At 37.9% G+C, this 72,089-nt stretch overlaps 2 protein-coding genes across 3 annotated transcripts; both read right to left on the bottom strand.

The window, feature by feature from the left end:
* Nucleotides 1-27,383: 27,383 nt before the first annotated feature.
* Nucleotides 27,384-39,094, bottom strand: LOC121389635 (ryncolin-1-like). Its single transcript, XM_041521279.1, has 4 exons — nt 38,988-39,094; nt 35,692-35,788; nt 32,089-32,253; nt 27,384-28,302 (listed from the first exon to the last, which is right to left on the bottom strand). Exons 1-4 carry the CDS (start codon nt 39,090-39,092, stop codon nt 28,049-28,051), a joined length of 621 nt encoding a protein of 206 aa, XP_041377213.1. The 5' UTR covers nt 39,093-39,094; the 3' UTR covers nt 27,384-28,048.
* Nucleotides 39,095-43,686: 4,592 nt separating this feature from the next.
* On the bottom strand, nt 43,687-68,501 carry LOC121390688. Of its 2 annotated transcripts, none has more exons than XM_041522568.1 (11): nt 68,376-68,501; nt 65,624-65,660; nt 63,906-63,987; nt 61,391-61,516; nt 55,824-58,081; nt 54,631-54,781; nt 53,857-53,991; nt 51,047-51,214; nt 49,595-49,714; nt 48,750-48,909; nt 43,687-44,125 (listed from the first exon to the last, which is right to left on the bottom strand). In XM_041522568.1, exons 1-11 carry the CDS (start codon nt 68,428-68,430, stop codon nt 43,830-43,832), a joined length of 3,588 nt encoding a protein of 1,195 aa, XP_041378502.1. In that variant the 5' UTR covers nt 68,431-68,501; the 3' UTR covers nt 43,687-43,829. The 2 variants fall into 2 exon arrangements, with proteins under 2 accessions (XP_041378502.1, XP_041378501.1); XM_041522567.1 differs by having other exon boundaries at nt 53,845-53,991; nt 68,376-68,500.
* Nucleotides 68,502-72,089: the final 3,588 nt, after the last annotated feature.

Genomic DNA, 72,089 nt, shown 5'->3' with positions numbered 1-72,089 from the left:
AATGTGGTTTATTTCAAGATGGTACAGATTTGCAAAATGACTTCATTTCATTCAAAAACATTACGAATTTCACTGTTGTTGCACAGACTTAACTGTCAGTACCATGCACACATCTGGTTCATGAAATTGAAGAATAATGTCCGTCAAGTCCAAATATTGACTTTCCATCAGTATCTCGTGTAACCTCCCTGCACACGAACAACTGCTTCAAGACACCTCCTCATTCCTTGGATCAATCTCTGGATTTGATTTGGAGGCATCCTGTTCCAATTATCATGCAGAGCAGCAGTCAATTCATTGAGAGTCTGGACAGGTGGGTCTCTCTGTCAAACACGACGGCCTAAAATGCCCCACAGATGCTCAATGGGATTGAGATCTGGACTCATGGCTGGCGATGGAATGGTTTCAACAGCATTCTGTTGCAAGAAATGGGTGACAGCATGTGCTCTGTGAGGCCTGGCATTGTCATGCACGAAGATGGGTCTTGTGGCTAGAGGATGATTATCAAAATGGGGGACAAGGATCTCCTGTTGACAATGAGGCCCATTAAGGTTACCACGAATGGTGATGAGGTCCATCTTGCAACCCAAGAAAATGCAACCCAAAGGGAACCGTCTCCTGGATATTGTGGGGAACCATGGCTGTGTTCCTTTGTCTCCCGACCCGTGTACGACCATCCACTATATGTAATAAGAAACGACTCTCAATGGAAAAGTAAACCCTCCGCCATGATGCAATGTTCCAGCGAACATGTTGATTACACCAGGCAAGTCGTGCTGCTTTCTGAGCTGGAGACAATTTTATACGCTTGATGGGTCTTCTGGCCCTGTATCAGCTGATTCCTGACGGTCCTGTAGGAAATGGCTCTATCTGGTAACCACTGGTTTTTTTTAAAGATGTGCTTGAAGTCCATGAATGATGCCTAACAAGTCTCAACAATGCTCTATTCTCTCTTATTGTCTTACGGGGTCTGCCAGGTCTTGGACAATCTTTAACATCATTGGTAGCCCTGTGTTTGTTCAACAGTCTTGAAATGATGGAAATATTGTGCCCAAGTCAAGGTCCAATTTGTCTGAGGGACATTCCTGCATTTCTCATGCCAATAATTTGCCACCTTGTAGCCTCTGACAATTTACGACGTGCCATGACAATTATGGTACTGAATATTCAATGCAAGTTGACAGGAGAGTGTGTGACATGTAATCATTACAAACTTGATTTCAACACTGTTAAGGGCATGACATTTCACGTGCATTGTTCGTCGTTGCACATGTATTGAATATCTCCACAAAAGTCATGCTATTCAGCATGATGCCACATGTCAAATTATCATTCAGGAAAATGCTCTGTTTTCTTAATTCACAGAATTATAGGTCTATAAATTGGGTGTTGCTTAATTAATTTCCATATGTATATGTGTGTGTCTGTCGTTCGTTGTCGTCGTGGAGACCAGTTATAGGTTTTAATGCGTCGATATAATCATGGCTGTTTATACCATGACACGACAAATATCGGGTGATGTAAAAAAAAAAGAGAAAACTTTCGTGGCGATTTGCCCATCTTTGACGGAGGTATCACCCTTGATATTAAGGGATACGAAAATTAGTTTTCCGGATGGGTGGGTTTTTTCACAATGCCTCGAGATATTGACCTGAAATATTGTGTTTATTTCGTGCTTATATCCAATTAAGGTTCAAGCAGGCTGTCCTGGACAGTGGGTTGGTAGTTAGTTGCTACTGGTTAGTGAGAAAGAAGACGGTATAGTGGTCTTACACCTATCCAATGAGTCGTTAAAACCCGCTCTGGGTGGGAGCCGGTACCGGGCTTTGAGCCTACCACCCTTATGTCCGATAGCTTAACCACGACACAGTGGTAATGCACTTGGTTTGGGATCGGTCCCCGTCGGATGGCTCATTGAGCTATTTCTCGATCCAGTTTGTGCACCTTGGCTGGAAAATCAAAGTTCGTGGTTATGAGCTATCCTGTCTGTGATATGGTGCATATAAAAGATCCTTGCTACTAATGGAAACGTGTGGCGAATTTACTCTCTAAACTACATGTCAAAATTATCAAATGTTTGACATCCAATAGCCGATGATTAATAAATCAATGTGCTCTAGTGGTGTCGTTAAACAAAACAAACTGTGTGTCTACAGTTTAAATAATATATTGTAAACATATCCACAACTGTACATGTATGTGTGCGTGTGTGTGTCAGTAATAACTTGTAATAATCTCTATATCATTACCAGAAAATGTTTCGGCGTGGTCAATATAAGTCATATATTACGAACAAAAAAAACCCCTATATATCACGACTCTTTTGTTTACTTTGTTGGTTTGCGTCAGTCACTCGACGGCAATGTTTAATGTATGTGTGTGTCTGTCGTCAGACAATAATGATAGTTGTATACTCCTAAATACCGTTTCGTTCATTCGTTGTCGTCGTGGAGACGTCACAAAAGACCCCAGAGCAGTGTCAATGGGACCCGTTTCACAACACATCTTCCGGGTTAGTCTGTCGTATTAAAATAGAAATTTGCTGATGAGTTCCCACAGAAAATAAACCATTGACGAATACATACTTGTAATGTATACAAAGGGCCGGTGGTTTCGGAGGAGGAGGGAGGGGTAGGTGGGGTGGTGGTGGTGGTGACTGGAAAAAAAAGCACAAGTCCGTCAATAGAGATATTAAAATCCTGCTTCAGATAAGATATTGTTATCGTGTGAAACTAGCAGGACCGGTTGTTTCCGCTATTCATCCTAACGCTGATAGACGGAAAGTTATCCACACCCTCCTATTTTCATTTCGGACCGCCGTGTATAACATATCACCGGGCCTGATTTTTAACGGTTTTTATTTGCAGAGAGGTGAGTGTCAATGAAACAGTAGCCCATTTGTGTTACGGCACGCTGTCATGGACACACAATTACAGGTATGGCGGAGCAGGGGGGAGGGACGGGCTCTAGCCCCCTTCCCCAATAATTCTGAATAAAAAATATCAGTAGAACTGCAGAGACAGAGGTGAGTTTTACTTGTAGAATGCAGGGAATTGCATTTTAGGGCATGTAAGTTTTAAATTTTGCATTGCCCCCTCGATCTGTAAGTCCCCCCTCCAATGTCTACTTGCTTGTCTCTAGAGAACAGTCGTTAAAGAAACATTCACAACTGTTACAGCACGCTGTAATGACCACACAATTAAGATGACGTCATTGCTTGTCTCTAGAGAACAGTAGTTAAAGAACATTCTCAACTGTGTAACAGCACGCTGTAAAGAACACACGATTAAGATGACGTCATTGCTTGTCTCTAGAGAACAGTCATTAAAAGAACATTCTCAACTGTTACAGCACGCTGCAATGACAACACGATTAAGATGACGTCATTCCTTGTCTCTAGAGAACAGTAGTTAAAGAACATTCTCAACTGTGTAGCAGCACGCTGTAAAGGACTGTGACGGAACATGCTCTTAATTTTGTTTTCGTCTGTGGCGATATTAATTGTGTTAGAGGGCCGTGTGCAGTTCCAATATGCACTTAGCCCAGGTGGGCACTTTGTTACGTAATACCTTCGCGCGACCGTGCATCCCAATATGCACTTAGTCCAGATGTGGAGGCCATGTGGCCAGTAGTTACGTAATACCTCTGCGAGTGCGGTTTAGACGACCGTGATTTTGGCGACTAAGCGTCAGCCAGTCTGGTCTTCTAAGAGAAAAATGCGTCTCTGGGAGTTGGGGAAATATCTCATGATGCGTGAGGTACCGCGATGTACCCCCAGGCGATATTCGGATATATGATAAATAGCTAGGGTTTTAGAGATATCGGGGAGAAACATAGGAAGGCTTCCAGGGGGAACGTTAGTCCGTCCGGACTGGTAATTATATATTTTCTGCTCTGTGTATAACCTTGATATGATTGATGTGACTTTAAATATTTTAATACTGTATTATACCAATATTATTTAGACGGTGCTGCCGGTCATCTGACGCAGTAAGCTGTAGGCTCACTGTCTAAATAATTATTAAAGCTTAGCCAGTCATCCTAGAGGACCTAGGTAAACTGTAGGTTATTGTCTTTATTGTGATAGGTACCAGTATTAATTCTGTGTTACAAGGTTACTGAATGAGTAGTTAAGGGTTAATTAAAAATTAACCAGTTAGGAATAGAGTTGTAATTCCTTTACTAATTAAGTTACCCTGGAAGCGTTTCCCAATTATCACACGTGTGGGGGTTGTGTCACGGTGAAGTGATTAGCATATTGTGTAAACTAGACACCTAGAGATTAACTAATTAAGTGATCAGTTCTGGGTTGTTATTATTTGTTGTTGTTAATTAACTACTGCGGCAGTACATTTGTCAGCGTAGGTTAATACAGATTCCAAAGTGTATTGTGTTTTCGTTGTGTTTTCTAGTGAACTAAACGTGCTATATTACATATACTTTATATAAGATCTTATCTCTGATCATACCTAGACGAGCCAGCGGGTATAACTGCCTGTTACAGAGAGATCTAATAGATATACAGTTAGGAGAGATATTTGGACAATCGTGTTTCATTCAGTTACGGGTATTATAGGATCCCCGTGACAAGGACACACGATTAAGATGACCCATGGCCCCTAGATAACAACCTATCAAAACCGATCTAATTAGTGAAAACGAGCATAACAGAGCATAAAATTCCTGACCATCCACTACCTCAGATACATTGTCATCTGTGTTATTGTCACTGGCAGCAGCACGAGGTGTTATAAACGACTTTGCTAAAACAACTTATGGCAATCATTGTCCTCTGTCTGTCAGTCCATTGTATAAATATAAAAACGATGTGTAGATTTATTTATTTATTTATTGGGAAACACAGAAATCCATCATATAACCAGCCAGGGTCACTATGACTTGGAAGACTTGGAAGGAAACACCAGATTCGCGCTGTATAAGAGTTTCTCACTGGCATCAAAGCATTTGCAAATTCAATAGCACCAAAAAAAGAACTCTTGTCCACTACCGACCCTGGCTGGGCTGCTTGACTCCCTTGCACATGCCAGCATGGGCGACCCCCTCTCCCAGCAAACCCAAACCGTTTCCTGTCCTGGACGGAGGAGCCGGCAAAAGTCGACACCTGTGCTGATGACAGGCGTGTGCTACAACAGCTTGTTCTGAATGTGCGCGTTAAAACCTATGACCTGACCTGACCTGACCTGACCTGCACCAGAGCAAGATTTCTCTCAGACTGAGTCCGGTGAGTATAGCGGTGACGCAGATACTTCTAAAATGCAGTACACAGGTCCTGCGTTTCTTATCGTAGGTCTCACTCAACACTTTAGATTTCTTCTTTGTCTCGGTTTGTATTAAAGTGCTGGGGAGGGTCGTAGCACAGTGGTAGTGCGCTCGCTTGATGCGCGGTCGATCTGGGATCGATCCCCGTCGGTGGGCCCATTAGGCTATTTTTTCCTTCCAGCCAGTGAACCTCAACTGGTATATCAAAGGCCGTGGTATGTGCTATCATGTCTTTGGGATAGTATACTGAGTCAAATTAAAATCCGTTTCATCTTGGCTACTTAGCAAATATGACAGAAGAACGTGTTAAATATGACATTTTTTAATTGTATGATGTCCAGAGAGAATAGGAATAAATGTTGAAACAAAAATCTGTGCGATGCGCCCACAGCATTCGTCAAAACCACAAACATTCACAACAGTCAAGCAGGGTCGTCTGATGAAATCAGACATTCAGTAGCGCGTATACCCTCCATGTGTACCCACAACTGCAAGGCAACGCCTCCTCATTGACTGTCTGATGCGTGTAAAGACTGCATTAGGGATACGGCGCCATTGTTCCACTAATGAGGCACCAAGTTTATGCAAAGTCTGTGGAGGGTTCCCGAGAGTGCATAGGCGTCTTCCCAGCATATCCCAGATGTGCTCGATGTGATTCAGGTCGGGCGACGTTGAAGGCTAATCCATGACACTGATGCCCGCGTTCCTTAGGTAATCCCTTGTCAAGATGGCCGTGTGGGGTCTGGCATTGTCATGCCGAAATATCAGGCCAGGAAGGGCACACGTTCCTGGTCGCGGTATGCAGTTGCATTGAGGTTGCATTGAGGTTGCCACGGATGACAAGAAGTCGAAAACGTCCATTTCCACAGAAAGCACCCCAAACCAACCATTACACTGACACAACACTGAGCATAACGTTCACCACGTCGTCTCCAAACCTTCTGCCTGCGATCGGCAAATTGCAGTATGAATCTTGATTTATCGCTAAAAACGACTCTATTCCATTCCCTCTCAATCCATCGCAAATTTTGTTGTGCCCACAGTTGACGTTAACGAAATTGGGTCAAAATGGGTCCAACATATGGGCGCCGTGCGTGGAGGTGAGCGGTTAACAGCCGATTTTGTATCGTTTGCGCGGACACCCGACGTCTGAAAAGTTCATTACTGGCCTGCTGTAGCTGTCAGGAAACAGTTGCGGAGGTGACGTAACAATATGACGGTCAACTGCCTATGACATCACACGTGGTGTACCCAGTCGGGGGCGATCAGCTGTGGTGTCCGTTTGTTGTACTGGTGTCTGCAGATCATAAATTGCCCGTCAACTGCACCCCAACGCCCTAGCAACGTCAGCTACTGACGTTCCCGCGTACAACATGCCGACGGCATATTCACGCTGTACATTTGTGAGGCTTGGGATCGAAACATGTGGTAACAAATATCGTTTTAATGGGTTTTTTTCGTTGTATCAAACTACTGTGAGCAAGTAACGATGAAAACACGCTATTGTAGTCACGTGGCACGTGCCATGGATCGGGTCACGTGGGCTGTGATGGGCTTCTAATGGAGTGTACACATTGTCATTACAATATTTATTCCTAAAAATACCTGCTTTCAACACTCATTGACTTTATTCAAATTTTAGCTTTTGAAGGTTTTAATTTGACTCAGTATAATACATATATCAAATGCCGTGGTATGTGCTATCATGTCTGTAGGATAGTGCATATAAAATATCACTTGCTGCTACTATTACTACTACTACTACCACTACCACTACTACTACCACGACTACTACCACTACTACTGCTACTGCCGCTGCCGCTGCTACTGCTACTACTACCACCACCACTACCACTACTACCACGACTACTACCACCACTACTACTACTACCACTACTACTACCACTGCTACCACCACCACTACTACCACCACTACGACTACCACTACTACGACTACCACTACTACTACCACTACTACAACCACTACTACTACTACTATTACCACTACTACAACCACTACTACTACTACTACTACTACTACCACTACTACTACAACCACTACTACTACTACTACTACCACTACTACCACTACCACAACCACCACCACCACCACCACCACTACCACTACCACTACCACTTCTACTATTACTACTACTACTACCACTACCACTACCAACACTACCACTACCACTACCACTACTACTATTACTACTACTACTACTACTACTGTAATAAACAATAAGTATGTTCTTCATATGTCATTGTGTAATGGCCAGAGCGTAATGGAGCTCTGTTCTGTTATTTTATTTTTTCAGATTTATTTTTCTTTCGATATTTATGTTATTACAAACCTACTACTGTTGCATTTACAGTATCCGAATTAAACGCACACGTGTGCGTGCACAAACACACACACACACACACACACACACACACACACACACTGAGGCGCGTGCACGCGCATTATTACCTTTTACTGAGGCAGAAAATATAAAGTTTTAGGTTATTGTCCGTTTGCGTCAAAAGGGAAGCGATCAATTGGCATTTAACTGCATAATGAATAAAGATAAAATTCACATAAAAACATTACTTTGTTAAGTTTTAAACCAATGCCATCTCAAGTAACATTTGTTTTGGGAAAAAACAATTCAGAGTATATTAACTAGAAAAAAAACAAATCGGTATGTACCTCTTTAATAATTGATATTTTGTTCTATGCCATCTTGTATTGCAAAGCGGTTTCATATTAAGTATATAGTTCACCATTTTGTTTAACATTTTGTGTTCTTAGGTGCTTTGTCCTAAGGTGTACGGAAATAAACTGAATTGAATTGAAATTAAAATAACTGTTTGTTGTTTTAGTGTAACCCGATTGGTACTACCGAGTGCATTCAATTGATGTTATGGTCCATCTTTTAAATATATTAGCTCCGCACCTGTTTTCGTACGCAGAAGACAATGGCATTGTGTTTTGATGCAAGTGAACACAGAACACAATACACGGAAGTAATAAATAAACCAGACGGGTCTTTAAGACGGCAGAATCAAGCAGTATTCAGTTTTACACGGGGAATCTGTTTTTCAGTCGGTTATTAGTAATATTCGTTTTTATGATGGCTCGCGTTCAACTATTGAAAGTAGGGAAATATCTTATGTTTAAAGATTTTAAGAGAAAATATACTTGTATTTTATCTGCATTGTTGAGTGTAATCATCGGAGTTTCTCTTGGAAATAAGTGTTACGTAATATTTCGGCAGTATCGGCTGTCGCTACTCTACACCAATTTAAAACCTGCAGAAGTTCCGGCAAAGGAGTTGAACGTCGGCAACGCATTCCAAAACAGCAAGCGATGAAGCTAGACGTGTGTGCCTGCTCTCTTGAGTTACCCCCGCACCTGGGGGGACTCATTGCTGGTTATGGGAAGATCATTGAATACCGCGTCACGCACACCGGGTCACGGGCAACCGTGACCTTGGTGTACGGTGACCCGGTTACTAAGCCAACCAGGAAGAGAAGAAGGAGGAAGACGGACGCGCCAGGGGCGGACCGGGGGAGGACAAAACCAGCAGCTCAACTGCCGGCGGCGACCTTTCCTGTAGCTCACCCCCAGCACCGGTCTACACCAGCGAGACCAGACGATCCAGCTCAGCCGGATCTACCTGATGACTCGCCAGAAGCGGACCCCGACCTGAACCAGGCCGTGATGGAATCGCCCCCCACAACTCCTCAGACTTCAGCTCCCGGGACTCCAGCGTTGCCACCTACACCTAGGAAGAAAGCCGCCGTAGAGTCCCAGGCCCGTCTTATGGTCGTTGGGAAACGGAAGGCGATGGTGTCTCCAGGCGACCAACCAGCCAAGCCAAGTCCGCTGACACAACCGCCCCCACCTACTCCATCTCCAGCAGAAGACCAGCCCTCTGGACAACCTTGGTCACTGCAGGCCGGCAAGTTACCAACACGCTACGCGAGGCTGGTGAAGACCAACATTGGGGATGTCCGCCGGCTCCTCTGTGAACCGAGCCCGGAGTCATACGAACCTCTGCCACGAAACGAAGGAGAGTTCTCGGTGCGCAGGATCACGATGAACGATGGGCGAGGGATCTGCCTCACCGTCCGCCGGAAGGGACTCTTTCACCAAGTGATGCTTCTCGATGAAATGGACAACCCGACCATCCACCGCGTCATTAAGACCGTTGCCGGGGAAGACTACCGTCCAATCACCGAGAACATCGCCAAGTCCACAAACCGGCACGCCCTCCACCATCTGGATTCGTCCCTGTTCATCGCCTCTCCGTGACGACATCCCCGCTAACAACCTTTTCTAGGACAGGTATCAACCTCTTTTTTTGGGCTAGTTAGACTTTAAACGTTTTGGAAGCAGTTCAAAATTCTTATGTTTATTTTTTTATAAGTAGTCTAACGCATTTTACTTTGGCGCCCGTTCAATTGCTCAAAATCACCTTAAAAACCTTTTGGCCGAGCAGTCTTAACTATTTTGGGTTAAATTTTAGAGTCCGGACATGTATTTGGATGCAGTTACTCTTTGTAGACTTAGGTAAAATACAGGCTTCACCGAGGAATCGAAATTCAGCCAATCAGAGCACGGCTCCCACTCGGTGTACTTCAAGTTTACGAAGTGTCTGCTATTTGGTCCGCGCTCGCGTTGACCTTACTAAATGGCTTTCTTCCAAATTCCGCCCACCTCAAACTCACCCCCCCCCCCCCCCCCCCCCCTCCTGCTCCGGAGTTAGTCACTGGCGAAGTCAGAGGCTAAATCCGTGGTGGGCGTGCCTGAACCTTTTTGGATAGGGGCACGTTAATACAGTTCCCAGTTCCCGTCGGCAACGTACTGGAGTGCGGCACTGTCTGTTTCGATGACGTCACGTGTACAGGGTTTCTCTACAGCGGCGACAACGGCTTGTGTTCTGTGTACAGGAAGACATTTAATACAATGTCATTTGTGAACAAAACGAGAACTATAGCTTACGGTTAGAACTTTACAGCACCAGGTTCTTAAAAACAGACACACGGTAAAATTACATTAATACATTGTAGTTTTCGTAAATACAGACCCACAGTAAAACAAGATACATACTTACATACATACACACACACATACATACATACATACATACACACACACATACATATATACATACATACATACATACATAACTATTATTATTTCTTCTTTCTTGGTGTGTGTGTGTGTGTGCGTGTGAGTGTGTGTTTATATGTCTGTATGTGTTAATGTGTGTCTGTGTGTGTGTATGTGTGTATGTATGTGTGTGTGCTCTGTCCTTTTTGTTGTCTTTTTCGTTTTATAATAAATTTGATTTTGAAATTAAAGAACGTCTCAGCATCATTCCAACAGACTGCTATGCCGCCATGAAACACGGAAATGCTACCAGTGGTTCACGGTTCAACCACGTGACCGCGGGCCGGTGTTCGACGTGTATTGTGACGTCACCAACAGTGATGGCTGGCTCGTAAGTCATAGCAGAAAAACGTTTAGAATAAAATCCAAAGTCATCATTCCTGTGATATAACTTTCGATTTGACTCGATATACATATAAAACGTATTTGGCAGAAACAAAAATTAAATTAAATTAAATTTCAAACAAACGAAAACAATAAAAAACACAAACGAAAATTAAAAGCCAGACACCCCCCCGCCCCCCCCCCCTCCAAAAAAAACAAACACCCACAAAACAAAAACAAAACAAAACAACACACAAAAAAAACCAAAAACCCCAAAACAACTAACAACATACACAAGCAAAAGAAAAAAGAGAAGATGAAGCAATTACCAAAAACAAAAACCGAAGCAGTAAACAAACAATGACAGAGACTGTCTAATAAAGTAATAAAGACAATTAATTAAATTTCAGACAAAAACAACTAAATACAAAGCAGTGATGAAACAAAACCTCAAACACAAACGTCCAGACAAAAACAACTAAATACAAAGCAGTCATGAAACAAAACCTCAAACACAAACGTCCAGACAAAAACAACTAAATACAAAGCAGTGATCAACAAAACCTCAAACACAAACGTCCAGACAAAAACAACTAAATACAAAGCAGTGATGAAACAAAACCTCAAACACAAACGTCCAGACAAAAACAACTAAATACAAAGCAGCGATGAAACAAAACCTCAAACATAAACGTCCAGACAAAAACAACTAAATACAAAGCAGTGATGAAACAAAACCTCAAACATAAACGTCCAGACAAAAACAACTAAATACAAAGCAGTGATGAAACAAAACCTCAAACATAAACGTCCAGACAAAAAAAACAGAGACAAGAAAACAGAAGAAAATAGAAAAAGAAGAAGAATAAAGCCACATAAAAGCAAAAACGTAGGACACTAAAATTCAAAGATTTTTTTAATTGTAGTAGTGAAAATTCATTAATGGTAGTATGTTAGGTTTGTTTTTACTAGGTTATTCAGCGACGGACCGACGGGTCGGAAGATTTCTACAGAAAGTGGAATGAATACAGAGACGGATTTGGAGATCTGGATAATGAGTTCTGGTTGGGTAAGTGTAGATTATTATGTTACATATATCCAGGAACGGATCCATCGAGTCACAGGGATCCCGTGATTCTACCTTTATTAGGGACACGTTAGGGACACGTTAGGGACACGTTAGGCTTCACAAGCATGCTGTCACTCGTAAATATTCCATATAGATGTAGGCACAATAGCTGCACACACACACACACACACACACACACACACACACACACACACACACACACACACACACACATTTGATTTGTGTACCTAAAGATAGCTTTTGACGTCATTGCTTTTCATTCATGATGTGATCAGTTTCCTCAGATTTTCACGTCCTGTATATTATATAGTTTGTGTCATGTAAGAAGTTTAAAGTTTAAGTTTCTAAACTATTTACACTATGGGTAATAAATACAATAACCCACTCGATACTCGGAATTAGGATTATCTGTCCCTCGTGATATTAATGTTGTCAGTCACTCCCTAAAGCTCGTAAGTTATTCTCTCTCTCTCTCTCTCTCTCTCTCTCTCTCTCTCTCTCTCTCTCTCTCTCTCTCTCTCTCTCTCTCTCTCTGTGTGTGTGTGTGTGTGTGTGTGTGTGTGTGTGTGATTACCAGAGTGTTTTTCGGTATCGTCAATATCAAACACTAGGAAAAAATAATCATTCATTATTTTTATTCCTAATATATGATATTTACGATACTGAAACACACGAGGGTAATACTTTGTTTATCATATAATCTCAAGCTTAATACAACGCGTTTTTGTAAACTGCACACGCAACTTTTTTTCCAGTCCGCCATTACTAGATATTCAAATGACGTAAGAATATGTGGGGCTATGTCTTTTTGAATGGAAATGATGTCAAACTCGAATGACATCATTTTGGGTGTCCTTACATCAAAATAAACTAGTGCATAACGTTGTTGTTGTTTTTTGTTTGTTTTCCGAACGCTGGACAGCCGTCAGTGTACAATTGCTATTGAAATGTTTTATTTTGCTGACTAGAATGCATACGTCAGTTGTGGAGTGACACCCTAGAACGTTTGTTTAAATGTCAACAAACCTAGTGCCGTGACCTCGATTACTTTACATCTAATTTGCATTGTTATCGTCGATATCATATATTAGGAATAAAAATTGTATTATGTCACTATTAATTGTATGCAAAATTGCAAGGTCTATAAGTAATGTGTTGCTGTGGATGGGTAATTTGTTTAGAAGCCAACAAGACCTGTATACCCGAAGGTAACGTTTTCAAAAAATTTAGTTAAAATGCGTGACATCAAAGTACCGATGGCGGTTACTTTAGTACTGTGATTTACTAAAAAATGTTATTAAAATATTATGTTAGAAGTGTTATAGGATAAATAGAATTCGCTACTCGTGTCTTTTAATATGTAAAATATCAACCTCGTCTAGTTAATCGGTATTTGTCTCCCAGAGCCTCTAAAAATACCTATTAACGTAGACTCGATTGATATTTTCCATATTAAAAAACACACTTGACAAATCCTCCATATATTTACTTTATAGCCAATACACAGATTCATCACATAACCAGCCAGGGTGTTTATGATCTGAGAATCGACTTGGAAGACTTCGAAGGAAACACCAGATTCGCGCTGTATAAGAACTTCTCACTGACTTCAGAGCAAGATTCCTTCAGACTGAGTCTGGGCGAGTATAGTGGGAACGCAGGTACTTTTGAAATGTGGTACACATAGGCTTTCGTTCTTAACTTTTTGCTATAGTCCATCCTATCATTATATAATCATGTTTTGTTCTGAAAATAATTTATTTGGTTTCACGTAAGAAGAAAAGTAAAAGTGTTTTGGAAATAATAAAAAACATATTTTTTTGTGTGCAATATACAAATCAATCGACTCAGAAATAAATAACTTGTAGTAAATTCCATAGTTCTGAAAAAGGCATTTCCTGTGTGACGGACTATAGCTGAGCATTTCCTGTGGGACGCACTATAGCTGAGCATTTCCTGTGGGACGGACTATAGCTGAGCATTTCAGAGGTTCTCTTCTGTTCCTGTGTCGGGGCGGGACGTAGCCCAGTGGTAAAGCACTTGCTTGATGCGCTTTCGATTTGGGATCGATTCCCGTAGGTGAGATCATTCAAATATTTCTCGTTCCAGCCAGTGCACCAAGAATGGTATATCAAAGGCCGTTGAATGTGCTATCATGTCTGTGGGATGGTGCATATAAAAGATCCCTTGCTACCAATGGAAAAATTTAGAGGGTTTCCGGTCGAAGACTATTTGTCAAAATTATCAAATCTTTGACATCCAATAGCCGATGAACAGTGTCCTCTAGTGGTGTCGTTATTTTATTTGTTTCCTTTGTCTGCGGGTATTGGTGATAAATTTCTCAAAACAGGTGTAGCACAGATGGAGACTTTGAATACCAGGTTTGTTCCTTACTGGAAAGAAAGAGAAATAATATAACAAACAATTGCAATAAAGATTAAAATAAAGATCCCTTGCTACTGATAGGATTTTTAGCGGTTTTCCTCTCTAAGAATGTCAGAGTTACCACATTTTTGACATCCAGTAGCCGATGATTAATATGCTCTAGTGGTGTCGTTAAACAAAACAAACTTTTGTTTTGGTTGAAGGCGCCATCTAGCTCAGTCTGTAGAGCGCTTGCTTTAAGTGATTGAGTCATACGGTCGAACCCACGAGGTGACTTTTCTCAGATTTGTTTTCCAATCCCAATCACTCATCCACGACTGGCATATCAAAAACTGTGATATGCTCTGATTGGAAACATGAATATAACGGGTGCGTTGCTGGTAATGGAAAAATGTAGCAGATATTCTCTGAAGCTAAATGTCCAAATTATAAAATGGTGTGACATCTGTTAGATTAAATTTCATTTTTAATACAGTTGTGAAGACAAATCGTTAAAACAGCCAATGTAGGAATTTCATCTGATTTGGTACAACGTTTGTCTTAAATAGAAACCGATGAAATGACATATTGCCTTACAGTGAACAATGCTGAAACTCATATGAAGATATGTGTTATGTTAAAGCCGTACTAACTCTCGAAAAAATAATCTGTAAACAAAAATATTTCTTATCAAATTACAATTGAATTAAATTGTATAGACTGAATTTCATTTTAATACAGATATGGAAGACAAAATGCTCGAACAGCCAAAGTAGACAGTTTCACCTGCATTCTTACAGGTATTCATTAATACAGATGCTGAGGCTAAAGGGAGAACTATGCGTGCAACTGTATTACCTTGGCTGTTCCATCAATTGCCTTCATCATTGTATATAATAAAATAATATTTGACCTATACAATTTAGATGACATTTTAAAAGAAAACTTTATTTACAATGATATTTTTTCTCTCAAAAATATAGTTTGTTTTGTTTAACGACATCTTTAGAGCACATTGATTCATTAATCATCGGTAATAGGATGTCAAACGTTTGGTAATTCTGAGCCGTAGTCATCAGAGGAAATCCGCTATATCTTTCCATTAGAAGCAAGGCATCTTTTATATACACTCTCTCAAACACATACCACGACCTTTGACTAGCTGTGGTGCACTGGTTGGAACGAGTTCATAAATATGTTATGTGAGTTGGTATAAGTTAGAAACCTAATAGTGTGTTTGTCATATTTGTTATGGTGTTACGTGTCAATTCATCAGTCTCCTTTTGCCACAAACGAGCACCGACTAAAATGATGTCTGATGCAATACCATATTTTGACCTTCTAGATGCCTTCTTATCGTTGTTAAAATCATGTACATTTCAACTTTGACTTGATGGTAAGAGGCTGTGCTCATCACAGGCTCCTCCTATGGGGCAGGATATGCTCAACTTTCGCGAACACCTGACATTATCACTGTGTTTACAGTGATTCACGAGTGCATGCCATCACAGCTGTATAAATTCCATTGAGCTCTATCCTGTGCATTCCTGTCTATTGGAAAGTGTATATAAAAGATCATTTGCTGCATTCGGAAAAATGTTACTGGTTTCGTTTGTAAGACTATATGTCAAAATTACCTAATGTTTGACATCCAATAGCCGATGATTAATTAAATCAATGTGGTCTATTGGTGTTGTCAGACAAAACAACCGGTTTTTTCCTATCCTGTGCATGTTTGGGTTTTCTAAGCTAGTCTTGGGAGTTGCAGTCCTACGGGCGGTACAGGAAGGGTGAACCACCACGTTCTGTATCCTGTATGGGAGTGGCAGTCCTGCTATGGCTGAGCAACTGATAGTGGTGGAATCATGGAAGCAATCACAACTTAAGCTGATGATCAGTTTATCGCATCCGTTTATCGTCCGTGAACCGAATATGATAACGGATGATTTTCGAACCGATGGTTTTTACTGAAGACCGACACGTATGTCCATAACGTTTATTTGTCGGATCCGATTATCGCACGTTTCAGACAATGTTGGAAAATACTACGTTTATGTACTCGTTAACGAAGCAAGTATTCCTATATTATGACGTCATATTGGGAAATACCCTGTACCTAGTCTCTAGTAAATACAATACAATACAGTGCAATATATATATATATATATATATATATATATATATATATATATATAATTATACATATAAACAGTCTGGTGACCCAACAGTAATAAAGCTAATGATAAGAATAATGAACGACTAAATACATGTATATACATTAAACAAAACAAAACAAGTTATAGTTATAAATGCTACAGTGACTTGCCACGTACCATTAGATAAGGGTTTTAGCTAACAAACTATTTCTTGCTGTATCCATGTCCCAACAGAACTGTACTAATGTTACAATATGGCCAGCAGGGCAGTTGATAATATAGTAGCCTCTTTCACAGCTGTTCATTGAAGGAAATGCGGGAAACTCATCTATGAATTCTAAAAATGTTTTTGTCTTGTTATTTCAAGTTCAGCACAATTAATAAGAAAATGTGTTTCATCCTTAACCATGATACTCGATAGTTTGCATAACCTGTTGTTTCTCCGTATATTGTGGTATTGACCTGTTTCAGTTTCAAGGCGATGTGCATATATTCGTATTTTGGTGACATGTCGTCGTAGATTACAGTTGGGTTTTTTCAGGTATGGTGCAAGGCTATATGGTTGTGTAATATTATTGTAATATGTAAATTGTTTTGCTGTTTGTTTGTTTTTTTAAAACAATGTTGTCAGTAGTTATGATACATTTTTTTCAGTTATTATTTTCTCTATTGTTTTTGTTTGTTTAAAATAACGCTGATTTCTGTTATATCAATATTGTTGTTCTTGAGCATGTTAGTTTAGCGGCCCTCACATATCGGTCGCGGCGCCCGCGCGACTCCTAAAACAGGCCAAAAAGGGCATTTTCGCGAAGCGTCCGGTCGGATGTTGCCCGATTTCTACGGGCTCTGCTGGGATTCTTAGGGGTCGCCCGAACCCCGCGGGCGTGAAAACCTGACTCCCAAATCTGCGATTTTCCAAGCGCGATTTTAGGTCGTGGCAATTCCGTAGAGACGTCGCTAGGACACCGCCAGGTGGCCTGCCGGAAACCGACCGGTGATCCAAGAAGTCCTCAGAAATAATGTACAACTTTATACAACGCATCTATATATATACTCGAGGCGCGGACGCTCTAAATCCCACGGCGACTCCTGCGATTAGAAAAATTGCGCGGACGCCGGCTGATATGTGGGCCGCTTTATGTAGCTGTAGAAAGCAGTTTGTTGTATTGGACTGCATCATATTTATAATCAAATACGTTTGTGTGGTATATTTTCTAGATATGCTCAGTAACTTAAGATGTTTGTATTTATTTCAGTTATAAATCGACATCGGCCTAGTTCACTTTTACATGCGATATTTGTTGTATTATTTTCCTACTTACAAATTATATTTGTAGAATTTTGTATGCACTTTTTTAAAAGGTTCCGTTTCCAATATATCTAAGAGCTTGTCTAGGTTGTGTGCCCTTGTTTTGTTGTTTAGTTCTGTAACCCAGTCTTCGCAGTTATAGAGCAAGATCGGTTTGATTAGTGAATCGAATAGTTTCTTATATATTTGGGGTGCTGGCGGTAACCCAGAGAAGGATTTCTGAAGTTTAAAAGGATTTTGAGTCCTTTTGTTGGAAGGTCTGTTTTGGCTGTATCCAACTTTCCATTACTATTAACTGTGCAGCCCAGGTAGATATATCCATTTGTGTTCTCATCTCTTCCATTCCATATGGGAATGGAATTTGATTTCGTTTTCCCTTTTGCATAATCATACAGTGTGTGCTTGCTAGGTTAACAGTTAAATATCATTCTTGGCAGTAGGTGTGTAACTCATCCAGTGCATTATTTAGGACTAGTTGGGTTTCAGATATGAGTACCAAGTCGTCTACACATAGTCAATGCGATATTCTTTCATTCTGTAGAAGGTGAAGGTCGCAGTTATTGCTAAATGTCATATCCTTAGCTAGGAAGATATTAAACATAGTGGGACTTATGTTATCACCCTGTTGTACTCCTAATGTTGTTGAAAACGTATCAGTGTGTTTGTTTTTAATTTTTACCTATAATTTAGTTATGCTATACATAGTTTCCAAAATTGGGTAAAGTGTCCCTCCTGTGCCCATTCTGAGTAGTTTAAGAAGTAAACCAGGTCACCAAACAGTGCAAACAATGGCTGAGGAATTATTACCCTTTAGCTCTGAAGACACAGTTAGCACCTTATACCATGTTGCAAGTTATTGTTTGCTCATGTCTGAATGACACTACTCATTTATGCAGTCGACTGCATTAAGAAAATGGCATTAAGTGATATTCCGATCAGTCAGTGTACACCTTCAGGATAATTATTCTCTGATTTGTGTCCTTTAAACTTCTCTGTTTTATCGATGTCCTTGCAAATAGCTTTTGTGATTCATGCTGTATTAACATAACCTTTCTATTCGTGTTTGCAGTAGTCATCTCGGGAAACATATTTCATAGAGAATACATACGATCAAATGACTTGGTTATCAATATTACCGACGTCCTTTACGCAGGGGATGGTATGTATATATATATAATCTATGTATTTAGATATACCTATTTACCTCTATTAATATCTATCTATATATCTGTCTATCTGTCTAGCTCTCTCTCTATGCATCCATATATCCATATATATATATATATATATATATATATATATATATATATATATATATATATATATATATATATATATATATATATCTGTATACATGAAATTTTCAATACAATTTTGGGGTCCTTACACGAAAATCTGAAAATTGTCAGTAATGTGTCTGGGCACATTGGGCATATTGCATGTTGGCAGCGGTACAGCGACGGCTCATGGTTCAGTTGAGACGGTGGATCTCTGGAATATTGATAGAGATCCATTCATGACTTAAAGCATGTTTGAGGTTGTGGACGTTGTGAAAATGTGTATGACTTTTACGCTCACAACGACCCAACAAATCCCATATCAGCACAAGTCAGGCGATCTCGCAAGCCAGTTTAGTGTCTCAGTATTGTTCCTCTGAAGACGTTCAATCATTACTCTGGCTGAATGCTGGCATGCATTGTCCTGTTGAAACTAAATGCCTGGATGTTTCTACATCAACGGAATGACAGTTAGTGTGATGATTTCGTCACTGTAATACTGAACATTCAGATTCCCATGAATGATGAAAATGAGGTTGTTTTGTCCGATGTCATGAATTCCTGCCTAAACCTTGACTCTATCACCACCACATTGATCACAATCAGTGCATGACGGACGTTGTACGACTGTTAATGCCCAATGTGCTCAGATACGTTACTGACAATTTTCAGATTTTCGTGTAGTAGTAGTAGTAGGAGTAGCACCAGTAGTGGTAGTACTAGTAGCAGTAGTACTAGTAGCAGTTGCAATTACAGTAGTAGGTGGAGTAGTAGTAGTGGTAGTTGTGGTAGCAGTAGCAGTGATAGTAATAGTAGTAGTAGTAGTAATAGCAGTAGTAATAATAATAATAGTAGTAGTAGATATAGTAGTACCAGTAGTAATGGTAGCAGCAGCAGCAGCAGCAGCAGTAGTACTACTAGTAGTAGTCGTCAAAAAGTCACGTTTCAAGTTATGTGACACAAAAATTATAAAGTGTTAACAGTTCCTGGTCAAGCCTGTTTATACGGTATATAATACATCGAGATGTATTTGAAAACCTACCAGTGTATCTAATGCTGAAAATTTGAGAGAAAGTCTCTACTGCATTCTTTTGACTACTAATCAAACTGGCATGCTTTAACTTTGTTTATTTTATCTTAGACTGTGTCAGGAAAGAAAAGTCTGAAAAGAAAGCATGAAGACAATATTCCTGGAAGTAAACAAAAAATGTTTGTTTTGTTTAACGACACCACTAAAGCACATTGATTTATTGATCATCTGTTATTGGATGTGAAATATTTGATAATTTAGGCATATAGTTGTAGAGAGGAAACCCGTTACAATTTCCCATTAGTTGCAAGGGATCTTTTATATGCACCATCCCACAGACAGGATAGCATATACCACGGCCTTTGTTATACTACTGGTTACTACTACTGCTTCTGCTGCTGCTGCTGCTGCTGCTACTACTACTATTACTACTACTAGTATTACTATCACTACTACTACTACTATTACTACTAGTATTACTATCACTACTACTACTACTACTACTATTACTACTACTACTAGTATTACTATCACAACTATTATTACTACTACTAGTACTTACTACTACTACTGCTGCTACTACTACTGTTTCTACTACTACTACTACTACTACTACTAGTATTACTACTGCCACTACTATTACTACTAGTAGTAACTACTACCACTATTACTGCTACTACTACTACTACTACTGCTGCTGTTGCTGTTACTACTGTTTCTACTACTGGTAATACTACTACTACTATTACTACTACTATTATTACTACCACTACTATTACTGTTACTACTACTACTCCACCTACTACTACTACTGTTACTACTACTGCTCTTACTATTACTACTACTACTATTACTATTGTCGCTACTACTACTGTTGCTACTACTGCTACTACTACTGCTACTACTACTACTACTACTATTACTACTACTACTAGTACTTACTACTGCTACTGCTGCTACTACTATTACTACTACTGCTGCTGCTACTACTACTACTACTAGTCCACCTAATACTACTGCTATTGCTACTACTACTGCTGCTACCATTACTTCTACTGCTGTTACTATTGCTGCTGCTACTACAACTAGTACTGTTACTACTGCTGCTACTACTACTATTACTACTGCTACTGCTGCTACTGCTACTACTACTACTACTACTAGTACTAGTAACTACTACTGCTACTACCACTATTATTATTACTACTATAATGCTATTACTACTACTATTACTACTACTACTACTGCTACTACTCCACCTACTACTACTATTGTTACTGCTACTACTACTATTTTTACTACTACTACTACTACTACTACTACGACTACGTCTACCACTAATAATAATAATAATTTCTCTCTGAATCAGTTCCTGCCTACATCCCAGTTCGTTTACTGCAATACATGAACAGTAAAAAAAATAACAAAGACGTTTTAAGTGCACATATTTATTCCATTGATATATACCCATTTATTAAAGTAAAGCATACAACTACAACAAGTAACAAGACAATGGTGATTGGGGGTCCATACACGAAAATCTGAAAATTGTCAGTAACGTGTCTGATTGGGCACTGACAGGGGTACAACGTCCGTCATGCACTGACTGTGATCAATGTGGTGGTGATAGAGTCTTGGTGTGGGCAGGAATTCATGACATCGAATAAAACAACCTCATTTTCATCATTCATGGGAATCTGAATGTTCAGCATTACAGTGACGAAATCATCACACTAACTGTCATTCCGTTGATGCAGAAACATCCAGGCATTTAGTTTCAACAGGACAATGCATGCCAGCATTCAGCCAGAGTAATGATTGAACGTCTTCAGAGGAACAATACTGAGACACTAAACTGGCTTGCGCGATCGCCTGACTTGTGCTGATATGGGATTTGTTGGGTCGTAGTGAGCGTAAAAGCCATACACATATTCACAACGTCCACAATGCTCAATGTGCTCAGACACGTTACTGACAATGTTCAGATTTCTGTATAAGGACCCCAAGCATAATTTAACGACATTTGATTTTGATATGAAAATTTTCTGTATATATATATATATATATATATATATATATATATATATATATATATATAGAGAGAGAGAGAGAGAGAGAGAGAGAGAGAGAGAGTCAAAATCATGTCGGTAAAATCAAGGACATCTCACAAAATTCCCACACAATTTAACACCAATAGTACCCAGTGAAATCTTATTGTATTATGTTCTAAACCACAGGAATACATAACACATGCAATTATACAAAGTAATCTGGTCTGATATGGTCTCATATTTGACCCCACACGGTGCAAATTGTGTCTTCACAATTAAAGGGTAACAATTCCCCAACCATTGTTACCACTGTTTAGCGACCTGGTTTACGTCTTAAATTACTCAGAATTCTGGAAACTATGTATAGCAAAACTAAATTATCAGTAAAAATTAAAAACAAACACACTGATACGTTTTCAACAACAGTAGGAGTACAACAGGGTGATAACATAAGTCCCACTATGTTTAATATCTTCCTAGCTAAGGATATGGCATTTTCCAATAACTGCGACCTTCACCTTCTACAGAATGAAAGAATACCACATTGACTATGTGTAGACGACTTGGTACTCATATCTGAAACCCCACTAGGCCTACAACATGCACTAGATGTTTTACACACCTACTGACAAGAATGATATTTAACTGTTAACCTAACAAAGACAAACTGTATGATTATCTAAAAGGGAAAACGAAAGCAAATTCCATTCCAATATGGAATGGAAGAGATCGAGAACACAAATGTATAGATCTACCTGGGCTGCACAATTAATAGTAATGGAAACTTGGATTCAATCGAAACAGACCTAGCAACCAAAGGAGTTAAAATCATATTTAAACTTCAAAAATCCGTCTCTGGTTTACAGTCACCACCCCAAATATATAAAAACTATTCGATTCACTAATCAAACCGATCTTGCTCTTTGACTGCGAAATCTGGGTTACAGAACTAAACGATAAAACAAACGCGCACAACCTAGACAAGCTCTTAGATATATTGGAAACGGAACCTATTGAAAGAGTGTATAAAAGATTCTACAAATATAATTTGTAAGTAGGAATATAATACAACAAATATCGCATGTAAAAGTGAACTAGGCCGATGTCGATTTATAACTGAAATAAATGCAAAACATCTTGAGTTACTGAGCACATCTAGAAAATATACCACAGAAACGTATTTGATTATAAATATGATGCAGTCCAATCACAGTTATCACAGCTACATAACTAACATCCTCAAGAACAACAACATTGATATAACAGAAATCAGCGTTATTTTAAACAAACAAAAACAATAAAGAAAATAATAACTGAAAAATTGCATCATAACTACCGACAACATTATTTAAAAAAAACTAAAAACTGCAAAAAATCCGAAAAAAATGCACAACTGTAATGTAATACGACATGTCACCAAAATAAGAATATATGCACATCGCCTTGAAACTGAAACAGGTCAATACCATAATATACAGAGAAACAACAGGTTACGCAAACTATCGAGTATCATGGTTGAGGATGAAACACATGTTCTTATTAATTGTATTGAACTTGAAATAACAAGACAGAAACATTTTTACAAATGCATAGATAAGTTACCCACATTGATTGAAATGAACAGTTATGAAAGAGGCTACTATATTATCAACTGCCATGCTCCCCATCTTGTGTCAGTAGTACAGCTCTGTTGGGACATGGATACAGCAAGAAATAGTTTGATAGCTAAAACCCTTATCAATTAATATGTGGCAAGTCACTGTAACATTTATAACTATAAATTGTTTTATTTTGTTTAATGTATATATTATTTAGTCGTCCATTGTTCGTATCATTAGGTTTATTATTGCTGGGTTAACAGACTGTGTCTATATGTATAATTATACCTACCTACCTACCTACCTACCTACATATACACATCATATGTAAGCACTGTAATACAACATTTTGTATTGTATTGTATTGTATTGTGTATTGTATTGTATTGTATTGTATTGTTAATGCCAACCCCGAGAATACAATACTACACTTTCCTAATATAATACAGGGTCTTTCCCAATATGATAATATCATAATATAGGAATCCAACGTTGTCGGAAACGTGCGATAATCGGATCCGACAAATAAACGTTACGGACATATGTGTTGGTCTTCAATAAAAAAACATTGGTTTTAAATCATGTTATCGGAATTGTTTTACGGATGATAAACGGATCGTTAACGGATATATATGCAGTTAGCTTAAGTTGTGATTACTTCCATGATTTCACTATCAGTTCCTCGCCTTAGGAGGACTGCCACTCCCCTACGGTATATGGAACGTGGTGTTTCACCCTTCCGGTACCGCCCGTAGCACTGCATCTCCCAAGACTAGCTTAGAAAAACCAAACATGCACAGGATAGGAAAGAAAAAGTTTTTTTTAACGACACCACTAGAGCACATTGATTTAATTAATCATCGGTTATTGAATGTCAAACATTTGGTAATTCTGACATATAGTCTTACAAAGTGAACCAGCAACGTTTTTCCTAATGCAACAAAGGATCTTTTATATGCAATTTTCCGCATAGAGGAATGCACAGGATAGAGCTCAATGGAATTTATACAGCTGTGATGGTATACAGTCGAACCTGTATATAACGCCCACTCAAGGGACCAGACAAAAGTGGCCGTTATGGACAAGTGGCTGTTATATACAAGTAAAGATGTTATTCAAAGAAAATTAGTTTAATACGTTTTATTGAAAGTGACTATATTAAACATTTTTTATCGTTGATTGCTTCCACTGCATTCGGTTACCTATTAAATTAGTGCAAAACATGCAAAAGTTTGCAGGTAAGAAATCATTTTATACATTAACAAAAGGGTCAGTTTGTCAATGTGTAGTGGCTGAACAAACATCCTGGCATACTATCGCAATTGCCTGTCTGACTAGCAGCAATCACACACCTTGGAATACATTACCTGTCAGTGTTGATAGGTCGAATATATGTGCAAGTTTAATGCAAGCCAATAACAGGTCGCCTTGCAAATTAAATGACTGACCATATCATACCGATATAAGATGCAAATACTATTAATGATGCTTTGTTTCAACTTGAGTAACGCAATAACTTTATATTGTGACTGAGACAGGTCAATACATGTATATATCTTGTGACCGTTATGGCAAGTTCAAGTGTCAATTTTGGACAAAAAATAGTTGTCATTATACATTTGTGGCCGTTATAGCAGGTTCATCCATTAATTTTGGTCACAAAATAGTGGCAGCTGGCCGCATTGAACAGTTGGCTGTTATATACAGGTAAAATAAAGAAGGAAATGCATTGGACGGGATTTATGGTGGTCGTTATGAGCAGGTGACCGTTATATAAAGGTGGCCGTTAGACCAGTTTCGACTGTACACTCGTGAATCACTGCAAAAACAGTGATAATGCCAGGTGTTTACCAAAGTTGAGCATATCCTGTCCCACAAGAGGCGCCCGTCATGAACACAGCCTACAACCATCAAGTCAAGGTTGAAATGTATAGGATTTTCACCACAACGATGAGTAGGCATCTACACGGTCAAAGTAGGGTATTGCATCAGACATCATTTTAGTCGGTGCTCGTTTGTAGCGAAAGGGGACAAATGAATTGACACGTAACTCCATAGTAAATATGACAACCATACTATTAGGTTTCTAAACTTATACCAACTCACATAACATATTTTTTAACTCGTTCCAACCAGTGCACCACAGCCAGTCAAAGGTCGTGTATGTGTTTTCCTGTTTGTGAAAGTGCATATAAAAGATTCCTTACTTTCAAACGAAAAATGTAGCGGGTTCCCTTGACTACGAGTCAGAATTACCAAATGTTTGACATCCAATAGCCGATGATTAATAAATCAATGAGCTCTATATGGTACTGTTAAACAAAAGTAACTATATTTTTTAGAAAAACATATTACTGTAAATAAAGTTTTCTTTTAAAATGTCATCCAAATTGCATAGGTCAAATGTTATTTTGTTATATACAATGATGAAGGTAATACAGTTGCACGCATAGGTCTCCCTTTAGCCTCAGAATCTGTATTATCGACTATCTGTAACAATGCAGGTGAATCTGCCTACATTGGCTGTTCAAGGATTTTGTCTTCCATCTCTGTATTAAAAATGAAATTTAATTTAATTGTAAAGAAACTTTTTTTCTACAGATTATTATTGTTTAATTGTAAAGAAACTTGTTTTCTACAGATTATTATTTTTTCGAGAGTTAGTACGTCTTTAACATAACACATATCTTCATACGAGTTTCAGCATTATTTACTGTACACCAATATGTCATTCCATCGATTCCTTTTTAACACAAACGTTGCACCAATTCAGACATTGGCCGTGTTTACATTTTGTCTTCGCCCCTGCATCAAAAATGAAATTTGATCTGTAAACATTGACCGTATTTATCTCTTTTGTATTATAGTCACATAGAAACTTCTCGTCTTGGATATAAGGCAAATGTTATGGAATTAGTATAGTTTTCAAACTTCATGTGTTTAAAATAGTATTAACATTAAAATTCAATTTGCTGTTGGGTTGCGGTTCTTTTGTTGTTGTTTTCTCTCTTTTTTTCTCTTTCGTTTCTTTTGACAAATTGTTGTCTTGCTCTTGCCGGTTTTAATACTAAAAATCACTTATTAAATTCTATGCCAGTTGACGATTTTGTGTTTTACAAATGTACATGTATTAAACACAAAGACGTGTCAGGATTTCAACATGTCGAAATTCCGATAATTAGACCAGTGTTGGGATCAAACAGTACTGTGCAGTTGGCAGTTTCGGAAACCAACTGTTAATACTCGCGGATTATAGGTGTTACGGACATACTTGTGTTTTTTGCACAGAACATTTTAATTACAAGTATTTAAACTTTAGTGACCTAACAATATTTCAGAATTCCATAATTTTGTTATTCATTACGGTTATTTCATAATTGTTTCTACGTATTTATGACTGGTGTCTTACAATTTCTTAGCTCTAATATTTATGTTTATTTCAGAATTGCATATCTCCAATTTTATTATTTTTTTATTTTTATCAGAACTTCTAGTCTATAGTCTTCTGTCAGAGAATGTCGCCTTTTCTTTCTGACTTCAGATGCACGAAGGGGCGAGGCATAGCCCAGTGGTACAGCGCTGGCTCGATCCCCGTCGGTGGGCCCGTTAGGCTATTTCTGGTTCGAACCAGTGCATCACGACTGGTATATCAAAGGCCGTGGTATGTACTACCCTGTCTGTGGGATGGTGCATATAAAAGATCCCTTGCTGCTAATCGAAAAGAGTAGCCCATGAAGTGTCGACAGCGGGTTTCCTCTCTCAATATTTGTGTGGTCCTTAACCATATGTCTGACGCCATATAACCGTAAGTATATAGAATGTGTTGAGTGCGCCGTTAAACAAAACATTTCCTTCTTTTTTCGTTCAGATGCACGATGTTCGTAGTTTCTGTGAATGTACGTTGTCTGCTCAATGGATGATGTTCGTGGTTTCTGTGAATATTAGTGGTTTCTGTGAATCTTCTTGGTTTCTGTAAAGGTAGGTTATCTGCTCACTGGATGACGTTCGTAGTTTCTGTGAAGGTTCGTGGTTTTTGTAAAGGTAGGTTATCTGCTCAATGGATTATGTTCGTGGTTTCTGTGAATATTAGTGGTTTCTGTGAATGTTCGTGGTTTCTGTGAAGGGAGGTTGTCTGCTCAATGGATGAAGTTCGTGGTTTCTGTGTATGTTCGTGTTTTTTGTAAATGTAGGTTATCTGCTCAATGAATGATGTTGGTGTTGTCTATGAAGATAGGTTGTCGGCTCACTGGATGATGTTCTTGTTTTTTGTGAATGTTTGTTGTTTCTGTGAACATAAAGTTGTTTGCTCACTGGATGATGTTCGTGGTTTATGTAAAAGTAGGTTGTCTGCTCACTGGATGATATTCGTTGTTTATGTGAAGGTAGGTTGTCTGTTCGCTTGATGACCACGTCAGAACTTCATGGGTCGGATCTTCATTACAGTTCTCTTTAGAGAGTAACGCTTTCCTAGCCAACCGTTCCAATTGACTCCATCTCCAAACGAAGAATGGTTCCCTGCCAAGTACTGTCCGTTGAGATTGGATACCATACAGTTTTTGTACCACCAGGCACCTTTAAATTTCTGCGCACAATTGCCCAGTGAGATATCAAGATCCCTGTCTTTTGCAGTGAATTTCTGTCCATTGTGCACAGCAAGACTGTTACCTGAAATCAAAGATGTGGTTTCTGTAAAGAGTGCATAAAAATGGAAGCTAAACGTTCGTTTCGTCCAACGACAACATTAAAGTTCATTGATAAACTAAACATTGAGGGGCGGGATATAGCCCAGTTGTAAAGTGCTCGTTTTATGCGTGGTCGGTCTGGGATTGATCCCACGACTGGTATATCAAAGGCCGTGATATGTGCTATCCTGCCTGGGGGATAGTGCATATAAAAGATCCTTTGCTACTGATGGAAAAATGTAGCGGGTTTCCGTTGTAAGATTACACGTCAAAATTACCAAAATGTTTGACACCTAATAGCTGATGATTAATAAATCAATGTTCTCTAGTGGTGTTGTTAAACAAACCAAACTTTTTTTTACTAACCATCGACTATTGGATGTCAGACCATTTTATAATTTGGACATTTCGTTTTAGAGAATATCTGCTACATTTTTCCATTAGCATCTCAGGACCTGTTGTATTCATGTTTCCACAGTCAGAGCATATCGCGGTCTTTGATATGCCAGTCGTGGATGAATGATTGGAATTGGAAACAAAACTCCAGGTGTTTAATTTATTTTTTTAAATAACTAAATCAATCATCAATCTTTAATTTTACATAACAAATTATTTATTTTATAAAATAAAACATGTTTTAATGCATTGGCGAGATCTGTCTGGTGAGATACAAGTTTGTTTTTCTTTTTGGTTTAACAACATCACTAGAGCACATTGGTAAATTAATCATCAGCTATTGGATGTCAAACGTGGTAATTCTGACACGTAGTCATCAGAGGAAACACGCTACTTTTTTTTTTCTAATGCAGCAAAGGATCTTTTATATATGCATTTTCCCACAGACAGGAAAGCACACACCATGGCCTTTAACACACACACACACACACACACACACATATATATATATATATATATATATTTTTGTTTTTTGTTCTACGGACTACCAATAACTAAGAGGTATATTTAGGACACAAGCTTATATTGTTCTTACTTTAAAGATCTCGAACTCTCGACATATTATCTCAAGGGAGCGGGACCTAGATGTCGGTAGAGTGCTCACCTGAGGTTCACTGATTACAGAAACGAATCTCCTCAGTGGATCATTTTGTGAATGTTTTTTTCCCGTCCCAACCAGTGTCCCATGACTGGTATATCAAAAGCCTATCACAGTGCATATAAAAGATCCCTTTCTGTTACTGGAAACATTATCTCGAGCTACTGATTTATTATGTGGAGCGCTCATCATTTTAACTCTCATCATCACGTATGTCTTTATCTTTGGCAATTCTCTTTGTGACTGGGCGTGGACGGGGTTTAGCGCAGTAGGTTGAGAGCTCCCCTGGGGTGCTTGCGTCGCAGGATCGAATCACCTTGGTAGATCCATTCAACTGACTGGGTTTTTCTCGTTACAACCAGTGCACGACAACTGGTCAAAGGCCGTGGCATTTGTTTTTCTGTCAGTCGGAAAGTGCATATAAAAGATCCCATGCCACTAATGGGAAAATGTAGCTTATTATCTTGAGCTCTCAACTAATTATCTCAAACTATCAATGTGTTATGTCAAGCGCTCAACATATTAACTCTCCTCAACATGTATGTCGTTTTCTTTTCCAATTATCTTTTTAACTGTACAGTACTGATGCAGAAGTTGAAAACTCAAGATAATAAGTCGAACGCTTGAGATAATAAATCGAACTCTCGAGATAATAAGTCGTGCACTAAGGATACGTTGAGCACTCGAGATAATAAATCAAACAATTAAGATAACAAATCGATAACTCGAGATAATAAGTCAAGAGTTTAACATAATAAGTTGAGCACTCAGGATAATCAGTCAAACTCTTGAGATAATATAAGTCGAGCACTCAAGACAAGTAGAACGCTTGAGATAATACATCAAGTGCTCAAGTTAATAAGTTGAGCAGTTGAGATAATAAGTCAAGAGTTTAACATAATAAGTTGAGCACTCAGGATAATCAGTCAAACTCTTGAGATAATATAAGTCGAGCACTCAAGACAAGTAGAACGCTTGAAATAATACATCAAGTGCTCAAGTTAATAAGTTGAGCAGTTGAGATAATAAGTCAAGAGTTTAACATAATAAGTTGAGCACTCATAACTCTTGAGATAATATAAGTCGAGCAGACAAGAGAACGCTTGAAATAATACATCAAGTGCTCAAGTTAATAAGTTGAGCAGTTGAGATAATAAGTCAAGAGTTTAACATAATAAGTTGAGCACTCAGGATAATCAGTCAAACTCTTGAGATAATATAAGTCGAGCACTCAAGACAAGTAGAACGCTTGATATAATACATCAAGTGCTCAAGTTAATAAGTTGAGCAGTTGAGATAATAAGTCAAGAGTTTAACATAATAAGTTGAGCACTCAGGATAATCAGTCAAACTCTTGAGATAATATAAGTCGAGCACTCAAGACAAGTAGAACGCTTGAGATAATACATCAAGTGCTCAAGTTAATAAGTTGAGCAGTTGAGATAATAAGTCAAGTGCTCAAGTTAATAAGTTGAGCAGATGAGATAATAAGTCGAGCGCTTAAGATAATCTGTAATGATAGTTATTTTAACACTGTATGGCCGCCGAACGTTGATTCATTTCTATGACAACGGGATTAAATAATAATCGTAACCATTTTGCATTAAGTTTATATATGCAGTCCTCGGCTGTTACAGCCGTGGTTCATATAGCCGAGCTCCAATTCAATTAGATTGTCGCTCAAGCAATAGGCGAACTTGGCCTATTTCAACATTAAAAAACGGGGGAAAAAGTGCAGTAATAAAGTCTGGATTGTATACTAGAATAAATAGATTTTATGGCTATACTATCACTTTTTTTTGTCTTGAAACGAAAGTTCATCATTAAAATTTTATATTAAAACTAGTTTCCGGAATACTTCGTAATTCACCCGAATAATTTCGTATACCTTCGGCATAATTCCGAATGTTTTCAAAGTCCTTTCAGATCACTGGCATGATTTTTGCAAGTAAGGTATTGATTAGTCGAATGAAAGGTCAACTGGACGTGAGCTCCCATGGGGTGCTGTTAGATCCACAGGTAATAGTAATTAACCAGTGAAGCTAATTTTAATTAGATTGGCACTCTACAGACTGAGCTAGATGGAGCCTCCAATAAAAACTGTTTTTTGAGTGTGTTTTTTTGTTTAACGACACCACTAGATCACATTAATCATCGGCAGTTCATCGGCTATAGGATGTCAAACATTTGATAATTTTGACAAATAGTCTTTGACAGGAAACTATCTACATTTTTTCCATTGGTAGCAAGGGATTTTTTTTATATGCATAATCCCACAAACAGGATAACACATACCACGGCCTTTGATATACCAGTCTTGGTGCACTGGCTGGAACGAGAAATATTTGAATGATCACCTACGAGGATCGATCCCAGACCGAAAGCTCACCAAGCGAGTGCTTTACCACTGGGCTACGTCCCACCCCCACACAGAAGAAGAAGAAGAGAACCTCTGAAATGCTCAGCTATAGTCCGTCCCACAGGAAATGCCTTTTTTCATACTATGGAATTACTACAAGTTACTTATTTCTGAGTAGATTGATTTGTATATTGCGCACAACAATAGTGTGTTATTTCCAAAACACTTTTACTTTTCGTCTTACGTCAAACCAAACGGAAATTATTTTCAGGAAAAAACATGTTTATATAATGATAGGATGGACTATAGACACAAGTTAAGAACGAAAGCCTATGTGTTCCACACTTCAAACGTACCTGCGTTCCCACTATACTCGCCCAGACTCGGTCTGAAGGAATCTTGCTCTGAAGCCAGTGAGAAGTTCTTATACAGCGCGAATCTGGTGTTTCCTTCCATGTCTTCCAAGTCGATTCTCAGATCATAAACACCCTGGCTGGTTATGCGATAAATCTGTGTATTGCCTTTGAAGTAAATATATGGAGGATTCGTCACGTGTATTTTTTAATATGGCAAAATATCAATCGAGTCTACGTTAATCGGTATTTGTCGAGGCTCTGCCGAGACAAATGCCTATTAACTAAACGAGGTTGATATTTAACATATTAAAAAAACACAAGTAGCGAATTCTATTTATCCTATAACACTTCTAAAATAGCATTTTAATTAAAATGTTTTAGTAAATGACAGTACTAAAGTCGCCGCCATCGGTAATATGACGTCATCACGATTAGCACAAATTTAACTAAATTTTTGAAAACGTTATGCTCAGATATATAGGTCTTGTTGGCTTCTAACCAAATGACCCATCCACATCAACACATAACCTAGAGACCTTGCAAATATGCATACCATTATTAACCGGGTTAATTCACTATATTATCACATGGGTTTATGACATGAATATAATGGGTAAGTTATAGGATAGGGAATGATATAAGAGTTCAAGAAGTCTAGCGAAAACAAATGTGGTATTTTATTAGCTACCCGCCTTCAAATCATGCAAAATCTAACAATTATTTCCAACTCAAATCAAAGAGATATGCGAATGCACATCGATAGGAACAGGAAAGACAACATCACCTGACGTCATTTAGCAAGTAATAGATTACTGCTGATGTGTACGAAACTTGTACAACACACCTAGACGATTAAAAGGTGGGCAATAAATAAATATTATTTAGCGTAAATGTTTTCAAAAATAGCTTTGTAGTAATATTTTATATGGAAATCTAAAATCTAGAAAAATTGCATTACGTTTTGTTGATTTCAGTTTATTTTGGGGTTTATATTTTATTCAAGCATATAATAATGTTTGGAAACATGTTTCAACGTTTTGGGCTCCGTGTCGTGGATCATAGTCAGATCAGGGGTACACGTAGCACTGTTGCCAAATACCATTTAGGGTCGGGACGTAACCCAGTGGTAAAGCGTTTGCTTGATGCGCGGTCGGTCTGGGATCGATCCCCGTCGATGGGCCCATTGAGTTATTTCTCGCTCCAGTCAGTGCACCACGACTGGTATATCAAAGGCCGTGGTATGTGTTATCACGTCTGTGGGATGGTGCATATAAACGATCCCTTGCTGCTAATCGAAAAGAGTAGTCATGAAGTGGCGACAGCGAGTTTCCCCTCTCAATATATGTGTGGTCCTTAACCATATCTCCAACGCCATACAACCGTAAATGAAATGAGTTGAGTGCGTCTTTAACTAAAACATTTCCTTCCTTCCTTCCAAAGAAGATTTTGACTTGTTGTCAGAGTTGTTTTCTGTACTTTAACTGAAGATGTGTCCTATGAAAACTGACCAAAATAAATAAAGAAAAAAGAAGGGAAAAAGCTCTTGCAATGCCCTGTGAGGACTTGAAATTCAGATTTGTTTTCTGATAAGCATATCTCCAAATCATCCTATCAGGTTTGAGGCCTTCAGATCTCAAATGAATGTATTCTACCCCGAGACATCGTACTGATAGTGTCCCCCCCCCCCCCCCTCCATCCCACCCATCCCATCTCCAATTTCAAAACCCACTCCGCTGACCCTGTGTCAATAGCTATGAAAGATGCAAAAATTAAATGATTCAGAATAATTAATTTAAATGGAATCTTAGTATCTCCTACAGACGAGAAACTAGACTCATGGAATCGTCCACTATTTAGCCAGGAATCGTCCACTATTTAGCCAGGAATCGTCCACTATTTAGCCAAATACCTATTACACTCTGTATTGTGCAGAGATACGGCCTTGATCATGAATGTTTTTTTTTAATGACGTCCAAAGAAATAATAAGAATAAATGTTGAGTCAAAAATCTGTTCGATGCGCCCATAGCATTCGTCAAAACTACAAACAGTCAACATGGTAATTCACAAGCAGGGTCGTTTGATGAAATCACAGGTTCCTCCATGTGTACCCACAACTACAAGGCAACACCTCCTCATCTACTGCCTGATGCGTGTAAAGACGGCATTAGGGATACGGCGCCATTGTTCCACTAACGAGACACCAAGTTCCTGCAAAGTGGAGGGTTCCTGAGAATGCGCAGGCGTCTCCCTAGTACATCGATGGAATTCAGGTCGGGCGACCTTGAAGGCCAATCCATGACACTGATGCCCGCGTTCCTCAGGTAACCCCTTGTCAAGATGGCCGTGTGGGGTCTGGCATTATCATGCTGAAAGATCAAGCCTGGACAATGAGCTGCCAAGATGGGCACAAGTTCCTGGGCCAGCACCTGATCGCGGTATGCAGCAGCGTTGAGGTTGCCATGGATGACAAGAAGTCGAGAACGTCCATTTCCACAAAAAGCACCCCAAACCATTACACTTCCGCCTCCGAATTTGTCAACTTCACTGACACAACACTGAACATGACGTTGACTACGTTATCTCCAAACCTCTGCCTGCACGGTGAATCTTGATTCATCGCTAAATACGACTCCATTCCATTCCCTATGAGTCCATCGCAAGTGGCGTTGTGCCCACAGTTGACCCAATTTCATCGACGTTGACGTCGATGAAATTGGGTCAAAATTGGTCAAATATCGGCGCCGTGCGTGGAGGTTAGTGCTTCGCAGTCGATTTCGGATCGTTTGCGCGGACACCCGACGTCTGAAAAGTTCATTAATGGATGCTGTAGGTGTCATGAAACGATTGCGGAGGTGACGTAACACAATATGACGGTCTTCTGTATGTGACGTCACACGTGGTCTACCCGGTCGGGGGCGGTCGGGGGCGATCAGCTGTGGTGCCCGTTTGTTGTTCTGGTATCCGCAGATCATAAATTGCCTGTCGACTGCAATCCAACGTCCTTGCAACTTCAGCTACTGACGTTCCCGCGTGAAACATGCCGACGGCACGTTCACGCTGCACATTTGTGAGGCGTAGCATCGAAACAGGTCGTAACAAATATCCTTTTAATGTGTTTTTTCGTTGTGTCAGACTAATGTGAGCATATAACGATGAAAACACGTGTACTATTGTAATCACATGACCAGTGGCTCGTGCAAAACCACTTTTGCCTCAATGGTGCTGTGCACGTCCTATGAATCGGTTCACGTGAGCTGTGATGGGCTTCAAATGGAGTGTGGACATTGCCATTACAATATTTATTCCTGAAAAATACCTGCTTTCAACACTCATTGACTCATTGACCGTATTCAAATTTTAGATTGTGAAGTTTTTAATTTGACTTAGTATATATATATATATATATATATATATATATATATATATATATATATATATATATATATATATGCAGCTATTGTGCCTACATCTATATGAAATATTTATGACTGACAGCAGGCTTGTGTACCCTAACGTTTCCCTAATAAAGGTAGAATCACGGGATCCCTGTGACTCGATGAATCCATTCCTGGATATATGTAAGATAATAATCTACACTGACCCAACCAGAATTCGTTCTCCAAATCTCCAAATCCGTCTCTGTATTCATTCCACTTTCTGTAGAAATCTTCCGACCCGTCGGTCCGTCGCTGAATAACCTAGTGGAAAACAAACCTAACATATTACTATAATTCCATTTTATAATTTCTGTTTTGTAATAGGCAGCTGGATTGGTTAAAATGCTATCACGTGAGGTAAAAAAAAAAAAAAAAAACGTTCATTCTTCCATGAACGTGAAACCTGCACTTTTTTCGGTTAACAAATAAAAACAGAATGTTATTACCGGAACTACTTTTTATCAATTAGGTCAACAACGGAATCCCCGAGGATTCCATCGTTTTTCTATTTTTATCCCAATATCGTCTGCACTGTGAGTGACAGTGACAATTCAGGCTTTAAACGAATCCGGTTTTGAACTGAGAGACGAAAAACGAAGCTTCTATTAGAAGTTATAGCAAAGAATACTCAACAAATCAAAACAGAGACATGAGCGCAGCTCTGTCACATTTGACAAAAACACCAAATCGACAACTGACACGCGCGAAAGTGCACAATTATGCGACCTGTCCTTTCCGACAATAATATCACACAATCACAAACTTCCTCTGAAATCCACACACACAGTAACACTGAAACCACTTTATCCCTTTCAAGTCAGTCTTCACATTCACGTTCCACTAATTCAACTTTTGACAATTGCAATTTTAATATAGTAATTGATAAATCTTCTAAATAATTTGACGCTCTCCCTTTATGTTCATTAGTTAAAAATTCATATACTACTCTAACCGCTTTATAACAAATCTTCCATTTAAGTAGGCCTATATAGATCGTTCAATCCTTAATTAATTATCGTTTGATATTAAAAAAAAACCTGTTTGCGTTATCAGTTGATGTTCAATTATTTTAAATTTTATAACTTTTTATCCACATTTGATTCAGAAAATTAAAATTTATAAAACCTTATGTAAATCCTTATAATGAATGGAGATTTGATGGGAAAAAAACAGAATGTAGGCCTAACTTTTTTTCTAAGGGAATTCCCTTATTTTTGTATTGATACAGTTGTAAATCATTGTGGAATAGATTGGCTTTTTAAATATAGTTTTGTATAATGGCAATATTAATGCATTTGGAATTATAAGAATTGAACGCGCTACGCCATTCATACAGTGTGTAAAACGGTGTTGGTGTTTATCATCGCATGAACGTCAAAAATATAACGTTCAATTCTTAAATTAATGAATTTTTACTGCTACAATTAAATAAATAGTGTCCTACGTTTTTGCTTTTAAAATCTGGCTTTACTCTTTTTCCCTTTTTAAAATTAATAATAATAATAATAATATAATAATAATAATAATAATAATAATAATAATAATTTATTATTATTATTATGATTATTATTATTATTATTATTTATTTTTATTTTTATTTTTTTTATTTTAGTCTGGACGTTTATATTTGAGGGTAGGATTTTTTTCATCACTGCTTTCTATTTCGTTGTTTTTGTCTGAAATTCAATTTAATTGTCTTTATTACTTTATGAAACAGTCTCTGTCTTTGTTTACTGCTTCGGTTTTTCTTTTTGTTATTGCTTCATGTTCCCTTTTTTCTTTTCTTTTTGTATGTTGTTAATTTTTTGGGGGTCTGGGATTTTAATTTTCGTTTGGGTTTTTGATTGTTTTTGTTTGTTTGGAATTTAATTTAATTTGATTTTTGTTTCTGCCACGTACGTTTTATATGTATATCGAGTCAAATCTATAGACAAAACTACATATATGTGGTTTTCTGATTTCTGTATTCCACGAGTTTTTTTCCAAATAATAATTAAACAATTGTAACACTGCTAGCTAATGACGGGGATTTCTAAATTTACACAACTAAGTCAGCTGTGTTACTACGCGGACCGATGAACCACCAATTATTACACATAGGAATATAGTTCTGTTTAAACAATAAACAGAAATAAGAAAGAACGAGTGAAAAGTTACCTATAATTTTAATGATATTGTTTGAAATGCCTTTTAAAGACAATGTAATAGCTAAAATTCACGAACAATATAATATTTAATTTGCTCGTAATACGTCAGAAAACCTTCAGTGTGCCAGTTTTATCAACGAAGAAAAATGTCAAGAATTGTTCACTCATTGTCTGAGTCGTCATCGGTGTGTTTTCTTTTATTGATGTTCATGGAATTATTCGTTGCTGAAAAGTTTAAGTTATTAAATGTGCCACCATAAATCATCGCTCCACTGAATAATCCGGTTGACAGTTCATTCAAGTTTTCTACGTGAGGAGACGGTGCATGCGACGGCATTGCTGCTAAAGTCGACGACAGTCACTTTTAGCACCCTTGTTTTGGCTTCGTACACAATAAATATAGCATATATTACCATAATTTCACTAGAAATCCATATTTCGTAAAAGGTATAATTTTTTAATCACAAGATTTTGTTCAAACATATCCAGGTGCATTAGTAATGTTAAAAAAAAAAAAAATAATCAATAGCAATTTTACATTGGAATTTTTCCAAAAAGGAAACGTCATGTACCCAGTTTATGGTTGTTGTAAGGAGATGCAAAGTGACGTCATTGGAATACTGACGTCGTTTAAATTAAAAATTAGCTGTAGTATTACAATGCTGCGCCACATTAAAATAAAAACTAGTCTACTAACCTTGAACCCTGTCAAATTCCTATAACAAGCAGAACGCTACAGGTCGGTATTTTTTTTTTCTCATAATTCTGGACAAAATATTAATTTGAAGTTTTGAAAGATGAAAGAAATAAAACGTACCTTTTGTCAAATATATCATATCACAAAATTACGGTTAGAGATGTTTTATTTATTGAATAAGAATTGTGTACGAAGCCAAAACAAGGGTCCAAAAAGTGACTGTCGTCGACCTTAACTATCGTCGATTAAAATAAAAGCTCGTTGGTTAGTAGTGTTCCCGTCTCAAGTTTTGGTATCGCGCTCATTAAATTGTAAATATTTTTCACCGTTTTCGTCTGTTTTCAGTTCAAATTTTCCACAAAATAGCATTTTAAACAAACCAAGCACCAACTTTATTTACATATTGCGAAGGGCATTCCCGGTAACCATGTGCTATAAATAGTAGCGTTGAATACGGCATAGTTCCGGCAGTTGAGTTAAATACGGAAAAGTGTATTTCATTTTTGTATTCAGGACTGTATTTATATAGTAACATTTAATGGGTATGTAATAAAAACTTATATCAAACGAATGATGACTTTGAATTTTATTTAGTAGCTTTTCTGCTATGACTTACGAGCCAGCCGTCATCGTTGGTGACGTCACAATACACGTCGACCATCGGCCCGCGGTCACGTGGTTGAACAGTGTAAACGCCACTGGTAGCATCTCCGTGTTTCATGGCGTCATAGCAGTCTGCTGGAATGTCGGTGAGACGTTCTACAATATGAAAATCAAGTTTATTATAAAACGAAAACGACAAAAAAAAATACAGCATCCCCCCACGCACACCAACACACACACACACACACACAAAAAGAAGAAAATAATAATAATAATGTATGTATGTATGTATGTATGTATGTATATTGTTTTACTGTGGGTCTGCATGGGCGTACATAGTTCGATGGGTTCGACCGAACCCCCCACCCCCCCCCCCCCGAAATCGCTTTTTTTATAATTTAATATATCTGACATTGATATCTGACATTATTATATTTACTCAACATAGAAATATATGCCAAATATCTCTGCAATCTATTTTGGAACCCCCCTTTTCAAAATCCTATGTATTGGAACCCCCCCCCCCCCCCTTTCAAAATCCTATGTACGCCCATGGCCTGTATTTACCAAAACTACAATGTGTCAGTGCAGTTTTACCGTGTGTCTGTTTTTAAGAACCTGGTGTTCTTAAAAGTTCTTACCGTACGCTATAGTTCTCGTTTTGTTCACAAATGACATTGTATTAAATGTCTTCCTGTACACAGAACACAAGCCGTCGTCGCCGCTGTAGAGAAACCCTGTACACGTGACGTCATCGAAACACATAGTGCCACACTCCACTACGTTGCCGACGTTCAACTCCTTTTCCGGAACTTCTGCAGGTTTTAAATTGGTGTAGAGTAGCGACAGCCGATACTGCCGAGAGCTGACGTCACAGTTATTTCCAAGAGAAACTCCGATGATTACATTCAACAACACTGATAAAATACAAGTATATTTTCTCGTTAAATCTTTAAACATAAGATATTTGCCTACTTTCAATAGCTGAACGCGAGGCATCATAAAAACGAATATTACTAATAACGGACTGAAAACCAGACTGCCCGTGTAAAATAGATAACGTACTGTCGCTGCGCTATGATCCTTGCAACTGAAGACTGCTTGATTCCGCCATGTTAAAGACCCGTCTGATTTATTTATTACTTTCGTGTATTGTGTTCTAAGTTCAATTCCATTAAAACACAATGGCATTGTCTTCTGTTTACAAAAAACAGGTGCGGACCTAATATATTAATTTGACAGATGGACCATAACATCAACTGAATGCACTCGGTAGTACCCATAGGGTTATACTAAAACAACGAACAATTATTTTCATTTCAATTGAGTAGAGTTTATTTCCGTACACCTTAGGACAAAGCACCTAATAACACAAAATGTTAAACAAAATGGTGAACTATATACTAAATATGAAACCGCTTTGCAATACAAGATGGCATAGACGAAAATATCAATTATTAGAAAGGTAGATACCGATTTGTTTTTATCTGATGACCGACTTTCTGCTGTAGCAACATAAACAACTTGACTGGTGTTAGCAATACTTAACTTACTTAATCCCCTTCGTGCTAAGAAGCACATATGGCTGTAACCAGAGATCGCCACAACTGCATGTCTTTTGCCAGCTTCTCCAGCAGCCCCCAGCTCAGACTGCCCTCTCGGATTTCCTTCTCGACTGTCCTCCTCCATGTTTCTTTCGGTCTTCCTCGTTTCCTTTTTCCGGGAGGGGTCCATCGGAGTGCCACTCTTGGTAGGGCTGTTTGAGGCATTCTGATGACATGGCCAATCCAGCGCCATCTTCGGCGCTTGATCTCCGATACCAATGACTGTGTGGAGGTTTGTTTGTGGAGTTCTTCGTTGGTTATGATGTTGGGCCAGAAGATATTCAGAATCCTGCGAAGGCACCGGTTTTGAAAGATAGCAATAACTCATAATTGTATTAGTCTGACAACCGATGGGTTACAACAGAAACTCAGAAGTATTGCTTTATGGGCATAACATGAAATTCGTTTTGAATATCTCCTCTATTACAGAACATAGAAACATATTGGTTCTTATCCAAAGCAAAATCTGCCTGATTCAGCATTTAAACAATGAGGTAGTAAATATAATATTAATTGCTTGACCGACATGGGGAAGGAGGTGTGAGATTCGGATGGGATGTGCACAGACATCGTATACGACCTCCATGTTTAACATAAATTGATATTCGTTATAAAACCTTACGGGGTAAGGAGGTGGTTTGTGTTTGTCACCAGTTGTGTAACGTTTTTAAAATAGCTTCATTTTTTATTTATAAAATAAAATGCAGCTATCCGTTTTCACTTTCCTCCTTAACAGACAATGTTCTGTCTAGTATTTCTTAGCGAGGAAAAACAACAACAACAAACAAAGCAACAACAAAATAACAGTATTATACCTCACAAATTAATCCATTTTGTGAGGGAACGCCACCAGTTGATTATGCAGTGTGTTAAGGAGGTCCAACGGTCATAGATATGGTGTGAAAGCAATTTGAATGTTTATGTGATAATTTAGTAAGTTAATGAACTTTAAAATAAAATAAAAAGTAAGCTTTTATTGTCTATTTAATATGTAAGTTGTTTATATACAGACATAGGACATTGTCAAGCTCATTACATTTTCAGGTTTCCATTCTAGGGATTTTTTATGTTTCGTTTGTAATGAGCAACAGATTGCTGCATATACTTTCGATTAGAACTATAATACGAAACCAATAACGGTGTCGCCTGGTAGAACTATTAGCACTTCTAAAATGAAAACAAATGAAAACAAACAAAAACAACGAACAAAACAATTATACGTTTTTTCCTATTCCTAAACATTTTTGGTAATACACATTACCTAGTTGACGTCACATGGTGTTTTGATTTGCTAACTGACGTTATTCATAACTAAAAAATAAAAATCAGAAATTTAGAAATGTGTATTTCGATTCTGATAGACTGCATGGACGGCATAGTGTGAAAAATAGTGCTACGGCTCCAGATTACCAGACTCTCCTTTCAAATTCACCTGTAAAGGACATTTTCACAGATAAAACAAATATAAACACACACACCGAAAAAAAGTGGTACGTCTGTACCGCCCCTGGACTGGAGGAGGGAAACAACAAGCAGTTGTTTTCAACACTCAGTTTCTTGGTAAACTAAAACCATATCATAATATACTAGTCACAACAAGTTAAGGGCCAGTATCAAATTTTACCTTACTTAAAAAATAAAATAATACAAATTTTAAAAATCAGGGGCGGTCATAGGTAAAGAAAAGTAAGTTACAGACTTGAATAAAGCATTTCAGATTGCATTTGCTCATAGCCTGTGTGGTTGCCAGTAGAAGTAGTATGGAAAAGCATAAACAAAAATATCTGATTGTTTGACTTTTTGGAACTTTGTTTTTGACTAAGCAGGGCACTTGCCTGAAAACTGCACGTGAAACTCCTTTTTTGTGTTAAAACCTTTCATGTTTAAATTGGGTTGGGGTGGGGTGGGGGTATAAATGTCGGTTTTTTTTTTTTTGCAATCTGGTTTCGGATAACCATGCCACCAAAACATAAACTGAGCCTTCTGGATTGTGGTCGAGCCCTGCCATGTGTGAATGACAGCATATCCATGAGACAAGTAAATCGCAAGGTAAATAGGTAGATACCGATACGCATGTGATTAATCTGTAAAATGAGACTAGTGTGTGAGTAAGTGAACAGACTAGTGGCAAACAGATAAAACGTCCTGTACTAGTCACACCAAGGCAAGGGCCACATGGACCCTGCGTCTGAGAGGGGTGGCCCATTCGCTGTGCCAGTGGTATCGAAACGCCGTTAGTGGATGACGCAATGACTCACTTGCAGACATCTCACTACTTGTAATGACCACACAATTAAGATGACGTCATTGCTTTGCTTGTCTCTAGAGAACAGTAGTTTAAAGAACATTCTCAACTGTGTAACAGCACGCTGTAAAGATCACACAATTAAAATGACATTATTGCTGGTCTCTAGAAAACAGTCATTAAAGGAACATTCTCAACTGTTACAGCACGCTGCAATGACCACACAATTAAAGACATTGCTTGTCTCTAGAGAACAGTAATTAAAGAACATTCTTAACTGTTACAGCACGCTGAAAAGGACACACAATTAAGATGACGTCATTGCTTGTCTCTAGAGAACAGTCATTAAAGGAACATTCTCAACTGTTACAGCACGCTGCAATGACCACACAATTAAGACATTGCATCGGCATTTATCGAAGGTAAATGTGCTGAGCTGTCAAGGGTTCTGGGGCATACTTCCCGAAAACCAAATTGAATCAAAGATGGTCAGAAACATATTTTAGTGCTGTATATAGTGGATGATGAATTAAAAACACATACACACACACACACCAGTTTTAATGGAGTATTTTATATGAAAATAACCCACAGACAGGACTGCACATACCGTAGCTTTAATGGAGTATTTTATACAGACTAACCCACACAGGACTGCACATACCACAGCTTTAATGGAATATTTTATATGGACTAACTCAGACAGGACTGCACATATCACGGCTTTAATGGAGTATGGTGTATTTAATATGGACTAACTCCGACAGAACTGCACATACCACAGCTGTAATGGTGTCATGTACCACTTGTTGGAACCGAAAAGAACTGTAGGGTGCAAGGACAAGACTAACTGAAGACTGACGAAGTGAACAAGTATTTATTTTCAAAACAATACTGAGTCTGTGAGGAGTGTGTGATATTAATTGTTATATTCCAGTCACCACAAGATTACTGATCTGAAATATTATAGATACTGTACTAAGTCTGTGTAGAGTGTGTGACACTGTCAGATTCCAGTCACCACAAGAGCATTAATCTGGAATATTATAGATACTGTATCCATGGCTCTTCTCCAGGCAGCCATCTTGGTGTGGAAATTATCAAACGGCTGCTGACAACCAGGGTCAACACAGGAAAAGAATCTGTTGGAATCTTCAAAGTTAGTATCACTTTTGTTCCCACCATGCACGTATCCAGTATTTTTCCGTACCGTATGGAAAAAATCCAGAAAGCTTTCAGCAACACACTCGCGAACTGTTCTGTACAAGAGATCTTGATTTTCTGGAATACACCGTGTGTCATCTCAAAAAAAAAAAAAAAAAATATATATATATATATATATATATATATATATACACATGTATAAGAAATAAACCACAATGTTAAACAACTGAAAAAGAAAATCATTTACAAATTTACCATGTTAAAGATTAGAAACAAGTTTATTCACAAGTATCAAGAACAGATGGATATTTTGACAGAAAGAATCTTGTATTTTACCATGTTAAAGATTAGAAACAAGTTTATTCACAAGTATCAAGAACAGATGGATATTTTGACAGAAAGAATCTTGTATTTTACCATGTTAAAGATTAGAAACAAGTTTATTCACAAGTATCAAGAACAGATGGATATTTTGACAGAAAGAATCTTGTATTTTACCATGTTAAAGATTAGAAACAAGTTTATTCACAAGTATCAAGAACAGATGGATATTTTGACAGAAAGAATCTTGTATTTTACCATGTTAAAGATTAGAAACAAGTTTATTCACAAGTAGCGAGAACAGATGGATATTTTGACAGAAAGAATCTTCTATATTAACATAGCAGGGCTAGCTCTGGCATTTGCTCAATTCGCCAATTGTGAATTTTGAAAGCAGTTGGCAAATTTTATTTTAGTTTGGCAAAATAATTACATGTAATAATTGACCTTTTTTAGAAATTAACTGACAATTTCTGCAATTTTTTAAGTTTAATAGACAATCTGGCGAATTGTTTTGCTCACCCAAAGCTAGCCTTGCATAGGGACTAAAAACAAATTATTAACAAAAAAGCCACAAGTACATGTACCAAAAACAGATGACTATTTAAACAGAAAAATCTTCTATATTACCATGTTAAAGACTAAAGACAAATTATTCACAAGTTTATTAGAAATAGGTCAGTATTTTGACCCAAAACAAAAGATATTCTATACTGGTATTACTAAGTTAAAGAATAAAAGAGGTAAAGATTTTGTGAATATACATACATGTACATGTATACACACACACACACACACATACACACACACATACATACACACACACACACATATATATATATCTATATCTATATCTATATCTATATATAGATAGATATATAGATAGACAGATATAACCCATAAAATACTTCTCTGCATACATAACTACAGGATTAATTATCAGTTACTGGATGTCAAACAATTGGCAATTCTGAAACAAGTCTTCAAAGGAAACCCTCAACATGTTTTCATCAGTAGCAAGGGGTCTTTCAAATACACTTTCTCACAGACGCACAGCACATACCATGGCATTTGATATTCCAATCCTGGAACTGAAAAACTCAAATGGGTCTACTGCGGTGGTCTGATCCTACACATCAGTGAGTCCTCTACCAACTCAGCAAGACACATCAAGTGACTCTAGTTTATGGTATTCAACTGTAGCAACATTAGGAAACTCCTCTTTATAGTGTGTTTGACTGTATAGTCATAAGGCAACTCCTGTTTATGGTGTGTTTGACTGTATAGTCATAAGGCAACTCGTGTTTATGGTGTGTTTAACTGTATAGTCATAAGTCAAGTCGTGTTTATGGTGTGTTTGACTGTATAGTCATAAGGCAAGTCGTGTTTATGGTGTGTTTGACTGTATAGTCATAAGGCAAGTCGTGTTTATGGTGTGTTTGACTGTATAGTCATAAGGCAAGTCCTGTTTATGGTGTGTTTGACTGTATAGTCATAAGGCAAGTCCTGTTTATGGTGTGTTTGACTGTATAGTCATAAGGCAACTCCTGTTTATGGTGTGTTTTTATGTCATAAGGCAAGTCCTGTTTATGGTGTGTTTGACTGTATAGTCATAAGGCAAGTCGTGTTTATGGTGTGTTTGACTGTATAGTCATAAGGCAACTCGTGTTTATGGTGTGTTTGACTGTATAGTCATAAGGCAACTCCTGTTTATGGTGTGTTTGACTGTATAGTCATAAGGCAACTCCTGTTTATGGTGTGTTTGACTGTATAGTCATAAGTCAACTCCTGTTTATGGTGTGTTTGACTGTATAGTCATAAGTCAACTCCTGTTTATGGTGTGTTTGACAGTATAGTCATAAGTCAACTCCTGTTTATGGTATGTTTGACTGTATAGTCATAAGTCAACTCCTGTTTATGGTGTGTTTAACTGTATAGTCATAAGTCAACTCCTGTTTATGGTATGTTTAACTGTATAGTCATAAGTCAACTCCTGTTTATGATATGTTTAACTGTATAGTCATAAGTCAACTCCTGTTTATGATATGTTTGACTGTATAGTCATAAGGCAAGTCGTGTTTATGGTGTGTTTGACTGTATAGTCATAAGGCAAGTCGTGTTTATGGTGTGTTTGACTGTATAGTCATAAGGCAACTCCTGTTTATGGTATGTTTAACTGTATAGTCATAAGGCAAGTCGTGTTTATGGTGTGTTTGACTGTAGGGCAACTCCTGTTTATGGTGTGTTTGACTGTAAAGTCATAAGGCAACTCCTGTTTATGGTATGTTTAACTGTATAGTCATAAGGCAAGTCGTGTTTATGGTGTGTTTGACTGTATAGTCATAAGGCAACTCCTGTTTATGGTGTGTTTGACTGTATAGTCATAAGGCAACTCCTGTTTATGGTGTGTTTGACTGTATAGTCATAAGGCAACTCCTCTTTATGGTATGTTTAACTGTAGGGCAACTCCTGTTTATGGTGTGTTTGACTGTAAAGTCATAAGGCAACTCCTCTTTATGGTATGTTTAACTGTAGGGCAACTCCTGTTTATGGTGTGTTTGACTGTAAAGTCATAAGGCAACTCCTGTTTATGGTATGTTTAACTGTATAGTCATAAGGCAAGTCGTGTTTATGGTATGTTTAACTGTATAGTCATAAGGCAACTCCTGTTTATGGTATGTTTGACTGTATAGTCATAAGTCAACTCCTGTTTATGGTATGTTTAACTGTATGGTCATAAGGCAACTCCTGTTTATGGTATGTTTAACTGTTAAGTCATAGCGCAACTCCTGTTTATGGTATGTTTAACTGTATAGTCATAAGTCAACTCCTGTTTATGGTATTTTTAACTGTAGAGTCATAAGGCAACTCCTGTTTATGGTATGTTTAACTGTTAAGTCATAAGTCAACTCCTGTTTATGGTATGTTTAACTGTAGAGTCATAAGGCAACTCCTGTTTATGGTGTGTTTAACTGTATAGTCAAAAGGCAACTCCTATTTAGGGTGTGTTTAACTGTATGGTCATAAGGCAACTCCTGTTTATGGTGTGTTTAACTGTAGGGCAACTCCTGTTTACTGTATATGCAAAAATGTTCGCGATTATACTGTGAAAATCGCGAATAAGTTGACAGCACAGCAAATTTAATTACGCGCAAAGTTATTTCCGATTTGGTATAATTTTCCTGGATACAAAAGACAAGCAGTCAGAGCTACCTGTTAAATTTATACAGAGTTTCGTATGCACTTTGTCTTTACCGCCAAATTATCCACAAGGTCATGTAGTTCTGTAAACCTGCATGGTCACATGCATTTGATCGAAGTGACACACAGTTGGTTGTAAGTCTGCTGTTACATAATCTCAGTTTTGTTTGTTTTCTTTGTAACCTTGAATGGAAGTTTGTGGGTACCATCAATAATTAAAAGTTATTTCTTCTGATATTTGCGTTTTTCAATGTTCTGTATCGCATGTGCGTGTTCCATCGATAACATGTCTTATCAGACATACATACAACACTGACGTCTCGCTGACAGCATGGTAACATGTCCAAGTGTGTGCGTGAAATCGTCATTGAAAAGAGTTTTGCAAATGAAATGTGGGTAATTTTGATTTTATACAGGGGATACAGTCGCAAAAATTATTCCTTGCGAAAATGTAAAATGAAAGCCTGATCGTGAATTATTTTAGCCACGAAAATATTTGCATATACGGTATGGTATGTTTAACTGTTAAGTCATAAGGCAACTCCTGTTTATGGTATGTTTAACTGTTAAGTCATAAGGCAACTCCTGTTTATGGTATGTTTAACTGTTAAGTCATAAGGCAACTCCTGTTTATGGTATGTTTAACTGTTAAGTCATAAGGCAACTCCTGTTTATGGTATGTTTAACTGTTAAGTCATAAGGCAACTCCTGTTTATGGTATGTTTAACTGTTAAGTCATAAGGCAACTCCTGTTTATGGTATGTTTAACTGTTAAGTCATAAGGCAACTCCTGTTTATGGTATGTTTAACTGTTAAGTCATAAGGCAACTCCTGTTTATGGTATGTTTAACTGTTAAGTCATAAGGCAACTCCTGTTTATGGTGCGTTTGACTGTAGGGCAACTCCTGTTTATGGTATGTTTAACTGTTAAGTCATAAGGCAACTCCTGTTTATGGTATGTTTAACTGTTAAGTCATAAGGCAACTCCTGTTTATGGTGCGTTTGACTGTAGGGCAACTCCTGTTTATGGTATGTTTAACTGTTAAGTCATAAGGCAACTCCTGTTTATGGTGCGTTTGACTGTAGGGCAACTCCTGTTTATGGTATGTTTAACTGTTAAGTCATAAGGCAACTCCTGTTTATGGTGCGTTTGACTGTAGGGCAACTCCTGTTTATGGTATGTTTAACTGTTAAGTCATAAGGCAACTCCTGTTTATGGTGTGTTTGACTGTAAACCTACCTAGAGACATGAGGTGACGTGCACACCTCTCCTCCACCACCCCACCTCCTGGTAGAACTGCCCTGTCCAGCAAAGCGTCATGAAGTCTGTTGGCACACTGCCAAAACTCCTGCTCATGTAACTCTGCCGCTTGCTGGCTAGGATGACACGAAACGAACGTCTGAAAGATTTGATAAAACACAAAGTATTTTAAGTCTATAGATATCATTTGTTTGTTTTCATTTTTGATAAATATTTTTAGTAAATGGGAATCGAGTATATGCATTCCTTGCTAATTCAGTTAACTTGAAAGAACTGCCAAAACCATTTGAATATACCCATATGAATGCATTTCATTTTTTAATTTGTGAATGTGTGTGCGTGCGTGCGTGTGTATACTTACATTGTGATGCATGCATGATTGTAGTGTTGTTAAAACCATTATATGTTTGTTTTGTGTAACGGCACCACTGGAGCACACTGAAATTTTAATCATCGGCTAGTGGATGTCAAACATATGATACTTTTTTGGATGGGATGAAGCTCAGTCAGTTGACTGCTTGCTTGAGGTGCTTGCGTCGCAGGATTGAACCACCTCGGTGGATTCATTCAGCTGATTGGGTTTTTTCTCGTTCCAACGAGTGCACCACAAGTGGAATACAGCTGTGGTATGTTTTTTCCTGTCTGTGGGGAAGAGCATATAAAAGATCCCTTGGTGCATTAGGAGAAATGTAACAGGAAAAATGTAACAGGTTTCCTCTGATGACTACAAGCCAAAATTACCAAATGTTTGACATCCAATAGCCGATAATTAACTAATCAATGTGCTCTAGTGGTGTCATTAAACAAAACAAACTTTACTCTACCTGGACGAGTCTGTGTGAATTTCGCAGAGAAATCAAACATGGCTGACTGCCGTCTGCATAACGTTTGTCCATCCAGTCAGTTGTGAATACGTCAACATACATGTCGGCACACACGTGACTCTGAAATTAATAGACATATCTGTACATATGTGAATGAAGTGAGTGTTTTTAGCAACAAAACCCCCCAAAACATCTTAACAACTTGAGCAAATATATCTGTTAACATGTGAATAAAATGAAATAAACATGTTTACTATGACAAAAATAAAACATTTTAAGAACTTCATGTCTGTACGTAAGTGAATGAAATGATATCAACGTATTTACTATGACAAAAATAAAATGTTTTTAAAAATTCAAATTTTTGGGAACTTTAACAAACATGTTTTGATACTGGCATAGAATGATTAGCTTGTATGGTTTATTTCCTGAAACTGCAGTAAGATATGACTGGGTGAATGATCTCCCCATGATCTTAATTAGTAGGCTGTGATTTAACCTCTACTACACTGGAGATTCATGTCTCAGCAAGTTATCTCCCCTTGATCTTAATTAGCAGGCTGTGTTTTAACCTCTACTACACTTGATCTTAATTAGCAGGCTGTTTTAACCTCTACTATACTTGATCTTAATTAGCAGGCTGTTTTAACCTCTACTATACTTGATTGGAATTAGCATGCCGTGTTTTAACCTCTACTACACTTGATCTTAATTAGCAGGTTGTGTTTTAACCTCTACTACACTTGATCTCAATTAGCAAGTTGTGTTTTAACCTCTACTACACTTGATCTTAATTAGCAGGCTGTGTTTTAACCTCTACTACACTACAGTAAAATGTGACTGGGTGAGTTATCTCCCCTTGATCTTAATGGGTAGGCCATAATTTCTTTTTTCTTTTAACTTTATTAACATGCCTATATCCAAAAAAGGTTCAGGCATGTCAATCCCACACCCCTGGTCTCTGGCATGGCCTGGCCATAATTTACTACCCTGCAGTAACATTATCTCCCCTTGTAGACTGTCATTTAACCTCGTCTACTATAGTCAAGTGTTTCTGCCAGAAATAAATATTTGGGTATGGCGCTATGGAACTGAATGCAACCACAGTCAGCATGCGGTATGGCGGACCTACCTCAGAAAGAAAATGGATTAAGTTCAGGGTTACTGTGAAGAAAATCATACAGTAACGATAAAGACAAATTAATTTTGTCCAAAAGTTAACTTTAAAAAATAAAATCTGACAAACAATTTGGGAATGGCGCCATACCCATTTGACCCTCTGGCAGAAACCCCAAGTCAGTAGTTAAATGTGATTGGGTGAGTTACCTCCCCTTGATCTTAAAAGGCAGCCTGTGACTAAACATTAACTATGACACTGCAGTTAGATGTAATTGCGTGTCCATTCAATGATTTGTTTTTATAATCTACCATCCTTGTAAAACATGTATTCACCTTTGTGGCCTCTGTAATGTATGTGACACAGCTTGTGTTGCTGGCAAGTTGAAGAACCTCCAGAACTCGATATTCTACCATCTCCATGACAACCACGTCACATGACAGCATTGCCTGTTTAACACTCGAGTCAACTTTCCCTTTTGTCAATACCAAATCCACCGAAAGCTGAAAACAAAAATTAACAGTAAAACTGACTTAAAAAAAGAAGAAGAAAAAAAGAAAGACATTTATGAATTATGTATCTATATATATGCAATGTGCATGACTATTATGAAAATAAAATAAACTAAGATGTACATAAATATCCTTACATGACTATTATGAAATTAAAGTAAACTAAGATGTACATAAATATCCTTACATGACTATTATGAAATTAAAGTAAACTAAGATGTACATAAATATCCTTACATGACTATTATGAAATTAAAGTAAACTAAGATGTACATAAATATCCTTACATGACTATTATGAAATTAAAGTAAACTAAGATGTACATAAAATATCCTTACATGACTTATGAAAATAAAATAAACTAAGATGTACATAAATATCCTTACATGACTATTATGAAATTAAAGTAAACTAAGATGTACATAAATATCCTTACATGACTATTATGAAATTAAAGTAAACTAAGATGTACATAAAATATCCTTACATGACTTATGAAAATAAACTAAACTAAGATGTACATAAATATCCTTACATGACTATTATGAAATTAAAGTAAACTAAGATGTACATAAATATCCTTACATGACTATTATGAAATTAAAGTAAACTAAGATGTACATAAATATCCTTACATGACTATTATGAAATTAAAGTAAACTAAGATGTACATAAAATATCCTTACATGTAAGATGTACATAAATATCCTTACATGACTATTATGAAATTAAAGTAGATGTAATTAAATATCCTTACATGACTATTATGAAATAAAAACTAAGATGTACATAAATATCCTTACATGACTATTTGAAATTAAACAACTAAGATGTACATAAATATCCTTACATGACTATTATGAAATTAAAGTAAACTAAGATGTACATAAAATATCCTTACATGACTTATGAAAATAAAATAAACTAAGATGTACATAAATATCCTTACATGACTATTATGAAATTAAAGTAAACTAAGATGTAATTAAATATCCTTACATGACTATTATGAAATTAAAGTAAACTAAGATGTACATAAATATCCTTACATGACTATTATGAAATTAAAGTAAACTAAGATGTACATAAATATCCTTACATGACTATTATGAAATTAAAGTAAACTAAGATGTACATAAAATATCCTTACATGACTATTATGAAATTAAAGTAAACTAAGACATACATAAATATCCTTACATGACTATTATGAAAAGAAATTGAGATCCTGGGTATACATACATTATTTAAAATTCAGTTAAACAGTGTACATGTATGCACAGTAATACCTCTCATAAAACCAATTTAAAACAACTCAAACAGTAAATTACTTGTTTTGCCAATATTTCGTGGGCCAGAAAACATCTCTGTTTGACTGACTGCTTACTTGTCTATATAACTATCTCAACATCCATCTGTTACAAGTTAGTGGTAACCTTACTGAGTATAATGTGACTGAGCTAGTTATCTCCCCTTTATCTTAATTAGTAGGCTTTGGTTTGTCATTATTTCATTGGTTCATTGTCTGTCTCTGTGTTATTTAAATATTGCTGTATATTAATACATATACAGAACTTCACATACGTTCTTTTCGCTTCCTATTTATTACACAAATTTATTTTGCGCAAGAATATATACCACGAGACCGCATAGTGGTCGAGTGGCAGGCCTATGTTCTTTTGCAAAATAAATAAGTGTAATAAATAGGAAGCGAAAACAAAGTATGTGAAGTTCTGTATTTATTACATACCTTCTTTTATGTTTTACAAAAATAGTTTTTAATTTAACATCATAACCACACTTTGTTAAATCTCTGATCAAAACTCCTTTCATGGATTTACTTAACGTTAAGAACCATACTCTGCGGCAGCCTTGTGTAATGTTTCAAATACGATGTGACGTCATTGGTAAATCATATATGACGTCAGTAAATAAAAGGTGCAAATTGCAGTAATGTGCAATACAAAATAAATTTATCACAGTTTCAAAATGTCTTATCACTATAGTAATATTGAACAGGTACAATGTATGTAATAAAATCTGTTATCTGAGTTTCGAACCAAGTATTTGTCAACACACTTTCTTAACTACTGTTAATTGGGCTTCCAGGTTTGAGGAAGACCCAGTGGCCATGTGGTTATGGTCGTGGGCTGTGAAATGTCATGCCAGTCAGTGCTGTAGGATTGAATCCTACTAACTGACACTTTGTGTTTTCAAATATTATGTACAATCATTTTGTTTTGCTTTGTGAATATGTGCACTTCATGGGCCAGTTAACGTATTTTGTCTGTCTCTTTCTGCCGAAATAGCTGTCTGTCCCTCTCTCTATGTCTGCTCACACATCAGTCTGTCATGAAAAACACATCGCCTAGTCTGTCTATGTGTGTATCTACATCTTGTTTGTCTGTCTGTCTGCCTGTCTGTCAGTAATAGGTCAAGGAATACAATGTATATTGTTAAAAATACCTGTTTTTGAACATGAAGACACTCCAAGATGAATTTTTGTAACTAGGCCCGTCTCTACCTGTACAGATGTTTTGTCTGTCTCTCTGTCTGTCTGTCTCTCTCTCTCTCTCTGTCTGTCTGTCTGTCAGTGATTCAAGTAACTATTTTTAGATTACCTGTTTTAGTACCTGGAGACACTCTGTGATGAATTTGTCACTTGGTCTGTTTAACTGTAAAGATGGTTTGCTTGCAATGGTGGAAATCTGAGCAGGTGATACGAAACCAGTGTGTCGGAACGTCAAACTCACATCACCATTTACCAGCTGAAACCACAAACAAACCACAATCACCATTTACCAGTTGAAACCACAAACAAACCACAATCACCATTTACCAGCTGAAACCATGAACAAACCACAATCACCATTTACCAGCTGAAACCACAATCACCATTTACCAGATGAAACCACACACAAACCACAATCACCATTTACCAACTCAAACCACAATCACCATTTACCAGCTCAAACCACAAACAAACCACAATCACCATTTACCAGCTCAAACCACAATCGCCATTTACCAGCTCAAACCACAAACAAACCACAGTCACCATTTACCAGCTCAAACCACAAACAAATAATTTATTAGCTGAAACCACAAACAAACCATTTACTAGCTTAAATCACAAGCAAACCATTCATTAGATTGAAACCACAAACAAACCATAAATTTACTAACTCAAATCACACACAAACCATTTACGATCTGAAATCACAAACCATTTACTATCTGAAATTACCAACAAATCAAAATTACCATTTGTCAGCTGTAACTACAAACCACAATAATATTTTAATATTGTAGCACTTTCCACTGATGACATTTGACCCATGTCTCCTCAACACAAAATGTATGTAGAAGTACCCAAACATGACCATCATGTGAAACTTCCATCTTACCAGCACATTAAGAGGTGATTTAGATTTTCTGTGAATGCAGTCGAGTTGCTCCCACTCTGTATACAGAATAAGTCCATCGACAAGCTGCGAGTGTTGAACACTGGGACCACAAACCACGCAGCTGTACAGGAGTTTCACATTCAACTGTGTCCTGAAGTAAAAACAAAATACTAAACACTCAGTGGTTTCTTAATTATTGAATATCTGATTCAACATTGCCATGGAATAAACACAAAATAAAAACTAATTAAGTTTTTTTTCATTAATGTATATCTAATGCAATATTGCAAAGAAATAAACACACAAAAAAAAAATCAAAAAAAATCCAGGTTTTCTTATTTGCTAATTACTTTATTCAACATTGCTCGATGTGAATACAAAACCTCAACCCCAATCGATGTTGTTGTTTAACAGTTGTCGTTTTGTTTTTTATTAATAAATAAATCATTCATCTTTGCTGTCAAGTATGTATGTACAGGTAAATAGCCAACACCTTACAGACTTTTTAAAGTAAATACAAAACATAAATTGAACATGGCTCTTAAATACCAAAAACAGAAAATTAATATTAAAAAATAAAAATCATTTTAAGAATTTTTTTATTACAATGTACTTTTTCTTCTGCAGAAATCGGATAAGAAAAAGTTTGTTTTGTTTAACGGCATCACTAAAGCACATTAATTTATTACACATCGGTTACTGGATGTCAAAAATATGGTCATTTGTGACACAATCATAGAGAGGTTAGTTTAATCCCCTTCGTGCTAAGAAGCCCATCATTAGGCTGTAACCAGAGATCGCCACTGCTGCCTGTCTTTTTGCCAGCTTCTCCAGCAGCCCCCAACTGAGACCATAGATTTTTTTTTCATTAGTAGCAAGGGATCTTTTTTTATGCACCGTCAGTATAGTACATACTACAGCCTTTAATATATCAGTCGTGGTGCACTGGAATGGAACGAAAAATAGCCTACTTGCCCACCAACAGTGATCGATCCAAAACCGGCCACGCATCAAGCGAGCGCTTTACCACTGGGCTACGTCCTGCCTCATTCAGATAAGAAAGTCAGCACTACCTATAATGTTGTTTAGAATGTTACCTATACTGCTTTTTAGAATGTTACCTATACTGCTGTTTAGAATGTTACCTATAATGTTGTTTAGAATGTTACCTATACTGCTGTTTAGAATGTTACCTATACTGCTGTTCTCCTTTTCTTGTTTTCTGGTTGTGAAAAGCTTCCAGGACAAACTGCATGGTGTCATGGAGTCCATGACTTAACCCTCTTGCTGCCTCTGCCACGTCCAGTGAGGAGTCTTTACTGGACCCTGATCCAACCTGACCACCTGTCATCTGATGATCACAGCTTAATTGTTCTTCAGTTCTAGAAAACATCATCATCTTGTTTTTCCTATCTGATTGATGATAGTCTTGTTTATTAGCATAATGTTCTGTTACAGTCTCATAGCAAGAGTGAGTAAGTGAATGGAAGTTTTTTAAATTTGGAGGATTAGTTTGAAATTCTGAAGTCACATCTTCATCATGTTGCAAGGTGTAATGCTGTTGGTCCAAAACGTTTCCAACAATTGTGTCAGTGAATTCTCTGAAGTATCTGCTTTGAGATAAACCAGGATGCCTTTTGTGTTGGTTTTTGCCTGGTCTTAAAACATGTTCAGCATCTGAATCAGTTGATGGTTTAGAACACAAATCAGTGGACAATTTAGGACCTGAATTAGTTGATGATTGAGGACAAGAATCAGTTGATGATACAGGACAGTGATCAGTCGATGATATAGGACATGAATCAGTTGATGATTTAAGATATGAATTGATTGACACAAAACATAAATCTGTTGATGATTTAGGACATGGATATGTTGATGATACAGAACAGTGATCAGTTGATGATTTAGGACATGAATCAATTGACATGAAACCTGAATCTGTTGATGATTTAGAACATGAACCTTTTGGATATGAATCAATTGACATAAAACCTGAGTGTGTTGATGATTTAGGACATGAGTTTGCTGATGGCATACAGTATTCAGCTCTCTCAAAAGCAACTTTCTCAACACTGTTGCTAAGCAACTTATCTTCCTTCATGCCATCCACAGCAGTAGCAATGGTCTTAAAATGTCTGCTACAATTCATAACTCTCTTAGAATTCAGAGAACAAGATTTGGTACTAAACGCTTTTAACACATTATTCAACTTCTTCAAATTGAACATGTCAGGATTGGTAAATTGATTGTTAACACTGTCTGATTGGTCACCTTTCAACCAATGACTGCTGCTCTTCTTAGATTCCAACCAATGAGTGTTGTCACAATCTGATTGGCTGCATTTCAACCAATGACTCTTACTAGCCTCTGGCTTACTATGTCTGGGTTCCTGCACGTCAAGAATGGAACATTTTATTGAACTATTCACTGAAAGATCATCAAAACAGTCATAAAAATCTGAATCATACAGCTGGGTATCTCGCAAACTTGTAACAAGGAAATCTTCAGTTTTGGAAGTAGTAGGTAAATTCTTCACGTCTGCTGCAGTTTCCACTTTCACTCCAAGTCCACTGTCACTATCTGTTTCTACTGGATCTTCAAAAAACCAGGCAACATCATCATCATCGTAACTAGCTTCTGGTTTTATCTCTGTTTTAGATCTTTCATCAGATACAGCTGGCCAGTATTTGTGACTGAACTCATCTGGAATTCTTGTGGTTGGGTTGTCACCACGATTAAATATATCAGAATTGGTCTGAATACTTTCGCCACTGTGTACCAAATTTCTGGCCTCATGTGTTGCAGACTGTCCAGCAACAACACTGTTCTTGTTCTTTCCAGACTGATATTCTGTTTCACCTGGGTTTAACGTAATGTCTGTACAGTCAGACTGAGCAGGACTCTCCTTCAAACAACACGTGTTAGTACCAGGAGAACCTGTTGTAGTAACTGTTGATATCAACCCACTGATAATGGCTGACTCACATAATTTCTGTTCAGAACCAAGTCTACATTCAGATGTGAGGCTAAGTTCAGATGTCTCTCGATGTTCAGATGTTTGTCTAAGTTCAGATGTCAGTTGATATTCAGATGTTAGTCTATTCTCAGATCCAAGTATATGTCCAGACGTTTGTCTATGTTCAGACATTTGTCTATGTTCAGATGTTTGTCTCTGCTTAGGTCCATGTGTATATTCAGATGTTTGCCTATGTTCAGATGTCTGTCGATGTTCAGATGATTGTCCATGCTCACATCCAAGTCTATGTTCAGATGTTTCTCTATGTTTTCTAAGTCTGTCTATGTCAGAATTATATCTGCCATGTTCACATGCCTCTGTGATATGTGTGTCTTCTTGTACATCAACAGATATTTTCAGCTGTTCACATAAAAGAATACACTTTTCGACTGCTGAACGCATCATAGATAAAATGTCGCTGATGAAGACTCCCTGAAAAATACACACATTGAATTAAACGTATCATACACCATTAAAATTCTAAAACATCTTAGATCTATAACCGTTAGTTGATGGTACCTAAGGACACTGAAAACTAGGACTATTCCGTGTCTAACTTATCACAGTTATTTCTATGTGTGGTTTAGAAAGTGAGAGGAAAACCTGATGCTACAGCAAAAGATCTTGTATCCACCTTTTCCCACAGACAGGACAGTACAAATAACAACTGCGGTGGATTACTGTCTGGAATTAAAAAACATAAGTCATTCATTCATTTCCATTTATTTCCGTGCTTATATCCAATTAAGGTTCAAGCACACTGTCATGGGCACATACCTCAGGTATATAGGCTGTCTGTCCAGGAGAGTAAGTTAAGAGGTTTGTGGTTAGTGAGAGAGAAGTTGGCGTAGTGGTCTTGCACCTAACCATTGAGTTGTTAAAATTCACTCTGGGTGGGAGCCGGTACCGGGCTGCGGACCCAGTACTTATAACTACCCACTTATGTCCGATGGCTTAGCCATGACAACACTGAGGCTGGTAAAAAATTTAATTTTTTTTTAATAAAAATAATAAAACATTTTTTTTAAAGAAATTTGATGGATGCACTGAGAATGAACAATTGTATGATGAGATACACTTCTACCAAGCACTCTGCCAGTCAAATACATCCTGTCCCTTTTTATTGTTATCTTTATTCATTATTTTAGTTTTTAAAATGTTAAATTCCTGAAACCTTTAAACTGTCTATAGCTGTAAGTGTGTGAGGAGTGTGTGCATCGTTTCAGATTTTATTAAACCTGTACAGCAAGACAGAATTGTAACCTTCCAATTTCCATCTTTTCACTTACTAAGTTACTATATTTAACTGAAGTTGATGAACAAAGAACAGTCCTGAAGAATTGGACCCCACCCCCCCACCCCACCCCCAAAAATAAAACCCCAACAACAAAAAGAAAAACAGACAGAGATAAAACCATGTATTAGCAAAAAACACTGAATTTATTTTTTCCCACAGAAAAAAATAACAAAAAAACAATTTGTAAAAAATGTTTTGTTGACTTTGCTGTCTATGATTGATGAAGATATATTTGCAGCAGGAGATGGCCTAGTGATTCAGTTGGTAAATTTGTGCCCAACCCTTTTGTTGCTTACACAATAAAATATTTATTGAATCATTTACAGGCAGTATATAATAGGCATATTTCAAAAGCCTTTTTCTTCTCTTTTTTTCACAGATACATGTGCATGTACATAACAATATGATGTGGGAATCTAGACTGTGGAATGCAAAATATTTAGTGGGATTGGGTAATTCTCACTCAGAAAATACATTTAAAAAAAAGAAGAAAATTGACTTGGTGCAGGGGGTTGGGAGGGTTTTGATCCCTAACATTCCTTCTGCACATGCACCTATATTATTGAAAACAATCCACTTTAAAAACACTACAGTAAGGTATTTTCAAGATGTTATCAGGATTCAGAAAACTGCGTAAACAATCATTTTGTTTGTCTGATACTCTAGACTTCACACGTCATTACATATAACATATCATTTACATATCAATATCAAACTGGATCTCCTGACATGTCCTTTCCTCTTCCAGGATCCTCGAGGTACCCACAGAGTGGTGTCAGGCCGCATGTGTAGCTCAATTAAAGGTACCCACAGAGTGGTGTCAGGTCACACGTGTAGCTCAATTAAAGGTACCCACAGAGTGGTGTCAGGTCACACGTGTAGCTCAATTAAAGGTACCCACAGAGTGGTGTCAGGCCGCATGTGTAGCTCAATTAAAGGTACCCATAGAGTGGTGTGAAGCCGCACGTGTAGCTCAATTAAAGGTACCCATAGAGTGGTGTGAAGCCGCACGTGTAGCTCAATTAAAGGTACCCATAGAGTGGTGTGAAGCCGCACGTGTAGCTCAATTAAAGGTACCCACAGAGTGGTGTCAGGCCGCACGTGTAGCTCAATTAAAGGTACCCATAGAGAGGTGTGAAGCCGCATGTGTAGCTCAATTAAAGGTACCCATAGAGTGGTGTCAGGCCGCACGTGTAGCTCAGTTAAAGGTACCCACAGAGTGGTGTCAGGCCGCACGTGTAGCTCAGTTAAAGGTACCCACAGAGTGGTGTCAGGCCGCACGTGTAGCTCAATTAAAGGTACCAACAGAGTGGTGTCAGGTCGCACGTGTAGCTCAATTAAAGGTACCCACAGAGTGGTGTCAGGCCGCACGTGTAGCTCAATTAAAGGTACCAACAGAGTGGTGTCAGGTCGCACGTGTAGCTCAATTAAAGGTACCCACAGAGTGGTGTCAGGCCGCACGTGTAGCTCAATTAAAGGTACCAACAGAGTGGTGTCAGGCCGCACGTGTAGCTCAATTAAAGGTACCAACAGAGTGGTGTCAGGCCGCACGTGTAGCTCAATTAAAGGTACCCACAGAGTGGTGTCAGGCCACACGTGTAGCTCAATTAAAGGTACCCACAGAGTGGTGTCAGGCCGCACGTGTAGCTCAATTAAAGGTACCCACAGAGTGGTGTCAGGCCGCACGTGTAGCTCAATTAAAGGTACCAACAGAGTGGTGTCAGGCTGCACGTGTAGCTCAATTAAAGGTACCAACAGAGTGGTGTCAGGCCGCACGTGTAGCTCAATTAAAGTGTTTTGTCAAACATGAGTCAGTTTACCTGGTGGTTATATCTAAAGTGATCCTATCAGACAAGTTCTATGATTACCGTCTACCATTGTAACGTGTACAACATTGTTCAGGACAACTCCTATATGTAGCTTCAAACAATTTAATATAACAGTATTTTTATTATTATTTTAATTAAAAACAATGGTGCCTAACAGATAATACCAAGTTAAAAAGGGATGATAATAATAATAGTAATTACTACAAATAACTTTTTTATTATTATTATTATTAAAAACAATGATGCCGAACAGATAATATCAAGATCAAAATGATAATGATAATAATAATAATACACAGGGCTCGAAACGGCCAGTTCATTAAATGCGACCAATGTACCATTTGGGTGACTTAAATATTAAAAAACTAAAACATCAGTCGTTCAAATAATATTATTTGGTTAATCTTCATTAGAGCTGTAACATATAAGCCACTATTAATATTTGTATTGCATATATTTATTCCACATTAAAATTTTGCTCGTGGTTCGTGGTTCGCTTACCATAATTTGCCAACATCCATTATTATTTTTTGGGCCACCATATTTTTTGGCGAGTTTCGAGCCCTGATACATGTACACTGTATGTAAGTAATTAGTACAAATAAATTTAATTACCTGATCTCGGAGAGTGACAACAGCTTTGGTGAAAAGACCAATCATCGCCAGCAACGTCTTAACGCCTCCACCATGTTGATTCTTATGTGACGAACACACTGATTCTATCATCTGACCAACAGGGTGCTGTAATTAAAGGTAAGGAATGTCTTAACACCGCCACCATGTTGATTCTTATGTGACGAACACACTGATTCTATCATCTGACCAACAAGGTGCTGTAATTAAAGGTAAGGAATGTCTTAACACCACCATGTTGATTCTTATGTGACGAACACACTGATTCTATCATCTGACCAACAGGGTGCTGTAATTAAAGGTAAGGAATGTCTTAACACCACCATGTTGATTCTTATGTGACGAACACACTGATTCTATCATCTGACCAACAGGGTGCTGTAATTAAAGGTAAGGAATGTCTTAACACCGCCGCCATGTTGATTCTTATGTGACGAACACACTGATTCTATCATCTGACCAACAGGGTGCTGTAATTAAAGGTAAGGAATGTCTTAACACCGCCACCATGTTGATTATTATGTGACGAACACACTGATTGTATCATCTGACCAACAGGGTTCTGTAATTAAAGGTAAGGAATGTCTTAACACCGCCGCCATGTTGATTCTTATGTGACGAACACACTGATTCTATCATCTGACCAACAGGGTTCTGTAATTAAAGGTAAGGAATGTCTTAACACCGCCACCATGTTGATTCTTATGTGACGAACACACTGATTCTATCATCTGACCAACAGGGTTCTGTAATTAAAGGTAAGGAATGTCTTAACACCGCAGCCATGTTGATTCTTATGTGACGAACACACTGATTCTATCATCTGACCAACAGGGTGCTGTAATTAAAGGTAAGGAATGTCTTAAGGCCATCATGTTGATTCTTATGTGACGAACACACTGATTCTATCATCTGACCAACAGGGTGCTGTAATTAAAGGTAAGGAATGTCTTAAGGCCATCATGTTGATTCTTATGTGATGAACACACTGATTCTATCATCTGACCAACAGGGTGCTGTAATTAAAGGTAAGGATTGTCTTAAGTCTGCAAGTACACGTATAAACTGTACAGTTCCCTATTTACTGGGTAATACATTTTACTTTAATGAAGCAACCAAAATCATATTACACCATCAACAACTGACATACTTTAACATCAGACAGATTCTAACATGTATGTGTCAACATACATGTATGTTACACCTTTCCATCAATAACTGAAAACGGAAGAATTAAGTAGGTAAATTCAAAATCTGATATTCTTAATCAATCGGGGCAGATCAAAGTAATCCCAAGTCTTACTCTCTCATGCAGGGCCGTAGCTAGGGGCAGTGGGGGCAGTAGCCCCCCTAAAAAAAAAATGCGGAAAACACTGTAGAAACTTAAAACAAATTCTCTTCGTAACATTAAAAGGAGTTTTAGACTATTAACTACTCAGTTACCCCCCCCCCCCCCCCCCAAAAAAAAAATCCTAGCTACGGCCCTGTCATGGGTCTGCCCTTAAATTAATATTAGGGAAGTGTTTCTTTAAGCAGATACCTACAAGTAGCAGACAATGCCAATGACAAAGAAGAAGAGATTTTGTTTAATTATACCTCAGTCAGTATACACAATGTATATCTTAAATTAACACTGGTTTGAAAACCGTATTCAAAGGGAAGTAACAAAATGTGCCAGTATACACAGTGTGCTAGATTAGACAGATGTCACACAAGCTATAATTAATATTATTAAACATTGCCGAACAGGACTTGGTAACTGTGCCAGCCAGTATACACAGTGTGTTGGATTAGACAGGTGTTACACAAGCTAAAATGAACATTGCTGAACAGGACTTGGTGACTGTGCCAGTATACAGTGTGTTGGATTAAACAGATGTCACACAAGCTATTAAACATTGCTGAACAGGACTTGGTGACTGTGCCAGTATACACAGTGTGCTGGATTAGACAAGTGTCACACAAGCTATAATAAACATTGCTGAACAGGACTTGGTGACTGTGCCAGTATACACACAAATCCACATTTTGTCCAAAAAAAAACATTCAGCAAGAAAGAGGAAACCTGCTGTCACCACACAGGTCACTCCCATCAACTTTACTATATGAATCATGGTCTATCACTTGTATTAGTCGAGCAGCATAATAATAGGATATTAAACAAGCTTCCATTTCGGTATCATATTTTTCGGTATCATATTTATGACATTTATGAGGGACATAAACATGATATGAAATGGTATCCAGTTTAATATCCTATTTATTACCCACAATCAATGTTAATTTATGTCACTCAACTCGTTTGGTTGGCCTTCATGTAAGGTTGTACAGGTAGTGTACCAATTGATGACGTCATCATATGACGTCAAAGTGTTACTTGGCGTTCTTGTGGGACATATCACTTTGGTATGTACCAAGTTATTTTTAACAATATAGGTAATAATACACAGTACTACGACAACCATTTTGCAAGGGAGATAACTATAGATGAACATACCTCTATATCGAGTAACCTTAGCAACATTGCCACGTCCTTGACCAGAACTGCATCTTGGTTAGAATCCACAATACACTTGACACTGAAAATATACACATTACTTGAGTATATCACTTCAACGGTTGGAATGGGAAAATGGGCAATGGATTCATATTGAAAGTAAAAATACAGTACAATCTCGTTGGGTTGAACTCGGAAGGGTTGAATACACCAAAACTTTCAAACCAAGAACGAAAGGAAAGGAAAGGAAATGTTTTATTTAACGACGCACTCAACACATTTTATTTACGGTTACATGGTGTCAGACATATGGTTACGGACCACACAGATATTGACAGTGAAAACCCACTGTCGTCACTTCATGGGCTATTCTTTTCGATTAGCAGCAAGGGATCTTTTATATGCACCATCCCACAGACAGGGTAGTACATACCACAGCAATTGATATACCAGTTGTGGTGCAGTGGCTGGAATGAGAAATAGCCTGACGGAGACTGATCCCAGACCGACCGTGCATCGAGCGAGCACTTTACCACTGGGCTACGAACCAAGAATGAAGACCTGAGTTACACTTAAGTTGAACTACCCTCCCCCAATGGGTCGAACACTTTCTCGAGCAGTGAGGCAGGACGTAGCCCAGTTGGAAAACGCTTGCTTGATGTGCGGTCTGTCTAGGATCGATCCCCATCGGTGGGGCTATTGGGCTATTGGGCTATTGGGCTATTGGGCTATTTCTCGCTCTAGCCAGTGCACCATGTGTTATGTGCTATCCTGTCATGGTGCAGATAAAAGATCCCTTGCTACTAATGGAAAAAATGTAGCGGGTTTCATCTCTTGAGTGTGTCAAAATTACCATATGTTTGACATCCAATAGCCAATGATTAATAAATCAATGTGCTCTAGTGGTGTCGTTAAACAAAACAAACAAACTTCTTCTTTCTCGAGCACCGACTAGGTTCGAGCCAATAGGATTCAACTGTACTTTAATTGAAAAAGGACAATAAGTAATGGATTCTCCTACTTTGATTAATTCAATGACTGGTATATCAAAGGTTGTGGTATGTGCTGTCCTGTCTGTGGGAAAATGTATATAAAAAGACATCTTTTGCTACCAATGTAGCGGGTTTCCTCTCTAAGTCTATATGTCAGAATTACCTAATGTTTGACATCCAATAATCGATGATTAATTAATCAATGTGCTCTAGTGGTGTTGTTAGACAAAACAAACTAACTTATCATTACCACGTAGTTTAAATTTGTATTTGTCTTCAACACGAGAAAAACATAAACACATGATGTCATTGTAATATACGAAATTTTAAAATTAAGTATATTTAAAATCAGTTCAATATTTCATTAATAATATTTAACAAATGCAAGAACATGGGAAAATGACAGTATGATAAAAAGCAGTAAACTGTACACTTACCCATTACCTGCCTCGGTGGTGTCATGGTGGCTGAAGCCATCGGACTACAGGCTGGTAGGAACAGGGTTCGCAGCCCGGTACCAGCTCCCACCCAGAGCGAGTTTTAATGACTCAGTGGGTAGATGTAAGGCCAATACACCCTCTTCTCTCTCACTAACCACTAACAATTAACAACTAACCCACTGTCCTGGACAGATAGCCCAGACAGCTGAGGTGTGTGCCCATGACAGCGTACTTGAATCTTAATTGGATATAAGCATGGAAATAAGTTGAAATGAAATGAACTCACCCATTGTTATTAGCAATAAGGGGCATCACCAGCGAGGCTAAAAAACAAACAAAAAACAAATAGAAAATGTTTACAGTCTGTCAACAGTTTAGGATTCGAGACACTGAATTAAATGAGTATAAATTACATCAATATCAAATATATATGAAGGGATGGATGCAGAATTTTTTAAAAGGCCACGCATGGTTCACAAATTTCTTGAAAGTGCAATTTGAGATGGTTGTTCAAGACAAATGAGTAGACCTCCCAAAGCAGTGTTTCTGCCAGAAAGATATTTTTGGTTTTGGCGGTATGGGATTGAAATAAACCACAGTCAACAGAGGGTATAGGGGGCCTCACTCAGAAAGAAATGGGTTAAATTTAGGGTTAGGGTTAAGAAAATCATACAGTAATGATAAGAGTGATTAATATTGTCAAAAGGTTAACTTAAAAAGTAAAATCTGCAAAACAATTTGGGTATGGTACCATACCCGTTTTACCCTCTGACAGAAACCATGCAAAGGGAGTGAATGTGTTAAGAGATTTCGGAGCTTGTTCCCAGGAAAACCTTTGAAGTAAAGATGGCCAGAGATGCATTTTTAGGGCATTTTAGAGCTGTATTATTTGGGCGATCTTCTTTCTATACATGTATAACATATATGAGGCCCACTATTAATAATTGTATTGCTTATATTTATTCCACATTAAAATCTTGCTCGTGGCTTTCAAAAGTGAATGCTTCAGCTTATTATAACTTGCCAACATTCATTTATAAACACTGATTATGTAGACTGGATGTACTACGATGTAGTTAGGTGTAGTCTTAATATTTAAACAAAGACTTCTTGATCCAGTTCATAACTGGAAAAATCTAATTTAAATATCATGTAATAGTAGAACCTATGTTGATATTTTTGCGATCTAGAAACCAGGGCTTCTAGATTATGGTAGCCCCACTCCCATGGCTAGTGACATTCAATGTTGGGCTAGTAAATAACTATTTTTGCCATGCCCGACGGCTAGTGAATGTTTTTTGTGAAATGTTGCAGTGAAGTCTATTTTGTAAATATGAATATTCTGACCCCACCCCAAACCCCAAATGTTAGTGTTTTAAGCCCTATCTCCCTCTTTAGATGACATATCTGACTATTACTATTATTTAGTAAAATTGTATTAACTAGTAGTTAATTTTCAATAGTAGCTAGTACATTTTTTAAATCACTGATCCCATGGCTAGAAGATTTTAAAAACATTTTAGAAGCCCTGTAGAAATGGTTCTTCAAATCAATATATTACTGTAGCAGTTCATTTAAGGTTCAGAACAACTAATGGTTGAAATTCATCTCTTTATTACAGCAACTCGTATATACACAGACACCCCTGTGGATAAGATGGGGGTGTAATATAGAGATGAATTTCAACCATTAGTTGTTCTGAACCTTAAATGAACTGCTACAAAATGGAGCCGACGTAGGGACTGGGTGTGTTCTTAACACAAGAATACAATTATAACCCAGTCAGAACCCGTAACAGTTCAACTGCCCATGGCCCACAGCTCCGGGACGTAGCTTCACTTGAGGGGGGAGTATATAGTAGTGTTGGTATAAAGTGCTCCTACTGGTAGTAGCTAGTGGGAATTTCCCTATTAGCTCAGTTGGTAGAGCTCTGGACTATCGTACTGAGAGTCCATGGTTCAAATCCCCTCAGTGGAGGTTGATTTTTCTGTTACATTACTACTTTGTTGAAGTATATATATATATAAGCTGACTTAATTATGCTTACTTAAAAAATTGATAATTAAACGTTTTCAATTTTTGTTTAATTAAAACAAACCTGAAATATGAATATTCGTTTTTGGGCTACCTAAAGCAAGCTTGGGCCATTGATAATGAAAACTTAGTGGCCCAAATATGTTAATTTTGGACACCATACTTTTAGTGTTGTAGCCTATATTGTAACCATGCAGGTGCTGGCAAAATAATGATCATCTACTTGTCAAAAGATAATTAGGAAATTTTAACTGCCACAGGAGAATTTCACTCACATAATATTGTCACATCTAGGTGAGTGATTATCACTGATACACTCACGATATTCACTGTATTCACTGTATTGCACCAAAGTTCATAGAGTAAAACAAGAAGGAAATATTTTATTTAACGATGCACTCAACACATTTTATTTATTTATTTACTATTTATTTATTTATACGGCGTTATAAGCGGCGTCAGACATATGGTTAAGGACCACACAGATATTGCGGTAGGAAACCCACTGTCGCCACTTCATGGGCTACTCTTTTCGATTAGCAGCAAGGGATCTTTTATATGCACCATTCCACAGACAGGATAATACATACCATGGCCTTTGTTACATCAGTTGTGAAGCACTGCCTGGAACGAGAAATAGCCCAATGGGTCCACCGACGGGGATCAATCCTTGACCAACCGCGCATTAAGCAAACACTTTACCACTGGGCTACATCCTGCCGTGTAAAAAAAGTGTTTTTCAAAGTTTTCGAAATAGTGCAGGTGTGTGGGGGTGGGGTTGGAGGTTAGGTGCATGAAGCACAATACTCTCTAAAAATTAAATAGTGAAAATACTGGAGAAAACCCCCCCCAAAACCACTTGTTCGATCATTTATGGGGCTTGATTGGCTGGGGCGAAATCATCTTGGGTCGAACTAGTTTGGGGACGAAGCATTCTTATTATAATTTTGGTGTGTTAGCTGACATTGACTATCAGTATGATCAAAACTCGTGTTAGATCTCACCCAAGTGAACGGCGGCATCTGGACCTGACATAAAGCTCGTACACTGCGACGACATTTAACGAGCGTTTGCATTCGTAACTAATGAAAACGTCGTCTTCTATTTATCTCCCCTTGGCGCAGACAGCTTTTCTTTGTGAGGCTGGAAAATAATTTTGATCTAAAACCCAGGCCGACTGATGCACAGAAAATAATTATGCATGAGAGAGAGAGAGAGAGAGAGAGAGAGAGAGAGAGAGAGAGAGAGAGAGAGAGAGAGAGAGAGAGAGAGAGAGAGAGAGAGAGAGAGAGAGAGAGAGAGAGAGAGAGAGAGAGAGAGAGAGAGAGAGAGGCGGGGGGGGGGGGGGGCGAGATAGGGACACACACACACACATGGGCAAAATGAGCTTGCTTGAAACTATTCACCATACATTCCTACTCGAGACAGCGAAGAATGCGGTTGTGTTCATGTCATGTCATATCATATGGTTTTACGTGCACATTCAGAGCAAGCTGTTGTAAGCGCACGCCTGTCGTGGGCGCAAGAGCCGGCCTTGGCCGGCTCTTCCGTCCATGACAGGAAAGGTGGGGGAAGGGAAAGGAGGGACCAGCAGCCCGATTGAATCGGTAGGCCTAGCAGGCGGGTGGGGGTGGTGGTGGTGCTATGGAATTTGAATGGAGCCGTTAATGCCAAAGAGAAAGTGGTGCGCAATTTTGTTGAGAAAATTTTGGCGCAATTTTGAACGGTCGGTCGAAAGGTAAATGGCCTAGCTAATATAGGTTTTGATATTAGTGAATCGAGAGTAGCTCGTTAATTTTAGACCTTTACGATGCTGTTGTGTCTCCCTAGGTTGCCCATCGGGCCCTTATAAGGGCCTGACCGCTTCTGGTCGAGGCATGACAACCCAGGGGAGACTCGTGCAATTGTGTAGTTGACACTGGCAGGCAAGGCAGTTGTTCCGGGTTGGTCGATGTGATGTTGTTGGCATAGTCCTCCATGTCCTCCTCTTTAGTATCACCAAGTACCAAGTTATTACTCTGGGTTGGAGCCGGTACCGGGTTGCGAACCCAGTACCTACCAACCTTACTTCCGATAGCTTAAACATGACACCGCAGAGGTCGGTAAACTGTATTGAAATGCGAGCCCAGTTACCTAATAAACCGACGACACCTGTTGGTTCGTTAATAATCAGCGAACCGTGAAGAGGTGGTCCGCCGTTGTGCTTGCACACCCGTCACTCCGCGACTGTCGTGCAATAATCAAACAACTTGTTTGTCGTAATTGTGCCTGGCTACACAACTAGATTCACCTTTGTTAATATGGCTATATCATCCCTCTCCGCTGACCTATTTGAACTGACTGATATATATATATATATAAATAAATATATACATGTATATGTGTGTGTGATTGTATGCGTGTGTGTTTGTGTATGTGTGTGTGTTTGTGTGTTACTACTACTACTTCTACTATTACTACTATTACTACTACTTCTACTATTACTACTACCGGGCCACTACTTCTACTACTACTACTACTACTACTACTACTACTACTAATTCTACTATTACTACTACCGGGCCACTACTACTACTTCTACTATTACTACTACTACTTCTACTTTTACTACTACTACTACTACTTCTACTATTACTACTACTACTTCTACTACTACTACTACTACTACTACTACTACTTCTACTTCTACTATTACTACTACTATTAATACTACTACTACTAAGACTTCTACTATTACTACTACTACTACTACTTCTACTATTACTACTACTTCTACTATTACTACTACTACTTCTACTACTACTACTTCTACTACTACTACTTCTAATATTCACTTCTAATATACTACTACAACTACTTCTACTACTACTTCTAATATTACTACTACTACTTCTACTATTACTACTACCATCAGCATTAGCATCAGCATCAGCATCATCAACATCAACATTATTATTATTTTTTTATATATTTATTATTATTATTATTTTTTTTTTTTAAATAATAAATACATTTCCATTACATTCATTACAACATAACGTCATCCCAGTTGTCCAGACGTAGCAACGGGAATTTGTTCAATTCTAGACCGGCCTCGGTGGCGTCGTGGTTAAGCAATCGGACAACATTATTATTATTTTTTTATATATTTATTATTATTATTATTATTTTTATTTTTTAAATAATAAATACATTTCCGTTACATTCATTACAACATAACGTCATCCCAGTTGTCCAGACGTAGCAACGGGAATTTGTTCAATTCTAGACCGGCCTCGGTGGCGTCGTGGTTAAGCAATCGGACAACATTATTATTATTTTTTTTATATATTTATTATTATTATTATTATTTTTTTTTTTTAAATAATAAATACATTTCCGTTACATTCATTACAACATAACGTCATCCCAGTTGTCCAGACGTAGCAACGGGAATTTGTTCAATTCTAGACCGGCCTCGGTGGCGTCGTGGTTAAGCCATCGGACAACAGACTGGTAGGTACTGGGTTCGGATCCCAGTCCAGGCATGGGATTTTTATTCCAGATACCGACTCCAAACCCTGAGTGAGTGCTCCGCAAGGCTCAATGGGTAGGTGTAAACCACTTGCACCGACCAGTGATCCATAACTGGTTCAACAAAGGCCATGGTTTGTTCTATCCTGCTTGTGGGAAGCGCAAATAAAATATCCCCTGCTGCTAATCGGAAAGAGTAGCCCATGAAGTAGCGACAGCAGGTTTCCTCTCAAAATCTGTGTGGTCCTTAACCTCATGTCTGACGCCATATAACCGTAAATAAAATGTGTTGATGTGCTCCGCAAGTGCGTCGCGTCGTTAAAACCACTTGCAAACATTTCTTTCTTTGTTCAATTCTAGATGAAACGTAAAAATTGCGTCGTCAGGGAACGTCATATCTGATGAAAATAAAGTTTGGTTTGTTTAACGACACCACTGGAGCACATTGATTAATTAATCATCGGCTATTGGATGTCAAGCATTTAATAGTTAGGACTCGTAGTTATCAGAGGAAACCCGCTACATTTTTTTCTAATGCAGCGAGGGATCTTTTATAGGCCTTTGCCCACAGACAGGAAATCACATACCACGGTCTTTTTCCAGTTGTGGTGCACTGGTTGGAATAAAAAAAAAAAAATCAACTAAATTGATCCACAGAGGTGATTCGATCCTGCGACTTAAGCACCTCAAGCGAGGTTGTCTTATTGAGTTTTATTGTTTATGGACCAAAAGTAATTCAAAATAAAGTATGAAGTTTTAATGTTGTTATTAGCAAATATGATTTAAATTTAATTATAAATATTGTCTGCGATTTCTTTTGCGTTCATCTGGGTATGAACAAAAAATCATCTGCAAACTTATGTGTTTGTGGCTGATTTTTTTTTTGCTCATACCTCGATGAACGTAACAAGAAAACCCATAATAGACAATCCTTTACACAATATTTTAGGGCTGTAAGGCATACGTGTAACAGCTTGACTGTAAAGCTATACAATTAGATTTTTCCGGATATCTTTTTTTTTTAACACATTAATATTTGATTTTTTGGATTACTTCACTTTGGACATTACATGTTACCTGGTTATTGTTCCTCGATAAATGGTGGTCATATAGCATTGACCTGTACTCGTCTGTCGTGCATTCATTCAGTGCCCCTGCGCGTGCTGTAACCTCACCGTGGTGCAGGGGTGTAACATTCTCTTTGA

This window comes from Gigantopelta aegis, chromosome 15 (genome assembly GCF_016097555.1).
Source record: "Gigantopelta aegis isolate Gae_Host chromosome 15, Gae_host_genome, whole genome shotgun sequence".
NCBI lineage: Eukaryota > Metazoa > Mollusca > Gastropoda > Neomphalida > Peltospiridae > Gigantopelta > Gigantopelta aegis.
Note: the sequence above shows the minus strand (reverse complement) of the source record. Positions and strands in the feature narration are given on the sequence as shown.

Bases quoted from the DNA above. Each gene is read 5' to 3' on its own strand.
- LOC121389635 (XM_041521279.1), bottom strand. From the start codon at position 39,092: ATGAAACACGGAGATGCTACCAGTGGCGTTTACACTGTTCAACCACGT. The intron at 32,254-35,691 runs GTCAGTGTAGAT...TTTACTTCAAAG, and splicing joins GGAGAACGAATTCTGGTTGG to GCAATACACAGATTTATCGC. The intron at 28,303-32,088 runs GTACGTTTGAAG...CTTTGATTTCAG, and splicing joins CGAGTATAGTGGGAACGCAG to GTAACAGTCTTGCTGTGCAC.
- LOC121390688 (XM_041522567.1), bottom strand. From the start codon at position 68,430: ATGTCGTCGCAGTGTACGAGCTTTATGTCAGGTCCAGATGCCGCCGTT. The intron at 51,215-53,844 runs GTAATCTAAAAA...TTTTGTTTTCAG, and splicing joins GTCTCCAGGTACTAAAACAG to CTTTCGGTGGATTTGGTATT. The intron at 49,715-51,046 runs GTGAATACATGT...TATTAATTTCAG, and splicing joins ACATTACAGAGGCCACAAAG to AGTCACGTGTGTGCCGACAT.